Raw genomic sequence first — 72089 nt, 5'->3', positions numbered from 1 at the left:
GACAGCCTCTGGAGTAAGGCGGAAAGAGCGAGGCTAGTTGGTGGTTTTGGTGAGGGAGGTTAAAGGCGCTGCGAGGGAACTGAAGTTGCGTTTGAACCTCCGGTAAAAGTTCGAGAAACCCAGGAAGCTCTGCAACTGCTTCAGGGTCGTGGGTAGAGGCCACTGAGCTACTGCCTGAACCTTCTGAGGGTCCATCTTCAGGCCCTGGGAGGAGATGGTAAAACCCAGGAAGGATGTGGACTTCTGGTGAAACGCACACTTCTCCAGTTTGCAGTACAGGATGTTCTCTTCGGCCGTGCGGGAGTAGATGAGGATATCATCTAGATATACAAAGACCCAGCGGCCCAACATGTCTCTTAGCACATCTGTAATGAACCGCTGGAAGACGGCGGGGCTGTTGCAGAGGCCAAAAGGCATCACTAAATATTCATAGTGGCCGGTGGGCGTGATAAACGTGGTCTTCCACCCCTCACCCTCCTTGATATGGATCAGGTTGTAAGCACTGCACAGGTCCAGTTTGGTAAATACAGCAGCTTGGGTGATGGCGTCCAGGGCGGTGCCCATGAGAGGAAGAGGGTGATGGTCCCGGATCGTTATTTTATTTAACCCTCGATAGTCAATACAGGGCCGGAGATCCCCCTCCTTCTTCTTTACAAAGAAAAACCCTGCGGCACCGGTGGATGTTGAGGAACGGATGAACCCCTTCTGGAGGGCATCCGTTATGTAATTATCCATAGCCCGGGTCTCTGCCGGAGAGAGAGAGAGTACAGGTGACCCCGAGGGGGGGGGGGGGGTGCCGGGCTGGAGCCTGATCTCCAGATCATAGGGTCGAAGAGGAGGCAGCCTGATAGTGGGTTCTTTAGCAAAGACCTGAGCGAGGTCGTGGTATTGAGGAGGAACGAGCGTCAGGTCTATGTCCTTGGGTAGAGTTACTCCAGTCTGCGGTGTGGGGGAGCCATGGTGGTTCTGGCAACCCGAGCCCCAGGCCAGGACCTTACTGGTGGACCAGGAGATGTGAGGCTCATGACGGCAGAACCAGGAATGACCCAAGATGAGTGGCGTAGTCGGAGCCTGGATGGCCAGGAAGTGGAGGGTCTCCAGGTGTTGGTCAATAGTCATGTGGAGACCCTGGGTTCGTTGGGTGAGAGGGTACGGCATGATTGGCCGGCCGTCCACAGAGGTCACAGGAATGGGTCGGTCAAGAGCAGTGAGGGGTATCTTGAGCTGAGTAACCAGTCCTTGATGGATAAAACACTCTGCGGCCCCAGTGTCTAAAAGAGCCTCCAGTCTGGTCGGGCCTTGGTCCAGGTGAAGGGAGACCGGGAGAGTGGTGTGGTGCGGAGCCGGAAAAAATGGAGACTCCAGGCGGGACAGCCCCTACTCCGACCCGGAGGGACCGTTTCCCGGTCTTTTTGGGCACGTGCCATGGTGGTGACCCAAATCCCCACAGTACGTGCATCGTCCCTCCTGATAGCGCCGCGCCCGTTCCTCGGGGGGAGATGTCCGAGCTGCATCGGCTCCTCCGTCGGTTGGTGAGCCAGACGACGGGGTGACGTTCTGGTGTGGATGGGAGCTGACATGGTGCTCGGCCTGTTCAGGATGCAGCGGTCCATCTGGAGGGCCAGATACACTGCCAGGTCCAGGGAGGTTGGGGCCTTGTGTCCGATCATGCCCTCCCGGATTCTAGGTGAAAACCCCTCCAGATAAACGGCCTTCAGGGCGGCGTCATCCCACGTCAACCGAGCGGCTGTCGTCCGGATGCGAGAGGTGTACTGAGCCACCGTCTGGGAGCCCTGACGAAGCTGAAGCAGCCGAGTCTCGTCCGAGACCTTGCTGCTGGGATGAACAAATGTCTTTTTCATCTCCTTCACAAAAGTCTCATAATCATTGCAGGCAGGAGATTTTTGATTATAAAGAGCCGCTGCCCATTCACCGGCTCGACCCGTCAGCAGTGAGGTCAGCAGGGCGACTCGAGAGCATGAAGTGGGGTAGCGTGCCGGCTGGCACTCAAAAATCATTGCCAGGGTCGCCAGCATGCCCTCCGGGGACCCCCCGGTTCCGTCCGACTTATCTGGAAGGCTGAGGCGTGGTTCCATCGTCTCAGAGACGGGCGAGGTCCGTCGTCGCAGGGCAGTAGAGAGCTGGAGAACTAGCTCGGTGAGTGACTCGATCTTCGTGGCTTGGCGATCAGCTACAGCACGGAGCTGGTTCATTTCTGCCGTATGCTGATACATAGCTGCGCGCAGTTGAACCACTTCAACACGCAGATAAGCGAACTCCGCTGGGTCAACTTGTGACTCTGTCATCCTGTCAGGTTTGGTGGAAGAGCTGAAGCGTAGCTTAGATGGTCTGTTGCCCAGATGCGGAGTGGTGGAGGTGAACAGCGTGGTTAAATCCATTAGGTTAGGTTTGAGGGCTGGTAAGCCTGAGAACTCGATTCAAAGTCTGGTAGGAACGATGACAGAGTTATGAATGAATGCCGGCACTTCCGTTTATAGTGTCGGCGTGATGACGTCGGCGGCCACGTCGGTGGCGGGAATGTTGAGAAGTGGTGGCGAGAATGCCGGGAAATGGAGTCAGCTGGAGGAGTTTGTGACACAATGACTCTTTCCCCCTTATTTGTTATATTAATTAAATAAATCTCAATTTATATATTTCCTGTTTTTGTTCATGTCCATAAATACTTAAACATGCTTGAAATTAAAACGAGCTTTTAACAGTGAGGTGCTAGTTTAATTCATCACAATAGAGCTAGTTAAACATGCAACAATGTGATAATTCAATTAATGTAATTTATACATATCCATTAATATATCAAAACTGGAATCTAAATGAGATATTTGGCAGCACAAAAAACTGGTCAAACACAATATTTATTATAATAATTGTAGGCAGACAGGAGACAGAGCTGATGGAGGTTCTCAATCATCGAAGGATGGCTGAAGGCTTTCCAGGAGCAGGAGATGTGGTGTTGTCTCTTCTCTCTCTATTCTGCCAGATGAGCTGATAGGTTACAGGTGTGTGAGGACATCCTCATGCTGTCACAACCAGATGACAGGAGTTATCAGGTGATCAGCCAGGCTAATGATGAGATGCAGAAAGAAAACAAATCCAGGACAGTGTACAGTAATAACAATAATATGTGGTGTTGCTCACCTTATGTGCTCTTATAGAGTATTAACGTGTGCCTGCCTCATGGTGTAGAGTCCATATTTTGCTGAGTGTCCTGCAATAATGCAGGTTATTAGTTAATTTACTTTTGATAGCAAAAACAAAATATTTAATGTAAAAGTTATTTACCAGGTGAATCAGCTCACACGTCACCACCAAGTGTCACAGGGCCAGAATCAGTAGCCTCCTTCATGATGTCATGATGTAATCACATACTTATTTAATTGTTAATATCTTACAAATTCTGAAATGTTTTAATTTTTTTTACCTTGAACAGTTCACTGAGCTTGCACTGTCACTGAGGTGGAAGCTGGAATCAACAGCAGACACCTTACATCTTGGTCTTTTCAGGGTTGTGGACGCTGCTCTGGGACTTTCTGGAAGATGAATTTCCGTCATGGTCCCCGTGGGTCACCAGACACACTGCGGCTGTGAGCTCTGTTCTGGGTGCCTATGTAAAAAACAAAGAAGCAGCACATTTATAAATGTTTAAAAGAGCATAAAATCACGTGTAACAATAATCTGTAAAACAAATTAAAACTGGAAGGTAATAATAAAATGTTTACATAGAAGATTATTAAAAATAATTCACCTTTGCTACAGGGAAGGCTTCACGTCAGCCTGGACAAGTACATTCTTGCAGCTAAATCAGTCTGACAGCCAGTGTCTTGGGTAGATTTAGCCTGAAAAAAAAATAGAAGCACATTGTTGTTGTTGTTTATAAAGTCAGATAATATACAAAAGAAACTGTCAGATATAGACGCTTTATAACATTCCTAGTGTGTGATCGTTATTATAACGTAAAAGTCAGTCACATATGATGTGGAGAGCCTGAAATGCGACCTCCTGAACAGAATTCCTCACAGAACCGGGTCACAAGCTGGATTTCACGCTGTAATGCTGTCTGTCAACTAGTGCTGCGTCAGTTAGAGACACTGTTGCAGAATTACCGACTGACACAAAAGCAACCCGAATTTTCTCCGAGCCTGACAGTAATAGTCATGTGAACCATTTTGCCAGCCAGGGCTTCGAGATATGTTCTGATTCGCCGCTGATTCTAACCTTACATCCCGTTCCACATTTTGTGAACTTGACAAATCTGCCCGAAGGCAGTGCAGGCTGATATTAGCAAAATGGAGTGAACCACGTCTCTCAAACTTTGCATTCAGGTAGGGAATTGTCTTTAGAAGATGTTAAAACTTTTATTTAGCGTACTCACCTCAGACGGGAGCCCGCTGTGGTGGGGGAGCAGAGTCGGTGGGCTGCATCTAAATTGCGGAAGAGCCACGGTGGGTACAGCCTCCCTCTTCAAACGGAGACGTGCAGAATAACCCAGTTCAAACTCCATCATGTTGGTGAAGGAATCGCGGGTAAAATGCTGGTTGCAAACTACAGCACCAGGCGGGAGCTGATTGTTTTCCAGACACCGATTGCGCACAACCACTGGCGCCTAACTTCTAAGTCCAGCGGAAAGGAGTGCAACCCCACAGAGCCACCGAACCCACTACACTACACCTTCTCACCATACTAACACGATATGGAGCACTAAACTTGAACTACTTTCCTAATTACACTAACAGCCAAACACTAACTAAACTACAATATCCAAAAGCCAAACTAACACTAAATAAGTATGTATAACACAAAAAGCTATGCTAAAGACTAGGATATGCTAATGCCATATGCTAATGCTGAACTTCGGCTAACCTCCTACACTCGCTTGCAAATCCAACTCCCAACTCACCACAAGGCGTGGCCGAGACTCTCAATGCTTTTATTACTTTGACACAGAGCTGCTATGTAGTACTCTACTGGTTTACGTAGTATCTTACTCTTTAGCCATTGGCTAAAGTGTATTCAAAATGACTCAAATTCTATGTTTTAAGCTGAAGGTGGCATTATACTGTGGTATTTAGGCAGAATTTTTAATTTTTAAAGAAAATGCACCAAAATGCTAAAATAATGAATACACACATTTAAAACACTATTAGACACTCATTTATACAGTTCATCAGCAAAAAAAAAGTTAATTTAGACGTTACTTGCTCTTTAAGATCGATGTGTGAGCAGCCTGAGAGGTCGGGTGTTTCATCTGAACCCTTAAAACCTCCAGCAGACTACACTGCACTATTGATGTGTTAGCGTGCGGCGCTAACAACTTAGTAATGTGACATGTCTCGGAGAAAGCGTAAAAACACGTTGGACGCTTCTTCTGAAGCGGGAAAATAACACCTCTTCTTAAGCAGAGCACAACGTCGCCTCGACTCGTTCAAAGCCGAGCCGGACTGAGCTCGATAACATTGACCCAGCACAGCCACTGGGTCGTTGGAGCTTTTTGCTGGGGACCCCCTGTATTTTACCGCTCCATCCTGCAGTCTTCCCCTATTAACATTTAAAATGATTCTGTAAATTCGTGTATCAATAGAAACAATCTCTGCCTCTGCCAGCAGCAGTAAATGTAGACTCCAAATAATAAATAAGAGGTGCATTCATCTGTGGATCTCCTTTGATCCGCATTAGTGATATTCTCAGCACCAGAACAGTGAAGCAACAGATTCCTGAGTTTGTTAGTAAATTTATTTATTAGGTGCATCTGACCTGTTCTATTTTTCTCTCGCTCTTTTTTTTTTTTGGTGAGGCTTATATTGCGGTACGCTCGAGTCCGTAAATTATGGTAAGTATTTTAAACCCATATGCTTAATTAGTTCTTTGTATGACGTTTTCCTCTAGGTCAGGGGTATACAAATACTATTTAAAAAGGTCCAGTCAGAAAGAATTTTTTAGCCCAAGGTCAGAAAGATCATAATGTCCGACCTACAATAGTGTGACATGTATTTAAGCATCCTAGCAGTTTTATCAACATCTGCATTATTAATTTGCATATCGAATCTGAAATACTTCAGTGTAATTCAAATACTTATGACATTTATTGTCACTTAAAGTGTTGAACATGTAAATGATTTCTTATTTGGAATGTTCTCTCATTTACTAAATAAAAGTAGAAAAAAATGTCAACAAGAAAATAAGACATGGCAACTGAATCTTCACAAACTACTAACTTCAGAATACAATAAATGTAGAAAAAGCTTAATTTTTACATTTTTCCTCTTCATGTGCGAACTAAAAAGTCTTAAAACGATTTAAAGAAATGTGACTCTGCACACATGTAATAACTGAACATATATTTAGGTTCATGTTTTCCACATTTCTACTTAGTGAGAGAAGTGAGCTCTTGCTTGTCCTGCCAACATTTTGAACCTGGGCTTGAATGGAGACAGAGTCATCCTCATGCATGTGTGGAGATGCTCATTGGTGAGCCTGGAACGATATTTGTTTTTTATAATGTTCATTGTGGAGAACGCTGCCTCACAGTTGTGGGTGGAACCAAACATGGTCAGGACGTACAGGGCTACTTTCTTTAGACTTGAGAAAGCTGTCTCAGGAACCATTTGGAGCCAGAATGAGGACGGGTCAGTCCTGGCAGACAGTTCATTCATGGCCAAGTTTGCTTGGAGGTCAACTAACTCCATTTGAAGATCCCTGGCATTGACCCATTTAAAATGCTGTGTGGCTTCCTTTGAGAAGCTCCTGACATCTGTGATGAGGAATGGGTTCTGAATGAACATGGTGAGCTGCTGGCCAATGCTGAAGCTATCAAAACGATTGCTGAAGTTAGCAATAAGCTTATCAATGAAGTCAACAAACGACGAGACATCTCGCTGTCCCTGAACCTGTTCCTGCACTGATGGGAAGTGGACACAGTCTTCCTGCAAGTCCTCCTTGAACATTTCAAGTTTTCTCTGAAAGGCACGGACAGCTGTCATTAGTTCACAAATGGAATTGTCCTTGCCCTGTAGCCTCAAGTTCAGCTCGTTTAGATGTGAAGTTATATCAACCAAAAAGGCAACATTGTCCATCTGCTTCTCATTTTCTAGAAATGTAGAAAACTGTGTTGCCTTATGATGTTTTAGCTCTGCCAAAAAAGATGCTACTTCCCTCCTAATGGCCCAAAAGCGTGCTAAAACTCTGCCTTTGCTGAGCCATCTCACATTGTTGTGCAGCAGAAGATCATCAGCATTGGCATCAACTTCTTTGAGGAATTCTCTAAGCATGCGATGCTGGTAGGAAGAGGACGCTCTAAGAAAGTTGATCATTTTCATCACTGAAGTCATCACCTCAGCATGCTCATCTGACAGGGAGGCACAGAGGACAGATTGATGAATAATGCAATGGTAGGTTAAGAGGTCAGGGTTGTCTTTCTTCATTCTTGTTACAGCTCCCTTTTCTCTCCCTATCATAGCAGGGGCTCCATCTGTAGTTATTGAAATCACTTTTGTAGGCTCAGTTCCTCTCTTTGCCAACATCTCCATAATGGCCAGGTAGATGGTAGATGTCCTCTCCTGTGGTGCTGGTCTGAAGACCCAGCAGGTCTTCATAGAATGCTTTCTGCTCTGCGTAATAAAACCTCACATAAACCAACAGCTGAGCATTATCACACACGCCAGTGGACTCATCCACAGCCAAACCCACACATGGTGCCTTCTGTATGGCTCCATCTAGCTGGGCTAAAACATCCTGAGTCAGTATTTCACTTTTCTTTGTAGCAGATGATGCTGATATGGGGATTTGCTTTATTTTTTCACAAACTTCTTGTTTTTCTTTTCCTTCAAAAAGTGTTTCAGCAACTGCTGTCATACACTCTTTGACAACCTCTCCATCAGTAAATGGTTTTTTGTGCTGACCCAAAATCCAAGAAACTCTGAGGGAACTCTCATGGGCTCGCTGCTGAGCAGTGGATGTGTGGCTCAGGATCCTGGTGGACTGGTCATATTGGGCTTTGAGACTACGTATTTTCTCTGATCGTACTTCTGATCTGAGGGGAAATGTTTCTTCAAAACATTTGTGTTTTGTCTCATAATGGCGTTTCACATTGCCACTTTTAATAAGTGCCACTGTTTCTGAACATATGAGACAAACAGGTTTTGTGCCACCAGTGGGAAGAACAAAGAGAAATGACTCTGTCCATTCTGGATTAAATGCTCTATTTTCGCTGTCCGCTTTCCGTTTTTTAGAGGCTGCCATTTCTGCTTTTTCTACTTCTCTCCGTCTCACCCACCTGAATCTCTCCTTGTCGCCGCTCTCCTTTTCTCTGCCTGAATTCCTCCTCCTTTCCACCTGAATCTCTCCTTGTCGCTGCTTTCCTGTTCTTAGCCTGAATGTCTCCTTCTTTCCACCGCTCTCCGCCTGAATCTCTCGTTTTCTCTGTTCGAATTTCTGCTCTTGGCTGCTCTCCTCTCCGTCTGAAACGTTTATTTTTGCTACGTATCGGCTGTATTTTCTGGCAGGAATGCAACATGATATTGGCTTGTTGGTGTCACGTGGTCTGGCTAAACTCGCGCACAATTGGCCTGTGGGTGTTCATGGATGCTAGAATACTACCGCAAAGAATGCAATAGCTGCACCGGCCAGAAGCGGTTATAAAATTAGGCAAACTTTATTTTGGCATTAGACTCTGGTCCACACCAGACAGCATTTCGGTCCGGATCCGGACCCAGGTCCGCCTATTAGTGATCTCTGCTGTAGGTGATCCAGAGAGGCTTGACCTTTGGATGAGCAACCAAAGAAAAGAGTGCTGGACTCCCAATTCACACTCCCGCTTGTGCAGTGAACACTTTGAGAGTCATCACTTCACCACGGACTCCAAGGTACAAACACATTACTTCATATTTTGGTTGAGATTAAAAAAATTGAAGCATTAGCTGTTTATATCGTGTTTTTTGTACATAAGAGACTTTTTAACAGACAAATTTGTCTCTCATTCTCCTCCACCTCTTCATGGGCTCGCCACCTCTAAACCCACGATTCCTGTCATTTCCATCTACAAATAAAACGCTTGCTGTGCATCTTTTCACTCCTCCAGTCACGGGGAATAGAAACGTTCATGTTTTTAGAGTTTTTTTGCGAGGTGTTCTTCAAGTTTCTCCGTGTCTGCCGCTGGTTATCCTCGGCTCTTTGTTTTTGAGTGCGCAATGGCGGCGCTGTAGACGACAGCGGCGTCCTGACCAATCACAAGCTTGCGCTGTCCGTCTCGTTAAACGGATGTTTAAAAAAGTGGGCTTGAATCCGTGCGTACTTGCGTGCCTGCTGGGGCCCTACGCAAGGACGGATAATGGAGTTGCGTGTCTCCGCACTGACGCAGGAGAAGCATGAATCAGGCTTGAGATCAACCCTCCTATATTCATGAAACCAAAGAAGTCCAATTGCCTTCTTTAAAATCCATTTGATGTCATACTGAACAACTGTTGTATTTGATTCTAATTTTAATGATTCTGTTTCAGGTGGAAATGCTGTGTGATTCCTGTGTCCTGTGGCCCGTGACCTGTGTCAGCCCGGTTCTGGATGTGGCCTTGCTGAGTTCTCTGTAGCAAGGTTTCCTGGTGCTTGGGGCGGTTCCAGAGTGCACCTGATCCTTGGAGGTCTAACACTTCACATCCCAGCACACGCACGAACACATGCTTGTCGATGTTTGTGGTTCATGGTTTACATGTTTATAGTTGTTCATCCCACGTTTTCTTGATGACTCTTAGAAATGTTTCTTCACAGGTGCAGCTGCTGGTTGCTGTTTTTATGTTGGTTTCCTAGTTGTATTAATTTTTCTCTTATTTACTTGTTTATCCTCTATCAGCAGTCTTTATTCCAGATTGGTTCAGCATTTACGTGCTGATGTGGCGATACATAACCCAAACCAATATTACTCAAGGGGAACCTCGTACACATTAAGGCTCCTCTTGATGGAGCAAATCTGTTCAGCACATTCTGACAGACAGACCACCATTCTTCTGTCATGTTGCTGTACAGGACATTTTTAGAGTTTTTCTTTTTAAAGATGAATAGTATTACATTTAAAGAGTAATACTTTCACATGATCATTTTCCCACACTTTGTGTATACCTGTATTTTATTGTTTTTCAATAAAGAATTACAAATTATTTAAGTTTAAGGTTTTTTTTAGCACACAAATATCTATCTGTAAAAAATATGTACAAAGCTAATATTTACATAACAAGCATGATTGGGTTTTGCAATACAGCACTCTGTTTATTTTAGTAAGATTTTTAAACCAAGTAAAGTTAGTAAAGAACACATTTCTATTGGCTGCTAAGAAACTGTTGGACTTAAAACAGGCCTGTTGTAGAAACAACTTGTCATAAATGATTCTTCCTTTTTTGTCTTAACCAAAGAAATTCCAGTAATTGAGCAAAAACATTTATTTTTTTTACATCACATTTTATAAAATAACAGAACACAAAGTGTCGGGACATTTAAAAAATACTTAAAATAATAAAAGGGGCCCAGAGAGCTGCAGAGTGAGTTGAACATTGGGTTGTGAAGGAAGAACAGTTCTCAACAGTGTGATATGAGGGTGGAGAAGGTGAAGCCGGTGCAGGTCCTCCATCATATTCACCAGATTCACACTGCTGACCACCCCCATGTCATTGCCGCTGCAGTGGATGAGAAGAACATCAGGAGCTGCTCTTCCATGCATGGAGTTGAAAAAGAAGGGGAGAAGGTCTTTCCACCTCAGTCCGCCCCAACCGAACCAGGAGACGCGGACGTCAGGGAGGCCAAGGTTGTCTCAGAGGGTCTCTGCAGCTCTCTGGGCACCACGCCTCACTCAGCTGTCACCGATGATCCAAATGGCTATGGAGAAAAAATAACCGGTTTGGCCGAGCTGTTTAAAGTACAACACCATACATAAAGTGGTTGAGACAGGTACTTGGAACTTACACTTGCTGCGTTGTGTAGCTGATGTTGGAGACACACAGGCTGCCATGGTGACCTTTTAACAGATCTAAGAAAAAAATGTAATAAAAGAATGAAACTTAAAAACTCCCAGACATCATGTCATATTTACTAATCAGCTATGGCTGATTTATTGTCTGGATCACAGTGAGTTACACTAATTCTAATATATTTTTATTTCTATTACACATACATACTTTTTAACTGTTATTTTCACATGACTGTTATCAGGCTGTCTTGTTCTGGTTCTCATGATAATAATTCTGTTTCTTCCAGTAAGTTATCTTGTGCTTACTTCATCTGTATAATGTCTCTTTACTTTTGGTGAATTGTACTGAGTCCAGAATAAAGACTAGTTGGCTGTACAAGATACAAACAAGTATTACGTTTTGGAAATATATGAAATGTATTTAGGCTGCTAATTTATCTCAAATACTAGTAACTACCGTTTTTTCCGGACTATAAATCACACTTTTTTTCATAGTCTGGCTGGTCCTGCTTCTCCGGAGCGACTTATATGACAAAATATGTAGGCTACACCGCGCTGCTGCGGGCCGACTCCGACCCAAGAATGTGTTCCCCTGTCCCGCTGGGAGGGTTTCAAACACCGCCTTCCTCTGCTGGAGACCGTGGCGCGCTGCTGCGGTGCATTATTCGGTTATTGTTACCGGTACTTGTCTTGCAATGTGAAAAGCTTTGTCTCAGATTTTGTAAGAAAAATAAAATTTCCCCCCAAAATACGACTTATGTGTTTTTTTCTTCTTCATCATACATTTAATGGCTGGTGCGACTCAGGAGCGACTTAATAGTCCTGAAAATACGGTACGTGATAAATAGTGAAAACTTGCTCAAAGCAAAATATATTTTCATTAAGGAAATAACTTATAAACTTACCGATTTAATATTTTTTATTCACAGAAAGGTACTTCTTATGAAAAAGCGCCGCAAACCTCCACCTGAACTCCATGCGGTCGATGGGTGTTCCACAGAGTTAGCTCCGGTTGTAGCTAGGTGGCTACATCCGTTAGCTCGGCTCCCACCTCTGCGTTAGCTTTGGGTTAGCCAGGGTTAGCTTCAGGTTAGCTTGTAGCTAGTTCGACCGGGTGTCGTCAGTTGATCCCAGCTTTACAGCCCCACCCTCAGCTCCTCCTCTCTTCCCTTTTATGGAATTGTCTGGGCTGGACGGAACCTATGACATGGTCAAAATGGTGGTGGTAGCCACCTCCCGTTTTAGCATAAAAACTTGTTATTGGAGTCTATGGAAACCCATTGTCCATATATTAATGTTGATGATTACGACCCTCTCTCTCTCTCTCTCTCTCTCTATTTGTCGTGGGGTGTCTGTGAGCGCAGACACAGACTGATTACAACCTCTCTCACGTTCACCTATCCGCTTTAACGTGGCTGCACATCACTTCTCATTGCAGTGCCGCAGGCAGGTTGCCATTATCTATCTAAGCCATTGTACATTTCACATACGTGTTCATTAAACCCAAGCCGTGTTGGCGCTGCGTGGGGCAAACACTCTCTGTGAAAAACTCCCAATGCACTTCCATGCAGACAGAGTTAAACAGAATCTGTCCAATCCCACCTGTCGGCAGCTGCAAAAGAAGTGTATGCCTGTGCCAAACTGCGGTTGGCCTCTTTAACTCAGCGCTGGTTTAACTGAGGCAAACGGAGTCCAGGACAAGGTCCGGCGGCTATCAGTCCAGCCCTCAGCCAGGGCCCAAAACGTCTTTCGTGCGTGGATGGCAAAATCACCACCAGCGTAAAACCACACTGCCAAACAGTTATTAGAAAAAGGGTGCAATTAAATTTAGGTACTCACTCTCCCTCTGCGTGGCGTCCTGAGTCCGGTGAGCGAGAGCCATTGGCAAAAGTCCGCCTGTGGAGCTAAACAGCCAGCCGATGGAGCAATTCAGCTCCCCGCGCTTTGATGAGGAAGTGGCGCCATGCGGCTCTCCGAAGGTGAACTCCCACTGAAGGGCTCTGCTCTCCCGGGTTTCGGCACCAAAATGTTGGGTATTTTTATCGATCTCGTATTACCTCAAAGAAAGTTCAGGACACACAGAGGGATTAGATGATAATTTGGTAAATTGTAAACAACCCACAACAAACAGCACCAGAATACTTTGCAAAGGGTGAGAGAATAAAACACACCAGAGTCAAAAGCCAATTTCCTCACAACTCAAACAAGACTGGAGAGAGACTTTATTTGGGAACACACACACCAAGTTAGAGATAAGCGCACACACAAATTCTTCACAGACATTCAACTTTGGAGCAGGGCCTGCAGGCAGTCATAAACAACACATTGGTTTGGCTTTTAGCCTTTCCAGGACCTTCTAATCATAATAAGAAGTACTGAAGCGAGGTCAACCTTCCTGCACCAGTTTAAATGCAAATAAGAGTGATGAACTCTGTTTGAAATAATCCATATGTGAAAATCAATTTTACCTAACAGTGCTTACTGGGTGTGTCTTTTTTCTGAGAAGTACCCATGGAGGTGGAATTACCCCTTCCTGTACCAGGATGGGAATTTTTACTTTATTTTTAATAATAAAGAAATTTTTTTGCCTTATCCTCCTTTGCTATTCTTAAAGCACAACCCAACAGGGGCCTATAAATGCACTGATAGTAACATTCATAAGAAATGCGTCGTGGGAATTTTGAGATTGTTAAAGTACGGTGTAGAACTCCCCCCAACCCCCAGAGCCGGATTAACGCAAAGGCAAAGTAGGCACGTGCCTAGGGCCTGATTGGCTGGATGGGGCCCAGACAGAGGAACAAAATTATAAATAAATAAATTAAAAATTAAATGTACAAATGTCCTATGATAGAATTTGTAGCTAGGACTCCTATCTACAATTTGTTTCAATAATTTATCAATTAACTAAAAATAGTGACAATGTTTATCTTAACCATAGACCGTTTCATTGGCTACGTCACATTACGGACAAGTATACGCGTCTTTTGAACAGGTCTGATTTGGGACGCTGTAGCAGCAAGACTCCGCCTCCCTGAGTTTCGATTTCAATTCAGCTTTAAAAAGGAGATTATAAACTACACCCCAGTTTTTAAATTTTGTTAATAGGCAACGTAAAAGCGGAGTTATACTAAATTAAAAAATGACCTATTTTTAGACAATCTGATAACTTGTCAAAACAGCGTTTAGTAATCTGTGAGCGGGAATGTGCTTGTGAACATTAAAAACCCACAAAAACACGAGATCCTTTTGCTGTTGGTGGAAGTCTCACATATTCAGTTGATAAAAAGCATCATTATGTAGCTGAGAGAGAGAAAGGAAGGCTGCACGAGTAAAGAGATGTGCGCAAAAAGGAGCCGCTTCGCGGGGAACGGAGTGGCGCGAACGGAGTAACAACAAACAATTAGACAGATATTGACGGTAAACTTTGTATTTTGGAGCGATCCGGACAGATATCTTGTCTCTGCAGTTTAGTAGGCTTTTATTAGGCTTAAATAAAGGATGATGAGAAGGATAAATGTCCACCAGGCAGGTCAGATAGTACGGCTGTTTTTTGAACTGGAAGCAGAGGAAGTGGACGGAGACTCGCAGCCGGAGTCTGAGGCAAACAGCGAGGATGTTGATGATGATGTGGCAGATCCATCCTTCCTCATAGAAGAGTTGGGTCATGATGAGGTAGAGGATGAAGGCAGAGATCCAGCTCCTCGGAGATCCAACAAGAGGAGTGGGCGGCGCCGCGCAGCTGTCAGATCTCGGCGTGAGACGGAGCCACTCTTCTCTCTCCAAATTCCATGTATATTATTGCCAAATTAATAAAATAAGTATAAATTCAGATAGTCCAGGTTGTCCTGAAATTAATGATACCCCATAAGGCAATATTTATTGTTTTTATTAGAAAATACAAAAGAAAAACCAAAATGAGTCAAAAACGGTGATTTGCACTCTGGATCCCAGAGGGCTAATAATTTTTTTAAATTAGTTATTTGCTATATTTAGTCATAATTTTTATAAATGTACAGTCTAGATTACCATTCTAAATGATAAAAAACATTCGTCATAAATGTTTGTTGGTTTCACAGTAAAATAAACAACTTTTTTCCTATTCAGATTTTATGTTTTTGAGTGATTTAAGGTCTAATATGCAACCCCTTTATGTCCAAATATAAAAAATAAGTATAGATTCATAAAGTCCAGATTGTGCTGAAAAAATTGATACCACATAAGGTAGTGGTTATGGTTTTTATTTTGGAAATACAAAGGAAAACTCACGGCAAATTACACCCTGGACCCCAGAGGGTTAAGGCGCCACCCAATTAAGGACGTCAGAGAAGCGGTCAGAGTCAGAGCGGGACACAACAAAGCTAGCAGGTGTTTTTGAGTAGGCTAACTTTCACAATGCTTTCGGGTGTGGCAAAACGTAAAAAATAAATGAAGAGGAACTAAAGAAGAGACAGCGGGGGGCTTTACAGAAGTTTCTGTCGGGCTTCTCGGGCAGCCGTCTGACAGCTGTGAACATGCTCGAGTCAGCAGAGCCAGAGACCGGGCCCAAGTCAGACCCGGAGGAGACACAACCCGAAGACGCAGTGGAAGATGCGGCGGAAGACGATGTAGCGCCAACGCCGTCAACATCAGCGCCTTCACAGAAGGACAAACTGGAAGAACAGCAGCCAGCCAGAAGTGAGCCCAATATAGTCTTACAGGAGCCTCTAGACCCAGACAGGCAGAGCCGGATTAAATAAATGGACTACACTAGGCAGGCTGCATTTTATATATTATAAAATATATAAATATTGTACAAATCACTATCACGTACCAGACAATTAAAATAGTATTGGCCAGTTTATATATATATATATATATATATATATATATATATATATATATATATATATATATATATATACATACATACATACATACATACATATATATATATATATATATATATATATATATATATATATTCAGTTAATATATTAATACTATTGAGCGTCTGTCAGCTGTCTCATAACCGTTAGTATCCATTCACCTAACATAGTTTAGCACTTAGAGAGACGTCTGTCATCCAGTTCTGGAACTCATGCAGGCTTCTGTGAGCTGGATCCGACCCAGACACCAGCGAGCCAGTCCAGCTGGTATTTTTAAAAGCCACGCAGGATCCTCTCCTGGTGATCCAGGCAGTGGTCGTCGGTTCTGACGGCGATCTGAGCTCCAGAAATCCACATTAAATTTTTTAACCACTCCACAGGTCTCCTTAGCCCTACTCGGACCTCTCTGACCCGTGTAAGGGAACGGAATGACTGTTTATTTTCCTTCTTTTCTTAAGGTGGATTTCATATTTCCTATGGAATCGCACGCCTTACGGCTCCGTGGGTTATTTAAACCAGAAGATTTTATCTTTTTATTGCAGGGATTAGATAACCGCTTCGTATTCACTCAGACAACAGAAGAGAGAGAGTCAAGTTTAAAAGTTAAGAATTTTATTACTAACAAATTAAACTAGACTGACTTTAAAACTAAATGTACAGTGTAACTAAAATGGATGAGGTGGTGAATGGATGACGTGTGCTGTAGATCAGAACCAGCAAATCCGAAGAAGCGATTAGATCTGACGGGAACTGAAGGTGTTGTTTTCGCATCAAGCTTTGATTAGGAGGTCCATAAACACATGAGACACCATCATGTCGGTCTACCTACCCTTCGGGAAGTCCTCTGTAGATCCAGAATGTCGAGGTCTTAGCTTGACCCTCTCTGGAACTGAGCCGGTAGGAAAAGCAGAGGTTCCAACCAGACCAGTATTTGAGTTACTTCTGGGTACACGACAGTTTGTTGGCATCTGGTGAGACCCAAGCCTGGGTCTGGATGGTTCAACATTTGTTCTGAAAGGAACTGTTGCCACTGTTGAGATAGCGACGAATTTTCAGCTTGTCGTTGGTTCTTTTCGGTTAGAGTTGAGATCAGGATTGGCCACTCCGTCACTTTCTCTGGAGTGCTTCGAACTGGCGTTAGAGCTGACGTGGCATTGTTTTATACTTCGGATGTTATGGTTTATTATGTTTCGGAGCGTTCGTAATATGCACCGGGAAGTCCAGAGCGTACTTTGTGCTATTAAACTTGTCACGGCCAGGACGACTATACTGCTCCTCCTGAGTGAGGTTTGACGATCCAGTGGACCCTCCTCTCCAGAACCCCTGAATAGAACTTACCAGGAAGGCTCAGGAGTGTGATCCCTCTCTAGTTGGAACAATCTGAATACACACAAATAAATGATCATGCTTTGTAATAAATGATTTATTGAATCAGCAACAGATAAAATATACTCAGAAAAATAAAAGCTTTTCTTGGATGTTGGAGAGACAAGTAAAAAGAAACCGAAATCATCCATGTAAAAATGTCTGACCATAAACAGATGATGTACACCATCAAAGGCCAAATAAAAGGTTACCTCACACTAATAGTTTTAATCTTTTAAATAACTTCAGGTACATAATGAAGACATTCATCAGAAGGGGGAGTGTATAGTGATTAATGCTCAGAACGTGAACAACCCACCCCGCTAATACTTTGTTACTAAACTGTTAACGACACTGAGGAATGACCGATCAAACAAACCAACCAAGGAACATTTAAAGTAAACATATTGATAACTAGATCCTCACTAAAACCTCTACACATGCTAAGGTTACGGGGTAGAGACGGTTGATCCACACACAGCCGTTTAACGTGGCGTCACAGAGGCCATCTTAGGGGGTTCATACACAACTTAAAACTGGCAAAAAAAAGTACAGGGCTTAAAAAAGGCACCTAACACCAGGTTAGCTTCTCTCTAGAGTTTGGGCCCAACTTATTTCAAAAAGACAGGATTTGGAAATACATCTGAATGATACACCGGACTGGAGAAAGAAGAAAACTTGGTGTTGGTTTCAGACTCTTGATCCTCCTCATGTGTCGCAGCTCTCAATGTAGGAAGGAGGAGCCTCTGGAAAAGAAAGAAACCATCAGACATGTTCCATAACGACTTTTCATAATCACAACCACAGCAGCAGTCAGCTTCTACATGTCCATTTCTGGAGTCCGACGCAGAAAATCTTGGCCCGGGTCAGCTGTTAGAGCAGACAGCTACTAAGCCAGGTGTTAGTCTGGTCTAACGGGGTTTCATTTAAAACTGTTGTAAAGAAACGGTCGGCAGTTGCAGCTAACGAAAGGTCTGAACGTTCCTTAAGTTCTAGTTCACCAAGAGGGTTTTATCATAACCTGCTAAATAAACTCCATAAGTGGTCCTCCACAAAGCAGTGAAGAACATATTGGGATTGTATTTATACGGCTTGCTTAGTCACCGTTTTTGTAATGGCAACATCCCAAAACAATGGGCCCAGCCCTGTTGGACCAGAACACACCCCTTCTGAAGACACGCCCTTAACTAACAGGTACTAACCTCTGGGATAAGACGAGAGGCCATAGTCTGGAGGTGCAGTGTTGACTGGTGCCGCCGTCATGCTGGCACCATTCAGGGAGGGGTAAAGACAGGTCACCCCTATGGGCCCACTGGGTGCAGGTCTGTTGGGCTGTTGGTTCTGTGGGAAAAAGAGGCCTGGGGCATAGCTGAAGGCATTGGGTGACACCAGCTGAGACTGACGTTTGTTGGAGAAGTCTTCATTCATCAAACTTCCTCCTTCAGCTGCTGGGTGGTACTCAGCTGGAGGAGCGCTGGGGGAACCGTGGGAGGACATCCTGGAGCGCGGGGCAGGTCGAGGCGCAGGTTTAGGAGTGGGCCCAGAGGATGGTGTGGACATAGAGGAGGTAGGTGCATCTGGGGTAGAGACCGGGCCTGCTGCCTCTTCAGTTGTAGGAGGAGCCTCTTTTTTTTTTGAACATCGTTTTTTGTCCAGTGAGACATTGCCGATGTGGACTGGTAGTGTCAGCAAGACATCAGGAGACTTCAGATTCACCTGAGTTAGGATAAAATAAGAAAATACGACATCAGCAAAAGTCTAAGAATATTTAAAAGTTTAATAATAAAATGACAGGGTAAAGTATGTTTGAAACAAACATCAGGAGCTTCAGTCATTAAGCTCCATTACGCACAAAATGAAGCCTGAAAATAGCGTGAATAACTTTCTACACAGTCATTTGAAGGTGATGTGTACAAGGATAGAGTAAAAATCACATCCTGAAGTCACATTTGGTTAGAGCAATTTCTCGCTCACTCTTGTTCCGCGAGTTTCATGGCTGTTGCCCTTTACGGATCAGCAGAACATTCTAGAGAACAAGCTGAGATGAGTCCTACACAGTACGCTGATAAATACATTGTAATAACTGGTGCTAACACTCTTGGGTGTTTTACGGTCAGGACCGCTCACTACTCAGTAATATGCACTCGCATAGAGGAAGTGTTTTTACCGTGTCTGCTGCTGTTAGCTAGCTGTTCTTGCTTTTAAATAGGGGTCGACAGATTTATCAGTCGGCCTATTAATCGGGCCGTAATTTAACATTTTTTCCATAATCGACATCGGCCAATAAGCCTTTTTAGTAGAACCGATTTAAAGTCAGGCACCTCCGTGAGAAGCCCGCTGCTGCTGGAAGCTGGTGAAGGACCCCGATCCAAAGCACTCGGAGTATTTACCTCTGAGTAAAAGGTAAGGCTTGCCTTTGGTGTTTCAAACCCTACAGCTGTGTGTTTAGGGTGAATTAAAAGTAAAACATTAAATAAAAGTTAGCTGAGTGAAAGCAAAAACGAGCTGTAAGAACCGCCGCTAACCGGCAGCATGCTGCTAATGCTAGGCTAGCTTGTAGTTAGCTTTAGAGACCGTCTGAAACTCTCAGCTGCTTTTAGCTTAACATGCTAGCTCCAGTATGGGAGGTTGAGAATTTCACTCTGAGCCCGCAACTTGCGGGCCGCAAGAGAGGAGAGTCCTACAGTGTCTGCACCACCTCCTGGTGGGAGGAGCTTAAGAACGTCACACGCTCCTCCAGTTCTTACGTGGATGACACGGTGAACAGAAACACAGAAAAAGATCTGTATATAAACACAGCTCTTGTTTTTCTGTTTAGCGTGTAATCTGTGGTCAGAAACAGCACAGACGAGTAAAGACTAGTTTTAATTAGTATGTAAAATCTAACATCAGCAGTCAGTAGCACTAGTGAATAGTCAGGGTCATTAATAGATGAGTGTTTCTCTAATAGTTCTCATATAGACTGTAATGTGCTGAGTTCTCCTCTGCTCTTTCTGCTACAGACTCAACTGAAGATGGATGCTCTACACAAACACTAACAGCTGTTTCTCATGTTTAGTTTCTGTCTGATGGCTCAACTAAAGTCACATCCAGCATGGCAGCAAGTCATGGAGCCAAACCAAGGAAAGGAGGTGTGATATCAGCAGGAGGCTGGTGAGCTGTGAGCTGAAGAAGGTAATAACACAACCTGAAGGTTCCCCATCTCCAGGCTAACACACAAGCTACTGCTGAGCCAAGAGCACTAAAGGGTTAGTTAATACTGAAGCTGTTTTACATGAAGATGTTATGAAATAGTCCGTTAAAAAGACTGGATGTACTTTAGCTGTTGCTATTATGTATTTTTATATATTATAACATCAGTTATTTTTCTGTAGAATGTGTCTTTCTATTCTAAAGGTGCATTTACTTATACTTACATGTAAATGTGTACATCCCTATAAATGTACAGGGGTGTCTCTGCTATGCTACCATCTCTTCAGTATCAGCGGAGGGAGCCCCGTGGTTCGCTTCACTGCCGTGCGTCGTCTGTGTCAGCGGAGAAAGTAGGGCCAGGGAGGGGGTTGGGACCACACTTAGCCCTCCAGGCACACATGGTAAACGCCATTTGAATTAATGCGATTGGCTAAAGACAAAATATGGTAGCCAGTGCCAGCCGGGCACTACCTCGCGTGTCCTCCAATCAGCTCTAAATATTCTACCAGATAGCCCCCCTCTTTCAGATGGTTTCTGCCGCAGAGACTCCAGATGGAAATGTGTAGACTCGACAGGGGGCGGGGCTACACTTAGCAATCTGGCTGCTGCCAGATTATTTTAAGGTTATTTTAAGTTGGCCACACTTTTAGCTCTCCACAGATTGGTATTCTTTTTAGCGTACAGCTTGCTGGTAGTTTTTTGGTTAGTTTTTTTGCTTGTACGACCACTCCCGGGTGGTGGAGAAACTGCCTAAAAAGTTTCTTTTTCAGCTGGTTTGTTGCTTTCTCCCGCTGTGTCCGGATCATAGTTCTGTTCTCGGACCTGGTTTGGTCCAAGCTTCAGAACCTGGACAGAGAACTTCATGGTGGACTCAATCCTCAGCTCTGTTGCTGCAAAAGCTGCTTAAACCATCATCCCTCCACTATTGAGCCGACACATGAGCTGATGGTGCTTTAACCTTATCCACTCAGGTCCGTTTCTTAAAACCCATCTGCTCCAAATGAGAAGGTTTCTACTCCCGTTCATACAGACAGAGATGAGAGTTAGCTTACCTTGATATAATACTCAATCTTTATCAGCTCACAGCCAACCAGGGAGGACTGTGGGAGAGGGGGGATGATGATCTGCTCCTTCCACTCCACCTCCCGGCCTGCCTTCACGGCACCCCCCTCCACCTCCGCTATCATCTTCACATCGTGTATGGGCTTCTTCATCTCATAGGTCACTCTCTGAGAACACCACAGAACATGCAGATCAACAGACTGGGCTCAACAAGACCTGACTGGGCCAACTGTTTTTGAGCAGCAGCACATCCACTTCATCACTTCTCCTGCCAAACAGACGTATCTGCCCTCAGCCTGCGGGAAGCCGTCTCCACACAAACACCTGAGAGTGGGCCTGCATTCTTGTTGATGACCAGCAGGGGGAAGACTAGTCTAACTCTATTAGAATCAAATCAAAGATACTTTATTAATCCCAGAGGGAAATTAAGAGTTTCAGTACACACAATTCAGAGATCAGACATACATGGGCAAGACACATGACAAGAATTGGTGACTGTGGTCATTCGCAACCCTGAGTCGTGCTGCCTTAATAGAGATAAGAGGGTTACATGAGGATTGGTTCAGGTGGAGGGAAAAAAAGGCACTTCAGAGTTACCCTCCACCAGGAGGGCTGCTTTGCTCTGCAAAAAAACACCTCAAACATAAATGCAACAGACTTCAGACAACACAACATAAGTGTCCACTAGGTGGGGTGGTGGGTTGGGACTATCCCCACTTCAGTTCCTGCAGCCACGATAAGCAGCGCATGTCACCTCAGTGTGGATAGGGGGAGGAGCATTGAGGGTTGGAGGGTTGCAGTGACCCTGGAACGTTTCAGCGGCCTTCCCGCAGTCCCGCTCAGGCTGGGAAAGGAGACAGAGTTGAGTTGCCATAGCGACGGCACATTCCACATATCTTCTGAGGGGGGAGTTTTCGTTGGAGCCTTGCAGGCTCAAGGGCGCCAGATTCCGATTAGAAATTGTTTTGGGGCCAGAGAGAATTTCCTCTCTGTCTTACAGTTTGTTGGTCCTCAACCTCTCAAAATCCCAATAATGGACGTTAATCTATCCCAATCCGTGCTGATTCATCTACTCTCTCCATGATGGTATCCATCTTTGTGCCCAATGAATGAATCTCCACCAAAGTCCCAAGCTTATGATTCATCTTGACAATTATGTGAGTCTGTGAATTCACAGCGCGGTGCAAACCATCTCTGAGCTCTGGGATCAGGCCAATATTCCTCGACAGCTCGTTAATTTTCCGGTAAGCCAGGTAGCCTCCAAGGCCAATGAGCAGGAAACCTGACACCAACACCACGAATATCCACACGTCTTCAGAGTCCTCCACAGACAGCTGAGATAAACAAATCAAGTTCTTCTGTTTCCAGGAGTCCATGATGTGTCCAACTGGGTCTGTCCCGGCGGGGCATCCAGGAGCCCCTTCTCCCATTCTCATCGTTGAAAAAATGTTATCAATCGCGTTGAGAGACCAACTGACGAGATCCATTTGAGTGAATTTCAGTTTCCTGTAAAACACAATCTAAAGCAGGGGTGCTCAACTCCGGTCATGGAGGTCTGTTTCCAGCACGTTTTAGTGGTTTCCCTGATTCAACACACTTGATTCACCGGTGCAGCAGCTCATCATATAGCCCTAGTCTAAAGTCTGTAAAAGATCTCAGGAGGCTGCGGCCTAGTACCAGCTCAGTGGCCTAATGGTAGAGTCTCCACCCTGAGTCTGGGAGATCAGTGTTCGATTCCTGGTCGGGTCATACCAAAGACTTTGAAAAAATGAGACCCAACGCCTCCCTGCTTGACACTCAGCATTAAGGGGTTGGATTGGGGGGGTTAAACCACCAAATGGTTCCCGAGCGCGGGGAGCGGTGAGCTGCAGACACAGCTGCCACCCCAGGGAATGGGTCAAATGTGGAGAACAAATTTCGCGCACAAACGTGTGTGTGTGACAACTAATGGGACTTTAACTTTGAGGCTGCTGTTAAAGCAGTCAGGACAAACAGGACAGGTAAAGATCTTACCTCATTGGTTATGGGACTGGAATGTCCTCTGAGACAACAAGACAAACCATCTCGGTTTGATAAATGAAGAATCTTTCTACAGGTCGTGTCTGCAGTCAGCTGAGCATGAAAACAAACTTCTACATTCAAAGTTAAATATGAAAATAAATAAAAATCGTGCTTCACCTGCATTAGACTGGCTGCCATGTGACCTGTGGTCTTTGTTGATTGGTTGTGGATGCTGGCTGTCACCTGGATGACCTGGCCAGGTGTATAACCCTTCATGTCTGTTTGGGCCTTCAGGACAACTGTGCCCGTTTTCACGAGCATGTAGGTGAACTGCTGAGTTACTGCTGAGCAGGAGGGTCCCTGTAAACACAAACAACATTCTAAATACCAAAAACCTACAGTAAACAAACCATCGTGTAGCTGTTTACAAATCAAAAACCGAACACGGCCACAACAAGCAGCACCGAGTCAGGCCAGCCTGTCACTAAAAACAAAACGGTGAGTGGAGGATTGTTCAGAACATCTTCAGGGAGTTTTGAAGCTCGAGACTGGTCTCAAATAACACACCAGATATGTAGACATCTCCTAGGACAACGCCATAATGGTGTGGCTGATCGGTACATATACAGACATCTGTGGTCTCGCTAGGGTAGGGCAATCATCACATTTTTGGTTCAACTTTGACTCCAAAGAATCACAGAAAACTGTAAATGGACAAGCAACAATTACGGTTATTTAGGGAGCTGCGCATCATCCGACCCTCTGAAGGCTAAACTCACCTGTACTCAGAGGTCTGCTGCACGCCCCGGCACGCACACCAAAAGCACCAAACACAGAGATTTACTTTTTCACAGGACGATTTTTAACAAAACATCAGATGTTCTCTCAAACTCAAACACTTTTCCTAAAAAGTTGGATATACCTAGTTTTAAATGCTATTACTGTGATGCACAACAAGAGACTTTTAGGCTTTATCCAAGAGTTTCAAGCAGGGCTTTTCCAGAATGCATGAGAAGCCCTCGTCTTCCAAACCCAGTCTCAGACCACGGCACCACGCCAACACCTGATCAGTCTATAAAGAACACTACACACACACACACACACACAGCACCAGAACCAGTAGGTGAGCTGGCCCAGCACGACTCACCCATATATCTGGAACTTCGTTCAGGTTTAAGAGTCTCAGCAGGAAGAAAGACTTCTCTGTGTTGTAATCCTTGGAGAACCGTGGTGTGTCGATAAAGGCCCTGACTCTGTAGACAATCCTCCCATAGTTCCCTTCAAAAGATGTTGGTGCGGTGGCTGTGGGAACAGCAACAGCTTCATTTTAATTCACTGTTTAATCAGATTAAGCTGTCTGAAGCAGGGTGTCACAACAGGTTTATTCTTTCTTCTGATCAGTCACCGAACTAGATGGAAGAGGTAATAAGAAGCAGCTTAAAAACATGTCTCAGGTTGTAAGAAGACCAGTTGGACGGGTTCTGAGCTTCCACCATGTGAGACTAGAGAAGACGTTCCCTGAAAAGAAAGACCTCCAGCAGGTTTGAACACAAAGACCTGCTGTCTCAGAGCACGCCAACATCAACTCAAACCTGTAGCAGTGAGCAGAATACCGTCCTGGTGTTCCAGCAACACAAGACGAATGAAACAAGTACAGGTGTGCTGTCAAACACGTCAGAGCCTCTTCAAAGTGTTTTCATACGTTTGACGTCAGCCGAAGGCCTATCGGCCTATCACAGCGTCATGTGGGAGCGACCCAACAGATTCCACTCCTCTGATGGGCCAGTACCAGATGACATCATCGGAGAGAGTTGGAGAATATAAAGACTGTAATGTCCACCTAACTTTTAGAGCTTGTGTGCAATAAAACCTCCCCCAGCCCAGAGAAGCAGGACTGCAGTCTCCTCGGCTTGGCTCACGCTCATGATCACATGATCACACGATGGTGCCGGGTTGGATCTGATCCGATACTCAGGAAATGAAAACTGGCTGACTTCTGCTCTCCTTGATGCTGCTAGTTCAAACATTCATGTTTCTAAAAGTTAATTATTAGCTGATGTTTAATAACATGATTGTGCAATAGCGAGTGGGCGGTGCTCTCAGCCGGGTGAGTGGGCGGGGCTTACAGCCCCACATTGCTCTGGTCCCCAGCTGCACCTGTTAACCTGATTCTGTGGCTTCGTTTTTCAGCAACAGAGGCCGGAGTCAGCCGGTGTGCCTCGACATGTTTGTGGTTCCACCATCATGCAAACTGAAGATACCAGTGTTCTAATTACCAATGCTCTGATTTAAAACACTTGTTAAAACCAAACAAAGATCATTAAATCTCCATGTTCTGGATTTCCTCAGGCCAGAAGCACCTTCCTCCTTGTGTTTCTCAGTTATATCTGCAGCTGTAATGTAACACAGTTCATGAGCAGTAGTCTCTGCAGGCCTGCTAACCGGGGAGTTGACCGAAATCCTGTTAAACTATAATATTCTGTTACATTCTCAGCCCACAGCAACTTAAAGAAGTGTGTGACCCAAATCCAGCCCATGTGCGCGTCTGGTTTAGCTTTCTTGGTCTTGGTTTTTTCTTACTAATGCGGTCATCTGGTTCCTTCTTAATTTGTTGTTGTTGATCGGAGGACCCACTCAAAAACCAGAAATCTCATCTCAAGTGGTTTCTATCCTCCTGCAACATGTGTGCATAAATAAATAAATAAACATAACAAAAGACACACAAACAGAAACAAGCCAGAGGCAACAAATCCAGGGGTCTCATTTATCAAACATGGCGTAGAATCCGTACTAAAACCGTACTTAAGCTCAGCAAAAAAAAGTACTTACGCCAAGCAGGTGTGTGATCTATCAAACATGGAGGACGCACAGCTGCACGCAATCTCCGCTTCATAAATCGGAGACTAACGAGAATGTTTCTGAGCTGCTTTTTAGTCACACCCCGCCCCCTCACCACGCCCACTTACTGCCATAAATGGTCAATGCAAAGTGCCTTGTGGGTCTCATGCATATACATAAGCCGGCTGTTGCAGCGCTCCGCCAATGACATGGCGACCGTAGATCAAGGCAGATCAAGGAAGCGCAATTTCACAAGCAGAAGTTGAGGTACCTGTGGGTGAGGTGGAGAAATGAAAGGAAGTACTTTTGCAAAACTAATAAGAGAAAATCCACGGAGTGGCACAACGTTGCTGAAGCCGTCAATGTTGGGAGTTCTTCAGAGAGATCTGTGGTGGATATAAAAAAATGGTCCAATCGGGATTCGATCCCCAGACTCCCGGGTGAAAGTCACACGCGCTAACCAGTCACCCAAACGGAGATCTCCCTTGTTCAAGCAGCCAGGGCGGATGATCAATCGGGTCACAGTGACAGGACACACACCGTCACAGACGCATGATGTTCTGTCTCAATATGTCCCCCTGCTGACATTCTGCATTCTGTATTCTGCGCTTCAGGCTGTGTGCGCGTGTGTGTGTGCATGTGTGTGCGTGCATGTGTGTGTGTGTGTGTGTGTGTGGGGGGGGGGGGGGGGTCTTGTTCTGTGTGAAAATGAAGCAGTACAAGTGATAATGCTGCAGGAATTAATAATGTTATCCTTCTCAGCAGCAGCACTGCAGGTGCTCTCCGTGTCCAACATGTGTGTAAGCCAGGTCCTTAGTCAGCTTAAAGTTGCGCACATTTTTCCACTAAGTTTTCTTTCATAAATCCCAAAGTTTGCGTGGAAAGTTGCTTACGCAGTTTTCCGACCCCGTTTTGTGTGTAAGCAAGCTTTATGAATGAGGCCCCAGATGATTACAGCTGATGAAGTAAAGTGCTCCCTTCGTCTGTTTCTCTGTGACTGAGTTAAGTGAACACAGATTTGTCTGCAGCGACTGAAGCCAGAATGCCTCATTCTCCATCCTCTCACCAAATGTAGAGGTCCCGCCCCCTAGCAGACAGCACTTAGACGGCTAGCACCCGAGTTAGCGAGACAAGTTGTGTGAAAGTCTCCCAGTGCAGCTCCCAATAACTATTAAGGAGCATTTAGTACATTTCAATGAAATATGTCGGCCAAATTTCTCTGTGCTTACCACACCACGCCCGTCACGTCTTGCTGTGGTCTTAATTAATGATCCTACTAGTAACCCAGCAGTAGAGCATATACACAGAGTCTTAACTTAAAGCAGCACGTTTCAGGCCCCACACACACACTGGGCGTTACTTTAGATCTTGTTTTCTCTTTGGGACTAAAAATCAATCATTTACATGTTAAAGAGGTTCATGTGAGTGACCACAGCTGCATTTTCTTTAATGTCCTATCTAATGTTGAATCTGTCCCTCACAACCTAAAATCAAAGAGACGTAACATTAATCAATCAGCAGTGAATGGATTTTCTAGATTATTTGACAGCAGCTCAGTTCAGGGTGATGATTCAAGCTTGTTCATCCAGTCACTGGATAAACAACGCTGCAGTATCTTAGATAAAATAGCTCCTGTTAAGCAGATCACTTTTTCTAGCAAGAGAAAAAGTCCCTGGATTTATCGAAACATTTACATTTTCAGAAGGACATGCTGCAGAGCCCAGAGCCGTTGGAAGTCGACTAGATCAGAAAGTCACAGGCTGCACCTTAAAGAACTGATAACATCTCTGAATGAGGCGGTGAAAACTTCCAGGGCCACTTACTTTGCTCAGCTGATTGCTGTAAACAAAAACAACTAAAGTCCTGTTTGACACCATAAACCAGATTGTTTCACCTCACGCCCCTCATGCCAGTTTACTCAAGGTCTCTAGCAGTCTTTGGTAATTAATCCGGAAATATCAGGGCAAGTTTTTCACCCCCATCTACTTCCTACCCCCCATCCAACCCCCTCCCTCCCAACCATGGTCTGTCTTTACTCCTGTAGATTTCCAGGTCATTTGCCTCATTCAGAAACACATGAAACCAACCTCATGCCCTGCTGATTTCATTCCTGCTACCTTGTTAATCAGGATGTTTGACCAAACTGGCCCAAGCTTTGTAGATTTTATTAATCTATCCCTACAATCTGGCTCTGTACCATCTGTTTTCAAACATGCAGTTGTTGAACCCTCCCTTAAAAAAACAAGTTTGGACTCATCTCAGCCTAAAAACCACAGACCCGTTTCTAAATGACCCTTCATCTCTAAAATATGGTAAAAGGTTGTGGCGGATCAGCTGATTACTTTTCTGGAATTACACAACAGTTTTGACTAGGGATGTGAAGGTTCACGAGGGAGGGTTGAACCGTTTTGGTTCGGTCCACTTGCGTACCGTTTTGGTTAATTTCTTCACTTAAATAATGAATTTTTATTTGCGTGACTTAAGTGCAGCAGATAAAAGTTCCTAGGCAAGTTTCCGCACGGACGCTGTATTGAGTAACGCACAATGGCTGCACGCGCTCGATCTCCGTTTAAAAAACGTGATCTGCAAATTCTGTTCAAGGCCTTTCAGAGCGGATCAAACCAGCTGGCAGTTGCTGCTACCGTCCTGTAGAGACGCTGAATGGAGCGTTGTCGCGTCGCCCCTCCCTCCCTTGTCTCACAGTATGCAGACACGCAGCGGCTTAAGTGTAAACAAACACGTCTGCTGAACATCTCCGCTGGGACAATTGTAGTAAAGTTCATATCCTAAAACAAAAATACGGTGCGGAGGAAGCTCGTTATTTAATAGAGTATAATATAATAAGAAGGAACTCTGGGCGGAGTGAGGTGAGTTTTAAGGCTCGCTGCAGAAATACAAACAGGAGCAGTCAAATACAACACTTGTCTGTATGAGCGTGACACTCATAACTGCACAAATAACCTGTGAAATAATTAAAGACATCCCCCTAGATCAGTAGCCTGTGATGACACCTGGTTTTGCTCACTATAGGAGCCGCTTCAGATATTAAATAAAAATAATAATAACCCGAAAATTAATCGAACCAAACTCTTCAAAACACTGAACCGAACCAAACACGATTGTAGAGTACTGTTACACCTCGAGTTTTGATAAATTCCAGGCTGGTTTTGGTAAAAAGCGTTCAGCAGAAACAGCTCTGCTTAAAGTTTCCAGTGACGTCATGATGGCTGCAGACAACGGGGAGTTCACAGTGTTAGTATTGTTAGATCTTTCTGCAGCTTCTGACTCTGTTGATCATAACACCTTAATTAACAGACTTGGTGACCAGGTGGGGATCTCTGGAACTGGTCTAGACTGGTTTAGATCGTACCTTTCTAACAGAAGTTACAGTGTCTGTAGAAACCAAATCATGTCAGATTCTACTCATCTGTTCTCTGGGGTACCCCAAGGCTCTATTTTGGGTCCACTGTTGTTTCTACTGTACATACACCCTCTTGGACAGATACTTGATTATTTTCATAATGTCTCTTATCACCCCATTGCTCCTGAGAGCATGGTTCCCCTGATTAGTCTAAAACAGGGGTCCTCAATTATAATGGTGGTGGTGGTGGGGGTGGGTGTGTGTGTGTGTGGGGGGGGGGGGGTGCTGCTGCTGTTTGGATTGCTGGCTGTAATGCACATAACACATGAGCTTGCAATAAAAAGCAGGACAACACCTGTCCCCCTCCAGCTCGGCTGTGTGACTGCACTAACCTGTCCTGTGGGACCCTCACCATGTGACCCTCATGTCCATGCTGTCTCTGGAGGAGCAGATAGGAAACAAAACCTCCTGTAACTTAAAATGAACCAAAGCTTCCTCCCAGTTTCTCTTTAAGCTGAATTTAACATCAGTTTATAATCATATAACAAAATAATAAAGTGGAACAAGAACTTCTATCTTCCATTTCTCTCTCCTTTTAACTTCTCCGTGTCCCTAAATAAAAGAGACAGACGATCACGCTGCAGCCGCCGTCACTGACCCCGCCCCCTCCCCAAGACCAGATGACGTCCTCTTCTATGATGCAGAATAGTTTATGCCCGCATCTCACGTATTGATTATTTGATTATTTTCCTCAGCTCTATCCATCCTACACCTCCCGGTCGGCCATCGGGGTGGGGGGTGCGTGCAGGGTTTGGGGGCCACAAAGAGAGGGCCTGCGGGCAGAGGCGGTTTTACCATTAGGCATAGGTAGGCGGCCGCCTGGGGCCCCCTTGTTTTGGGGGGCCCTAGCCCTGACCGCCGGCACTCCTCTGTTAATGCCACAATATTCTTATTACCAACCTGTGGCCGCAGACGGGACTGGACATGCTTCTCATTACCATAATTCCTAAACCGTTCAAGATATCATTAAAATTCCAAAAGTGCTGAAAAGATTAAAAATGGGGCTTTTCGTGCATATACAATACATTACGGTAGCCACCGGGATTCCCTGTCTTGAGCACAACGAATCACAACACAGATTCAGAGACGTGCTGAGTTAGTCGTCCAAAATGCTCCGTTTTATAACTTTTGAATGTCTGATCAGATTCAACAAATTCCAACGGTTCCTAAAAGTACATAAAAGCAGCTTTCCAAGGATCTATAGCATGAAGCAATCAGAGTTAGGGAAAATATCGCTACGAGGGGAAATCCTGCTGTACAGCCTGATTGAAACGGAGCGCAGCGTCGCGGTGAAAGCGGATAACGGAACGGGGAAGCTAATCAGCATAAAAACCAGCATGAAATTATGGAAATGCCTCAAAGAAAATCAACACGATCTGTTAGGTGTCCCAGAAGGCTTATATCTGAAGACAGTGACCACGAAGAAGGACAGATCTCCGGTGAACCAGGGTATGAACGTTTGTTCAGTCTTTATTTTTTTATTTTTTTTATTTGAACAACCCTCAACTATTTGCTAATTGTAAGATTCAGCATCATTCCAGCATTATTTACCTTTTTACAATAAATAATTACTTTTGCTAAAACAAATGTTTTTGGTATAGCAGTGCACGGTGTGCAAGAGAAGCACCCCATGGCAGTGTGAGGTGTGCAGGACTCTGCCTGCAGCTGGAGAGAAACTGCTTCAGGGTCTACCACATCAAATAAAAACGTCTGAAAGTTTACAAAAATAAATGGTCTTAAAAACTGCTAAAAAAGATACCAAGGTTCACACTTTTTTAAGAATAGATGCATTACAGATGAAAGTTGCCCAGTAATTTTGAAGTTCCTGTTCAGTAATAAATGTAAAAAATTAAAATCCGTTTTTTGCTTTTTTTCACTTTTAAGCTGATTTTTTAAAGGCTGTAATAGAAATAAATTCTAAATACAAACAAACTGCGAAGGTTGGTGTCAAAACATGAACTTGAAATGGTTCTCCTTGCCTTTATCTCCTCCCATCTAGATTACTGTAACACACTCTTCACATGTTTTAACAAAAAAGCCCTTGACCGCCTTTAGTTGGTCCAGAACTCTGCAGCGAGGCTCCTAACTGGAGCAAACAGAAGAGCTCCCATCACTCCTATTCTGGTGTCTCTGCACTGGTTACCCGTTAACTTTAGAGTTCATTTTAGAATCCTGACTAGAACCAACCCGAGTCCTCAGGTCCACACACCAGAACCTTCTAGAAGTTCCAAAGACCAGATATAAAAGTTAAGGTGATCGCTCCTTCCAGACTGTTGCACCCCGACTCTGGAATGATCTCATTTATCCTTACGCAGCGCTAACAGTCTGGACACCTTTAAACAAACAGCTGGAGACTCTTATCTAAAGCTGCTTTTACATAAACCTTTTATTTTCTTATTTTTAACTAAAGTTTGTAATCTTTCATCTGTTTATGAAATAGTATTATTTTATGACTTTATTTTTTATGATGTTAATCTGATTCCGTTTTGAGATTATGATTTTATGACTGTTTTATTTTGTTTTGTTCTATGTGAAGCACGTTGTGATTCTATGTCTGTGATAAGTGCTATAGAAATAAAATTACTTAATTACTACATGATGTTGCAAAAAGTCTTTCTAAATTAACACCCAATAAGGTCACAGGGCCAGATGGCCTCAAAGCCTGTCTGCTAGAAGACTGTGCTCAACAACTAAAGGGAGTTTTCACACAGCCGTTTCAGTACCTTCTAAACTTGGGGGAGGTACCAAAAGCCTGGAAAGTCAATAAAATGAGCAGTTCCAAAAAAGCAGGGTGCTACTGCTCCTAATGATTTTAGGCCAGTGGCCCTCAGCTCTGTATTTTGTAAGACAATGGAACGGGTCCTTGTCAACCACCTAAGTAGCTCAGTGCTGATGCGCTGGACCCACTCCAGTTTGCATACACAAGAAAGAGAGGCACTGGGGATGCTGTGCTGGCTCTGCTGGATGCACAGATTTGTTTTTACAACTGAATTTGTGATTAATAATCCAATTTTTATGTAAATCAAGTATGCTGATGACATGGCTTTGGTGAGATTAATGGAAAAACAAGACTCTAGGGGAGAAGCATTGTTTTTATCACATACCCAGGCCTTGGAGTATTGGTGTGTTCAGAGTGAGTTGGAGATCAAGTAGCCAAGACCAAGGAGCTCATTATATCTCTGAAACAAGACTTTACAGTGGAACCAGTTTCACTTTCTAACCGGTCTGTTGAACACGTGGAACACTTTAAATACTTAGGCTCATTCTTAGACTGTCGGCTCAGTTTTGCCAAAAACACTGACTACATCTATAAGAAGTGCTCACAGAGACTATCTTTTGAGAAAGCTCAGAGTCTAGGTGTCAGTCAGCACACCCTAGAGCTCGTTTATAAAGCATCTGCGGAGAGCATTTTGACTCTACACCTCCCAGCCTGGTCTGGTCATGTGAACTGCAAATCCAGGCCAAACTCCTGCGATTTGTCCCATAGGCAGACAAAATAGTTGGCAGGCCCCAGAAAACTATCTCCCAGTTGGCTGCTGAAAGGGCGAGGAACACTGCAAGGAACATTGTAGCAGACAGCAGTCATCCTCTTGTCCGTCAATTTGAACCCTTGAGCTCGGGAAGGCGTTTTAGGGTGCCTCTTGCCACCAAATATATATAAGAAATAATTTGTACCAAGTGCTCCACTGATCCTTAACCAACGTAAACGATGAGACCCAACCAGAGCACATAGTGTCATGAATGTTTGTATACATGAATGTTTTTAGTTCTTGAGAGCCGAAGGAAAATGTCCACCACTGTGGACAATAAAGTTCATTCTATTCTATTCTGAGTACTTTGTGGCCACCACCAGGGGAAACAACGGATCTCAGTGGTCACCTCCAACACAACCATAAAGATCTACAAGGCTCCAGAAAGCCTAGCAAACCCAAAGTCTCTGACGTTAAGACATGCAAGAGCATGACAACCCACCAGATGTCCTCCATCATAGGTTTGTGGATGGAACTCATGAGAAACCATCAAGGTGGAATGAGGAAGCAACGGAGGCACTAGCAGGTGTAGCGTTATGAAGTTTATAATGGTCTGCCCTTAACAGCTGCCCCTTCACACAGTAACACCGCCAAGGTCGGACGCTTGGTTCAGCATGCTTACATTCCAGGAGAAGAGACAGAAGAACAGAAGAAGAACGCTTTTCATGGATTAATCAAAGTACTTTATTTGTGATAAGCTAATCAAAGCATTTGTTGATCATTAATAATCAGGTGAATGATCTGTGAAATAAAGATGTCATGAGTTCAGTGTTTAAATGAATAAACAGGACTGCACCAGACACACTGATATGCATTACCATGGAAACGCATGACACATTGTTTTCAACCAATCAGAACTTTCGTCTGTGGTAGGGCAGAATCTGGTTTGTTTATGAAAGTCGTCCAATCCGGTTTACTAAGATTCTTAAACAACTGGGAGATATAAAAAGAAGGCAACGCCATTTTAAGTCAGTTCCACGTTACGTTCCACTTTCAGCAGTTACATGTTGAACTCAGCTCCAGGACATCCGAGTTCCTAAGGATTTCCATCGTCATCATTAAGAAGTTCAGACTGGCCAGCTGGACTTCCTACTTTGAGCTGAAATCTGTCAAGCTGGAGATTTTCCGTCGTTTATACCAACGAGACAATGTTCCTTCAAAATAAGAGTGAACTTGCTGACGCCTGCCGACTACGACCGGAGTTATCCTCAGACGGGCGTTGTGTGCTGCGACCGCTGTTTCAACCAGCTCCAGTACCCATGAAGGTCCGAGGACCTGGCAACTCCTGATCTACACGGGAGACTCCCTACGGTACGTGGTCACGGCACAAAATGGCGGCTCATGTCATCAGCAATCGAAGCCTCGTGGTAGCCTAGTCATAACAACCAGATCCGCTACTCAGCCTAGAGATTCTGAACAAAACACACACACACACCAGCACGAAACATCCAAATCCATATGCATTCATCATTGAGATAGTCCTGGTAGATTGTCAGAATTTATAATTATAGAAATTAAAGATTCTTAAACGATCCCAACTCTCTCTTTCTTGTCTCTCAGTCAATACAGAGTGTTTAAGTAAACTCCCTGATGATAAAAACAACCACTTCTGATTGATTACTTAGATTGTATAAATATACAAAATCAGGTAATTAAATTATTTAATTGCAGTATATAAATATACAACTTCAAATCACAACACCGGTTATTTGGCTAAGGCTACACTGCTAAAGAATACATCAAGCCGAGAGCCACTGAACTAAAGAGCTGGGTCAGGGTGCAGTCACTAATGGCTATGGGAGTAAACACATCTGTTTAGCTCTGGAAATGTTCAGAAGTGCCGTCCTGCTTTAAATAGCTCCAACATATTTAAATGATTATTATTAAAATATCGAAACAGCTCATGCTGATTTTGAAATTTCAAATGAAATGGTTGTGGTGTGTAAGAAGTATTTATACACAGAGGTGAAAGACAAAGTCATATCATCATTGCAACATTCATCACCGTTATCACGTTATCATATTGTGCTGCCCTAGTTCAAATAGGAACCCTTTACAGGAGTTTTTACGCTAGTGATTAAGACATTTGCACATTAAATGCTTCATAAACCTTCCACTAACTACTTTGGGAAAATCAGAGCAGGACATGCCAGAAAACGTTTGGATTAAAGTCCTGAAACTGATGCCAGGAGGACAGACGACATGCAGAAACATGAGAAAATCCCACCAACACAGGAGGGAATCCAGATGCCTGTGCTCTTACCTGGGATGAGAAACTTGAAGGGAAATGTGTGCTCCCCCTGTTTCAGTGTTCCTATTCAGACACAAAGAGCACAGATAAAATCTGTCAGTGGAGTCGGAAACAATCGGCCTTCTGTTTTGGTTCCGCACAGCCGCCTCAGGGCTGCAGGGGAAATCCAGCCTCTGCTTTAGAGACGTTACATTCCCACCGCACCGTACATATTACATGCTAACGTGTTTACATTGTAGTGAGCCATCTCATGTGTAGGTCCGTGTTTGGTTGAACTTCAGACGGTTGTGTCATCTGTTGAGTGGCGTACCTTTGTCTGCAACAGAGACAGTGTTGTTGAAGTACTGCTCCTCCATCGCCCACGCCGTGTCGTTCATCTTACTGGTGATGCCACAGAAACCATTGCAGCTCACTTTGATGGCTGTAAACAAGAGTTTGACTCAGATGAAGCATCAATGCTCAACGGTCAAGTCTCACCAGACCCGTCTGACAACTTGACCTGATAAAGAAAAGAGCCTGAGAAACTCCCCAGTGTGTCAGAAATAAACAGCTACTGCTAATGTCAGCGATTTTACTTATGTCACAAACCTTCAACAGCTTTGAGTTCTTACAGTTGTTACAAACGGCTGAAAATGCTGCTATGATCCAGCTGAACAGCTGTTTAGAGACAAACAACCTGCTAGATGGTTTCCAGTCAGGCTTTAGACAACACCACAGCATTGACTGCACTGACTATGTATTAAACGACATTCCCTTAAATACCCATTCAGGCTAGGGTCGGGCGATTTGTAGAATTTTTCCCACCGCCAATCGTCAGCCCCAAAAACAGACGACGGGCGATTTATTTGTGCGTGATTCGTCATGATGCACGGACTGAGCTGCGAACACAGAAGTCCAAAACACAGATTGTTTATAGAAGAGCAACACATACATATGTTTGCTGGAAGATAAATTTAGATTTTTCCTTTTGTTTAATTTTGGGTTTGTAGGGCTAGGGGCGACGTATAAACAGCTGGTTTTAAACATGGTTACAGGGCTAAAAGGAAGCCGCTTTGTTTCCCACTGTTGTGCTAAAATGTTTTTTTTCTGAACAAATGCTTCTGGGTTTCTTTCTTTTACGGGTTTGAGTAGAAAATGAAATGAATGGTTGCTGAGTTTGAAAGCACTCTGAGGAGGGAGCATTTGCTCGCAGCCAGAGGTAACATGATCCATTTATCCCATCACTTTCATTTTTAAAATAAAAAACCACTGAATACCGTTAAAATTTCCATTCAATTTAATTAATATTTAGTCAAAACAAGCTAACAGAGTGCCCCAGTAACAAAAACATTACCTATCATAGTTATGCAGATGACATCCAGATCTACATCACCTAAACCCTTTTCAGATTGACATTCCGGAATATGTGCGGACAATTCAGTCCGGTTTTAACCAGAACTGTGTTTGCATACACACCACTTTTGTACCTGAACTTGTCCTTTCGGCTGCCTTCACACAGCAGGGACAAGTTCCAGATGTCTGCGGGGGGGGGGGGGGGGCTGTACCCAGATATTGCGTAAACATGGTGCGGCGGGCGTGCATGCGTCATTTACCCAAACAAAGCCATTCAGTCAAACATGGCAGACGAAGAGATAGAATTCTCACAGATCAGACTTGTGTCAAGCATAACTCTGCGCACACGGAGACGCGTAAGAGACCTGGATGATGAAGCTCAATGGTTAAAGGAATCACGGAAGCGGTGTGAAGCGCTCCGTCGCGCGTCTAGATGGTACCGTAGGAGGCGAGCTGCCGTGGGTCGCTGCATGCTACAGGAGCGAGCCATCTACAGTAGGTGCACACATTCATGCGTTCATCTCCAGCAGGCTGGATTATTGCAATGGTCTTCAAACTGATCTTCCCAAAACAACTGCAGCTTATTCAGAACGCTGCTGCTAGAGTCTAAACAAGAACCAAGAGAACCGAGCACATCACTCCTGTTCCTACATATCTACACTGGTTAAACTACAGCACTGAGGTCAAAGTGCTTCTACTAGTTTATAAATCACTCAGCAGGGCTCTGAGATCCCGAGGGAGCGGTCAGCCTTTGAATGAATGTTATTATGCAGCACACACTGCATTTGCTCACCCTTTAACTTTGTTTCTTTTTCATTTTAAACTGTATTTTCTGTCATGTTGGTTTTAATGTACTTACTAATGGAAAGCACACTGAATTGGCCATGTGTATGACACGTGCCATACAAATAAAGCTACCTTGCCTTGCCTTGCAGCTTTTCCTAGTACGATTAATAGAACACAGAGAAGAAACCTGCAGCAGGAAGGACTCTGAACATGGTGATGCTCCTTTATCTAGTTTATTTTTTAACCCTGGTACATATGACACTGTATTGTGTTTAGAGGTAGAACAGATAAATTAGGCCAATTTACCTCCTTAGCAGCGATGGGAATAACGCCATTTAAAATAACAGCGTTACTAAAAAAAAATAAGTTTTTCAGTAACAAGTAATCTAATTAATTACCATCTTCTTTTATCATAATAACGCCGTTCCTGTTACTGATAAGGAAATGCGTGCGTTACCAATTCAGCAGCGCTGTATGTTGAAGCTGTCATCAGCTGATCGGGAGCTAAAGAGGTGGATGTTTTCATCCAAGAGCATCACCGCCGTGAAGAACGAGGAAGACGTGATGAATATCTACATCTGCAGCCGTGCCCTTCTTAGCGTGACAGCGGGACGTCCTGAAGGTCCGCTCACCTGTCCACCGCTCAGACGTCCTGATCTTCTACCTTCCTAGATGATCCAGCTGTAACCTGTTTCTGATCATGTCTTTAGTCCCGCTGTAACACTGATGCATCAGTCTCAGACGTCATGGAGCTCAGGTGTTATTAGAACTACCTGTGTGTGTTCACCACCCAGCTTCAGCTCTTCTGTGGTTGGGTCTGACCCAAGTTAGTAAATGTAAGTCCTCCATCAGGCTTGTGCCTCTTCTAGTGTCATTTTAAAGGATTTTATTTATTTATTTAACCGTTACTAGATTAGCAGCAACAGAAATGCTGCTAAAAACACACAGTTATGTGAAGCTGGGAAAATTAGAATACTGTACAAAATGACATTTATTTCAGTAATTAAACTAGACTGAGAGACCATCTAAAGGCTCAGGAACCTTTACAGGTGTTTCTATTAGCTGACTGGGGTCTTGTTAGATATCACACCGTCACATTTTAATAGTCTAGATTAGTGTGATGTTCCTGTTTGTAATTCCTCCTGTTAAGTGTCCATTTATTTAATTATTCAGTTTTATAAAAACATTTTATTATGTTCCAGTCATTAGTCATTCATATTTCACTAGTGTAGTAACTCATAGTGAATTAATTAAGTTTAATTAAGGCGGGAACCCATTTTTCTTGCATTCTTTAATTAAAAAAAATATATATATATTTGTTTTTTTTTGGGTAACTATAGTTACTTTTAGAATCTTGTAACTTGGTAAGTAATGGAGTAAATTTTTTGACAAAGTAATCAGTAACTAAAACGAATTACTTTTTAAAAGTAACGCTCCCAACACTGCTCCTTAGTAAAGCTGATATAAGGTCAGGCACATCCCAGGCAGCCAGCTAAGCTGAATTTGAATGTATTTTATGTTCCTGAATAACATCTCCACAACAAGTGTTTTAAGAATTGTTTAGAACTAGGGCTGGGCAATAAATGAAATGAAAAGATGCGTGTAGGTTCAATATCATCAAGCCACCCTCTAAAATGGGTATTTTTGTTTGTAAACGGGAACGCCCACTCCATATCGGGGGTGCCCCCTTCTTATTTGCTCCTGAAATGTTACTACACGTCCAATATTTCAAAATAAGATATTTTCTCCGCTCATCTATCTGTTCTCCATCGTTTTTAATACAGTTATTGAACGTCTGTGCTCACCCTGCCCTAGAGCTGAAACAACTAATCGATTTAATCGATTATAATCGATTATTAAAATAGTTAACAACTTTTTTAGTCATCGATTAGTTGTTTAATAATCATATTTTACCGCATAAAGTCTATTTTTACCACAATCTGACATCGGTTACAAGCTGTTAAATTTGCCGCCAGTGTGTGGCAGTAATGAGCCACTGATCTACCAGTGGAGCCGTAGAAGAAGAAATGAGCCAATGAGTGCCCTCGGTTTTCATGACGTATCACGTTACTGACGCTCATCTTGCTGTGAGAGATGGCGGAACAAGAGGAAATACGGAAGAAAAATAGAAGCGACAAAACTGAAGAGAAACCCCGGACAAAAACCTCACGAGTATGGGAGCACTTCACTCTAGATGCCTTGAAAAGACGGGTGACCTGCAAAATATGCAAAAACCATCTAGCATGGCACGGAAGCACGACGTCCCTAAGTGAACATTTGAGACGAAAACATGTGGGGGCTGATGCAGCAGAGGAAGAGCACCGCGGTCAAGTGAGCCATCATTTGGAAGAGCCAGCCCGGTAAGTAACAGAAAATACACAAGCTGGACTTAGTGTTTTAGCTGAGTTCGTTATAGTGGATGTTAAACATGTTTATTTGCCGCGTCAGTCTACGGTGTTCTACTTCTGATTGACTAAATGCAATCGTGAATCTCCTCCGTGTTGTGAATCATGCGCTTGCCAAATTCAGCACGTCTGTTTATAAGAATGTTCTCGTTAAGAGAAAAACGGCACAAACCCATAACTATGTTCCTCATTCAAAGAAGGACAACTCCGCGGTGAAAAATATACAGACGAGCTGTGTCCAGGTGAATATAACGCGGCATAGTTGTACGCTTTCAATTTTTAAATACAGGAGAAATTCAGAAAAAGTCACTTTTTTACTATTAAAAGGCTGTTTTACTATCTAACGCTGTAAAACGCCTCACAACACATTTTTGTCATGTTTCTTAAACAGTATTACACAAAATAAACATTTTTCACATTTCTCTAGCTAATTTAAACACTCCCGACTCAAAGTAAAAACCTCATGAGCTTCTTACTCAGAGCTTTTTAATAGTAAAAAAATTAGACTTTTCTGAATATCTCCTGTTGCGGGCTATTTTGTAGAACGTAACCCTCAAAATAAATGATCACTGTATATTGTTAATTAATTCAAATAATATAATATTGATTTAGTGTTGTAGTGTGTGTGCTGCTTTATTTTATATGTGTACTTATTTCAGTCTATTTGTGTTTCTTATGCAGAAAAAAAGCAAGCAACGATGAACAACTACATGGGGAACAAGACACTCACCCCACAGCAATTCATACCACTTACAAACTCTATTCTAAACATGCTGGTAAAAGACATGAGGCACCTATCCATGGTGGAAGGAGCAGGCTTCCAGCTAATGCTAAAAAATTATTCTGGACTGATATTTTGCACTGTTTAGCTCATTTTATACTGCTGACTGTGTTCATGTGCAATAAAATAGATTGCAGTCAACTGCACAATTCTCTTATGTTTTTTTCCTTAACTGAAATGCATCCATCACTTGTATAGGTTAAATAGCTAAACAATAACAAACCGATTAATCGAAAAAATAATCGACAGATTAATCGATTATTAAAATAATCGTTAGTTGCAGCCCTACCCTGCCCTTCCATTTTCTGTTACTGGTTTGACGTGAACATACTCTATGCTCTCCGAACCCGAACCTGCGTTTAAGCCCCGCCTCCTGTTTTATCCAGTTTATACAAATATTAAACTCAAAATGGGAGACTGTCAGTAAGGTGGAACACAGACTTTTCTCCTCTACTTCAGACTGTCTCTCATGAGAAGCTCACCGGAAACAACGCAGCTAGACAGGAAGAAGCCAGCGGCTTTTCAAAATAAATTTAAAACGTTTCATGATATTTAAATTCATTTCAAACTACGATTATGGTTAGTATAAGTGCGCAAATATAGGCAATATATTTCATACTCTGCATTGTTTAACAATAGTGTAACAGGTGACGATTTGTTATGGTTGGACTTTTATGCTGAAGGGGGTAATCTTGGCCGGTTGTGTGGAGAGTTCCGGTTCGGTTGTTTAGAAAGAGAAAACGAGCTAGTTTCATGTCCCTTTAGAAGCTGTACCACCTTGAGTCACGTAAAAATGTGACAGCCCCATCTAGTGGACAACTTTAGTTTCTGTGCATGCCTAGTTATCGTCCATTTATCATTATCAAGGTGAAATCCTCACTATATGGTGATATTGATTTTAGGCCATATCGCCCAGCCCCATTTTGAACTAAAATTTCTTTTAAAATATTTAATACTTGGTCAGGAAATTAACTTTAGTTAGATCTCTGATTTTAACACTGAGCGCAACTTTGAGATTTAACAGTTGGTTATCGTCTGAGTTCAAAACCCGATTCAGCTTCAGAAAGTTTGTGCATCAACTGGTGATATTAGTTGCATTTTAGCATGAAAATAAGGTGGAAAACATCTAGACTCCGGCCCTGAAAATCAGCAGCACATATCGGCCATTAGCTGGCCATGACCTACATATCAGCATCAGTATCAGCAATACAAAAACCCATAAAAGTCAACCTCTAATTGTGTTTATGTGGGTAATGAAAAGACAGCTTTGCCTCACTTTTGATGTATTAACCTAACTGATGAAATTATCTGTGTACAGCAAATTCAGACCAAATGTCTCAGAAGCTGAAACATGATGTTTTAAAGTCCCTAAAGCTGAATTTATACTTCTCCATCTGCGTCGGGACGGATGCACGCAACACCATTATTCGTTATTTCAAGGGCTCTCTAGCAGGCTTTTACTGTAACCCTCAACAAGACGGAGAACGTGTTTCTCAATGCCAAGGTGCCTGGCCTCGCAAGGCGACGTCTTACAAGGCCAGGCACCTTGCTTACGAGGACACCGTCCTTCCTTGGTGGACACCATGGTGGACATGGCGGTGGTCACGTAACGTCACGTGACACGGGAGATAATGTTATATTTTATACGTATAAGTTTCAATATAAATATATAACAAGCTTTTTATTTTTTTAATTGTGTATTTGTTAAATTAAATATGTACGCGAGTTACTACCTGCAACTAATAAGCAACTAACCAACCATAGCTAACTGCTTTGGATATTAAAAACATTTCAGATATCAGCCCGATAGCTACAGTTAGTTGACTAACATTTAAACTTGAAATTTGAACAGAACAGCGCTACGCCCTCTGTTATCCTGGCGGGGATTTGCCTTGCAACACTCCCCAGGAGACGGAGAAGTCTGAGAGCAAAACGTCTCTGTCCGTGTGTGCGTCTCTCCCTCGTGGAGCTGAAGAAGTATAAGTTAGGCTTAAGTCATCACACACCGGTGAAATCACATCTCTAAATTTGACCCATCCCCATGGGGAGCAGTGAGCTGGTCTCAGGAACTATTAGGTGGTTTAACCCCCCAATCCACTTCTTAAAGCTGAGTGTCAAGCAGGGAGGCATTGGGTCCCATTTTTAAAGTCTTTGGTATGAACCAACTAGGATGTGATCTCCCAGTCCCAGGGTGGACACTCTACCACTAGGCCACTAAGAAGGTTGCAGTGTCATCAATGTGGTTTGGTTTCACGTCACCTTTCAGGGCAGAGTTTGATTGCTCTGTCTGCTTACGTGCACCGGCAGGATGAATCCTAAAGGATCTGCAGGACTTAGTGAAGATACATCACACAGATGAGGTGGACTGTCTGGATGTCTGTCCCAGTTCTGAACTTGCTACACATTTATTTTCCTCCTTGCTACATTTGCAGAACCAGTCCAGTTGCTTGATTCTAAAAAACACTTTAGCTTTAGCTCATGACTGCTAGCAATGCTGTCCCCTTTGAACACACCTTGAAGCCTGAAGCAACCACTAATGGTTATAACAACAAATCATCCCCTTTAAGTAATATCAAAGTCCATTGTTTCACCAGACTGCAACTGTTGGGAGCTAGAAGAAAACACACACATGCAGAAAATTAGTGAAAGCTCAGTTGGAGTCACTCTGAATTGAAATGTACGACTTTGGCTACAAAGTTTTATATCTTATTGGCTCACACGGGGCCATTCATTTTAGAGCAGGACAAATTTCCTTCCCACAATTTAGTCAGTGTCTAAATTACATCTCATTGTTTCAGACTGATTCTCATTCCCTTCACAAGCTGGTCACCTCATACATTTGGAGAGCTAGGGAAGGTAGTGATAAAGTCTAGGCTTAAAGGAACTTACACTTTCTAGTTTTATGCTCCGCCCACTTCATGTCAAATGTGCCAGTTACCATTTTACCATTGTGTCAATTAAAAAACACAAAAATAGTTTCTCCAGGTGTGGCTGACTCCGGCGGTCCACTTACTTTACTGCTGTTTAAATATGAAAGTTTCTAATACATTTAGGTGTAACTCATTTATTGATTCTGTTCAGGTAAGAGGGAGGGGCTTTCCATCCCACATCCGGGTTAGGGCTGTAGCGAAGACTCGATGACGTCGACGGCTTGATTCTAAAAATTCGTCAACGTCAGATCCGGTGGTAGACGCACCGCGTCCACTTGTTGCATCCCCAGGAGTTTGTAAATGGAGGTGGAATCTGCATGTTTTTCCTCTAGTTTGCCCTCTTCTCCGCCTTCACTAACATCTCCGCCAAATACCGAAGACCCTGAACAATGTCCGTCCGCTACTAGATTCCTTTCCTGTTTTGCCCGCCTTCGTCTCCCGGCAACGGACGACAACTTCCGGGGTCAGATGCGCTGCTCCGTCTCTACCGCAGATGTAGAAAATCACTGGGAGCGTTTCTCCCTTCATAAGGGAGCTTCTTTCAGACATTAGGAGAGCTGTTTTGGTGGTAGCAGTCTCTCCTCCGTGCTGGTCTGTTTGCTGGGTGGTTTATTTAAACTTGGTAACTTGAACTTAACATTGGTAAAGCTACTGTTAGCATCTTCGCTAACAGCTTCTTGCGTTGGGATAAGCTGTTACGTTTTGGTTTACAGTTCATCTTTTTTGTGGTGCAGATCTCCCTTTTATTCCATTTAGAGTGTTGTGGGTTTTCGGTTTAGTTTAAAATATCACCTTGAGTTTGGTTTAACCGCCCAGTTTAGAGTTTGGACCTTTGGAGATCCTAATGGGGCGACGGTGGCACAGGAGTTAAGTGCTCGCCTCGCAATCGGAAGGTCGCAGGTTCGAGACCCGCTCAGTCTGTCGCTGTCGTTGTGTCCTTGGGCAAGACACTTAACCCACGTTGCCTGCTGGTGGTGGTCGGAGGGACCGGTGGCGCCAGTGCTCGGCAGCCTCGCCTCTGTCAGTGCGCCCCAGGGCAGCTGTGGCTACATCGTAGCTCATCCCCACCAGTGTGTGAATGTGTGTGTGAATGGGTGAATGACTGATTGTGTTGTAAAGCGCCTTGGGGGGTTCCAGGACTCTAGAAGGCGCTATATCAAATACAGGCCATTTACCATTTACCATTTAATTTTGGTCCAGAACCCTGTAATCTTTGCCCAGAGGGACATCCCTACTTATTAGTACTTTTGTTTTAATTCCCCACAGGCAGAATTAGTTTTATTATTCCCAACCTGTGGATGGAAAGATTTATGGTTTTTTGTTTTTGTAAATAAACCTGTTTATCATTTTAACTTTTAAATCCCGTTTTTGTCCCTTCCTTTTTGCACACGAGCCAAACTCCCCAGGAAGAGTCATAACACCACTCGCCTCAGGCACATAAGTGACCAAAACAAAGCAGCATGGAGACACTCCGTCTCCAACCACCTCTCAGGCAGCAGCCTGCACTCCCAAGTTCTACGCGTCACCAGAACATAACCAACCAACACAATAAAAGCAGTGTTATACAAAATGGAAGGCCTGTAGTGTTTATTCTCTTACAGTAACAATTCATCAATTTTTTTGAGGAATTATTTGAGATTTTCTGGTTTTTGTTAATTGTGCAATAGAAAAATAATCATTAGATTAATTTTCTAAATAGTCATTAGAATAGTCGAATATTCGATAAAATAATCGTCAGAATAATCGTTTTAAAAATAATCGTTTACCCCAGCCCTCCGGGTATCAGACTCTGGAGTATGGTAATGTGTTTGCTGTGTTTAGACCAATGGTTGAAACTAGGGATGAGCCGGATACTCGTTTCAGACGGGATCCGGTACGGATAAAGCATTTTTGATGAGTACGAGCATGAAACGAGTAAAACTCGTAAATATCTGTAATCGGGCTGAAGGAAAATCCTCATTGGGTAACTGAATGTCTTCACGCTCTGTGATTGGCCAGTCAAATAGAGCGCCCGCCCCTCCCTACACACAAAACTGCAGCCGGGAGCTCACAGCTCAGTCCGCGTCCGGTCCATCCACGCACACACACAGACAGTAACGGATCTCTCTGTGCTTGCTTCACTGATCACGTTTCTTCAGTACTCCCTATGTTTTCTTCAGTTTGCTTCTTTTTAAAGTTATTTAAAGTTACTTTTTTCGTAACGTACGTGGTGCTTTTGACAAGACAGAGCTGAAAACGGCTCGTGCTGCGTCAGTCACTGCCTCCGCTCTGGTCGGGTTTTTTTCCCCTCTCTCGCTCCTCTTCCTCAGGATCCACTCCCTCTTTCCTAATCACTCTCTCTCTTTCTTTACATTTTTTAATCACAATTGTCTACTTTTTGCACATTTTAAATATATTTTAATCATTTTCTAAATTCTTTTTTCTATTTTACATGTTTTGTTTTTGTGAAGCGCCCTGTGATTTTTTATCTTGAGAGGCGCTGTAGAAAAGATCTTTTCTTCTCTCTCTTAATTCATGCACTTAAATATTAATGTTCTGATTTTATTGAAAACTTGTTCTGTAACAGTTCCTTTACTATTGTGGTCAAAAACATTTAATCTCAACTCGAAGGCTGCTCTGAAAATAGTTTTCAAATAAACAATACACATAGCAACTTCTGATCAGACTTAAAATAACGTATCAATGTAAACCACACCCACTTCCGGTTAAACTACACCCACTTCCGGGTTAGGCCACGCCCACTCCAAGTACAGATACAGATCATTTAGATCACATATGTCAGAGTCAAGGCCAAATCCGGCCCCGAACGAATTATCAGTGGCCCCCGGGATGATATTTGATTAGTATTAGAACCGGCCCGCAGGCCGTAGCCGCCCGCTGGTTTTTTGCATGCACCAATACTACATTTCCCACAATGCAACGGTAACCCGCGAACTCACTGCAGCGCAGCCGCAGCAAGCGGACTTTGGCTTCATCATTCATTAGCAGTCAGAGCAGACGTCGACTTTCATCTATCTCCTCCCTAAAAAATGGCTAAACGGAAGGTGGATGCTGAGAACAGGGGGTTTCAAGCTAGGTGGGAGGCAGAGTACATGTTCACTGAGGTAAATGGCAAACCTGTGTGCATAGGCGTCATTTTAACCGGGACGCCGGGGACATGTCCCCGGCAAAATTTGTGATTGGCAGCTGTGTCCCCCCCACTTTAAAAAAAGCCTGCTGATGAGGATTTTTGTTTTACCAGCTCAGATCTTGCGCACACACACACACACACACACACACACACACACACACACACACACACACACACACACACACACACACACACACACATATCCAGGGGTCGGCAACCTGTTCCCATCAAAGAGCCATTATTACCCGTTTCCCACAGTAAAGAAAACACTGGGAGCCACAGCAGCTGCAGCGTTGTGGGCGGGGCCTACCCTCAGACAGCAGAGAGCTGCTCACAACCACGTGACAGCAGCCGGTACCGGTCGCTCGCATGGGCATCGCACCCGTGGGGGATTCAACACCCACACTTTTCCTTCTGTTCTGCTCACCTCCACACCAGTCTGGTTTCTCTATGTCGCACTCACTCTGTTTGCCTCATCTCCTTCTCCTGACAGCCGATGTCGGGTTTCCAGGAGAGCAGGAGAGCGAGGGACGGAAGAGCTCGACTGAATTCATAATTTTACATCTTGACATTAGCTGTACAAAGTCTGAGTTTGATAAGTGAAGAACAACAATTTGCAGAGGTTTATAACAGGCGCGGCGCCAGGTTTTCATTTTTGGGTGGGCCACGGTAATTCTGGACGGACCTTAATAAGCAGTGACTTAGTGAAGCAGGCAGGTCGCGCTAGAAAATTTTGTTTAAAAAGACGTCATAAATGTTTTCCCCCGTCATTTTTATTTCTAAAATATGAAGTAAAAACTCCCAATTAAATTTTCATTCATTTGTCATTAACATGTAGTCTACACCCGTGCGTTAAGTGGACCATCTTCCAGTAAAAGCAAAGCTTCCAGCCCACCTCTCCAAATGCGTAAAATGTGCATCAGCCGCTAGTTAGGCGCGCCGCGTGCACCGTCAGCTACGTCAGCCCAGGCAAGAGCAGAGCAACTAGAGAGAGAATAGAGGATAATTGTGTCTGGATGTGGATGGAGATTACGTTTTACAGCAGCCTGATCATCATTTAAATACGTAAACCATCACCTGTCTTCTAGTCCACGCTATCAGCATTATTTTAATTGGTGTGTGTGTGTGTGTGTGTGTGTGTGTGTGTGTGCGTGTGTGTGTGTGTGTGTGTGTGTGTGTTCCACTTCAAACACTGGTCTAACCAACCAGACCAGCGTGTCCAGTAACATATTAATGTTACACTTCATGTAGGCTAGGAACGTTCCACCTGCCGTGGCCCGACCGCTTCTGCTCCACATAAACTTTGTGCGTAATCAAATGTCTCTACAGGTGCTTTATGAGCTGAAGAGCTATTCTGCCTCAGACTGGATGCGTCATGCGTCTCCATATTAGAGACAGGAACAAGCGCTGTTCAGCCAAAGTTTCATAATTTCATAAAAAGAACATTTTTCCAGGTGACACATCCCTCAGAGAGACCGGGTTTCCAGAACGCTTCAGTGGGAAGAAATCATCGCATGCACCGTGGTTCTGCGCTGCGAACCCCTCTACAGATCTTCAGCCCACTGTCCACCGTGGGCGCTCCGAGCCACGCTGAACACAGTGTCCAGTATAAAGTTCTGGTGTTCTGATGGGAATCAAGTTACCTCTGCGATGTGCGCAACGATTAAAATGTCAGCTCATCCATGCGCATCAGTGTGCGTCGGGGTAATTCTTTCAAAACAACCGACATCCTCGAGTTTATCCGTCAATATGTGGCAAGGTGAATAAACGAGGGCCCGGGCGGGATTCGATCCCCAGACTCCCGGGTGAGAGTCATACGCTCTAACCAGTCAGCCAAAGGGACATCCCCTTGGCCAAGTAGCCAGGGTGCATTATCTATCGGGACACTGTGACAGGACACTCACACTGCCACACCTGATTATGAAACTTTGGCTGAATAGTGCTTGTTCCTGTCTCCAATGTGGCGACACATCCAGGAACCGTCTGAGGAGAAGCCCAGAATCTCACATCCTCTTCAGCTCAGAATGCGCCTATGATTACGCACAAGCGTGACGCGTCAACCCGGTCTCACAGTAAGACCGGGTTGGACCTGTTCAGGTTTACGCAGACAATCTTTACATTTAGAATTAGCATACAGATGTAAAATTAATGCAGTAAAATGTAAACCTTTTTATTTAAATATCCATTCATTATTTTACAAACACAGAGAGCCGCATCAGATGGACGGAAGAGCCGCATGCGGCTCCAGAGCCGCCGACCCCTGTGCTAGCCTACTTTATTGTAGGAATTGACAAAATTCTCAGCTCTACTGACTCTCAGAAACTATTTTCAACATTCAAAACTCTTCTCAACCCTCCTTCTCCACCTCCTACCAACAATCTATCAGCTGACACCTTTGCCTCATTCTTCACTGACAAAGTGGCAGCGATAAGAAAACAGTTTACTCTTTGTCCCCCTAGATCTTTGTCCCCCCTCCCCCTGCCACACCTGGTGTGGGGGCTTGTGCCTTGGTCTGCCTGAGTGTTCGTGGCAACCGGGTCTGGGGGTTTAAGATTCAGGCATCTGCCTGATAGATCCCGGTGGCTGCCTGGTGGGGTCTGGGTCCCTGGGCTCTGCTGGGTGTCCGGCGGGGGTGGTCGCCCCTGGGTCCCGGGTCGCTGGGTCCCGGGCTCGGCCGGCTAGGGGGTGGGAGGCTGCGGGCGGGCCTGTGGGCTTGCCGCTGATATCTCCGGGGACTCTGCCGGCTGCTGGTTGTGGCCCCCCGGGGCGATCCTCTGTGCCTCTCGAGGGGGGCGGGGGCCTTCCTGGTTGCAGTCTCCTTGGGGTTCCTGTGTTCTGGGGCAGCGCCTGGATCTCTGGGACTTGGAGCTCCCCCCGTCTCCTGCGCATCTTCGGGGGGGCGGATCTGTGGTCCCTCACACTCTCTGTTGGGCGCTCCTATAGAGAAACCTTACATAAACAAGCGCGTGTACACACACAGGTGCTCACATGGTGCTCTCAAAAGTATGGGCTTGGGCACGTTAAACACAGGTCTTAAGACTATGGTGGGCACTTAATGCACTGTGATTTATTATCGTGATTCTTCAGTTAAGCAATATTGATTATATATATATTTTTTTCTTTTCATCAAGTTGACGCAGTGATAGGTAGATCTTATTGTATTGTTGTCGTGTCCCTTTTTTTGTGTCCCTTTGTTTTTTTTTTTTGTCTTTTTTTTCTGCAGGTCTAGAAGCAGACTCTTGTTCATTTTTGTTTATTTTTGTGGAACACCCCCCCCCCCCCCCCTCTCTCTCCCCACCTTTTCTTTTCCTTTCTCTTTCACCTCTGACTCCGTGTCTGGTCGGAATTACAAAGCATTCAACAACAATAACAATAAAGTTTTAATTATCAGGCGTGACATTAAAAGCAAACGCTTTGATGCTCCACCTGAGAATAAATCTGTAAGGCTTGTCACCAGCATTCAGACATCAATTCTGCTTGCTTCACAGCCAGACAGGACACGTTAAAAAAAAAAAATAAATAAATAAAAAAAAAAAAGAAAACAGTTTACTCAACTGGCCACTCCTGAACATTCACTACCACAAACTCCTTCTAGCCCAACCATCTCAGGCCCTACTGCTTCATTTTCCTCTTTTTCCCCTCTCACTGAGAACTGTGTGTCCAAGCTTCTCGCATGCAGCCGCTCTACTACATGCCCACTTGACCCCATTCCGACTAAGCTGCTCCAAGCTATTTGCTCCCACAGTAGCCACAGCAGTCACACATGTGATCAATGCATCACTGACATCCGGTACATTTCCCACCTCTCTCAAGCATGCTCAGGTTAAACCGCTGCTAAAAAACCATCTCTTCATCCAAATCATGCGGAGAACTACCGACCTATCTCTCTCCTCCCTTTTCTGTCCAAAATAATGGAAAGGGTGGCTTTCAAGCAGATTACAGAATACCTCTCACAAAACTGTCTACTTGACCCTTACCAATCTGGGTTCAAAAAGGGCCACTCCACTGAAACTGCTTTGTTAGCAGTGACTGAATCCTTAAAAGAAGCTAGAGCGACTGGCAAATCCTCAGTGCTTATCCTGCTCGACTTATCGGCTGCATTTGTCAACCATGGCTTCCTTTTGTCCGCACTCGCTACCATGGGCATCACAGAGAAAGCACACGCCTGGTTTGAATCTTACCTCACAGGACGATCATTCAGCGTATCTTGGCTTGGACAATCCTCTACCGTGCACCATCTTGCCACAGGAGTCCCCCAGGGCTCTGTATTAGGACCTCTTCTCTTTGCCATATACGCCACCTCACTGGGTGAGATCATTCGATCACATGGCTTCTCCTACCACTGCTATGCAGATGACACGCAGCTCTATCTGTCATTTCCACCGGACGACCACACTATCTCAGCACGAATATCAAACTCTCTCTCTGACAGATCAAAATGGATGAAATCCCACCATCTCCAACTCAACCTCTCTAAAACTGAACTACTTCTCATCCCAGCAAAACCATCCATTCAGCACAATATCTCAATCCAGAATGACTTCCTATCTCTGGCTCCTTCAAAGGCAGTTCGAAATCTGGGTGTTGTGATTGATGAACACCTGACCTTTAAAGATCATGTTGCCTCTGTTGCTCGTTCATGCCGCTTTGCGCTGTACAACATACGTAAGATCAGACCATACCTAACACAACATGCCACCCAGCTCCTGGTGCAATCTACTGTCATCTCCCGCCTCGATTACTGCAATGCTCTTCTAACTGGTCTTCCAGGCTGTACTGTGAGACCTCTTCAAATGGTCCAGAACGCAGCGGCGCGTCTGGTCTTCAATCAGCCTAAAAGAGCACACGTCACCCCTCTGTTCATTGAGCTCCACTGGCTACCGCTAGCAGCATGCATCAAATTCAAACTGCTAACACTAGCATACAAAGTCCGAGATGGTACGGCTCCCATCTACCTGAATCCTCTTGCAAAGGCTTACGTCTCGGCCCGGCCGCTCCGGTCATCACAGGATCATCGGCTAGCGGTGCCTACACCACGCTCAGGACAATCCAGACTCTTCTCATGCATCGTTCCACAAATGTGGAATGACCTTCCTAACACTACCAGAACTGCGGCTTCCTTTTCTATTTTCAAGAAACTCCTGAAGACCCTGCTCTTCAGAGAGCATCTTCTTAACTAGCACCTTGTCTGCACCCGTCCCCCCTCTCTACTGTCCACTCCTTGTTCCCTCCTCTCCATGACTGATGTCAATTTGTTGTTGTTACTATTGTTGTTAGCCTCAAGGGCAAAATGCCGATTATCACTTTTAAGTCGCTTTGGACAAAAGCGTCTGCTAAATACATAAACATAAACATAAACATTTATTGTCCCCAGCAATTTTTAAACCCCACTCAAGCGTATGGTTATTGTCCCCAGCAATTCTGACAACAAACTGACGCCCTTGCCTGTGTGTCTTCTGTGTGGAGAAAGTTTGGCTGTAATGAAAGAATATAATCTAAGAAGGCACCATGAAACGTCTAAGAAATACACAGACAAAGACAAAAATATGGACACGGAACAAAGGCTACAGAAGGTGGAAGAATTAAAACGAGGCCTTAAGTCCCAGCAGGCTCTGTTCACAAAAGCAAAATCACAAAGTGAAGCTGCCGTCAGGGCGAGTTTTTTTGTGGCAGAAGAGGTCGCAAAATCCGCTCGGCCATTTACCGAGGGAGAGTTTATCAAAAACTGTATGCTTAAAGTTTGTAACGCAGTGTGCCCAGACAACATGCAACTACTTTCAAACGTGAGCCTGAGCAGAAACACTGTGGCTGAACGTGTAGACCAGCTTTCCACCGATCTAAAGGAACAGCTTGTTAGTAGGGCTGGGGGTAAACGATTATTTTTAAAACGATTATTCTGACGATTATTTTATCGAATAGTCGACTATTCTAATGACTATTTAGAAAATTAATCTAATGATTATTTTTCTATTGCACAATTAACAAAAACCAGAAAATCTCAAATAAATTCCTCAAAAAAATTGATAAATTCTTACTGTAAGAGAATAAACATTACAGGCCTTCCATTTTGTATAACACTGCTTTTATTGTGTTGGTTGGTTATGTTCTGGTGACGTGTAGATCTTGGGAGTGCAGGCTGCTGCCTGAGAGGTGGTAGAAGTTGGAGTGTCTCCATGCTGCTTTGTTTTGGTCACTTATGTGCGTGAGGCGAGTGGTGTTACGGGTTAAACCAAACTCAGGTGATATTTTACACTAAACCAAAAACCCACAACACTCTAAATGTAATAAAAGGGAGATCTACACCACAAAAAAGATGAACTCTAAACCAAAATGTAACAGCTTATCCCAACGCAAGAAGCTGTTAGCGAAGATGCTAACAGTAGCTTTACCAACATTAAGTTCAAGTTACCAAGTTTAAATAAACCAAAAACACCCAACAGCAAACAGACCAGCACGGAGGAGAGACTGCTACCACCAAAACAGCTCTCCTCATGTCTGAAAGAAGCTCCTTTATGAAGGGAGAAGCGCTCCCGGTGATTTTCTACATCTGCGATAGACACGAAGCAGCGCATCTGACCCCGGAAGTTGTTGTCCGTTGCCGGGAGACGAAGGGGCAAAACAGGAAAATAATCTAGTAGAGGACGGACGTTGTTCCGGGTCTTCGGTATTTGGCGGAGATGTTAGTGAAGGCGGAGAAGAGGGCGAACTAGAGGAAAAACAGGCAGATTCCTCCTCTATTTACAAACTCCTGGGGATGCAACAAGTGGACGCGGTGCGTCGACTTCCGGATCTGACGTCGACAAATTTTTAGAATCGAGCCGTCGACTTCGTCGAGGCTTCGCTACAGCCCTACTTGTTAGAAAGGGAAAATGTTTCATTGCATATTCCCTTGCTGTGGATGAGAGCTCCACCGACATATCTGACGTTGCCCAACTGTCAATTTTTATTCGTGGAGTGGACTCCAGCCTGAGCATAACAGAAGAGCTTTTGGCATTACGTCCTATGCATGGCACAACTACAGGACAAGATCTGTATGAAGAGGTATCCAGATGTGTAAATGAGATGGGCCTGCCTTGGGAAAAACTCGTGGGATTGACGACAGATGGAGCACCCGCGATGTGTGGGCACAAGAGTGGATTGGTGGCAAGGATGCGTGAGAGGATGCAGGAGCAAAACGTCACAGGTGAGCTGGCAGCTTATCACTGCATAATACACCAGGAGTCGTTGTGGGGCAAAGCCTTGAAAATGGAACATGTAATGAGCACCATAACGCGGGCGGTTAACTTCATCAGAGCAAGAGGTTTAAATCACCGCCAGTTCAAGGCATTTCTGGGCGAGTTAGATACAGAGTATGGTGACTTGCCCTATCACACAGAGGGGCGATGGCTAAGCCAGGGAAAGGTGCTGCAAAGATTTTTCGAGCTGCGTGAGGAGATCTGTCTGTTCATGGAAAGCAAAGGGAAAGACACAACAGAGCTCCGACATGAAAATTTTCTGTGTGAAATGGCTTTTCTGTACGACATCACGAGCTGTGGGAGACGCAGATGCGGAAAGAAAACTTGAGCCACTTTCCCAGCTGCCAGACCATGAAAGAGAAGCTCTCTACCGCTGTGTTCCCGAGTTCACAGTTTGCTGACAAACTCAACATACTTGCTGCCGACTTCCGACGCCGATTTGCTGACTTTGAAGCCCAAAAATGCAGGTTTCAACTGCCCAGCAATCCTTTTGCAGTTGACGTGGAAAGCGCACCACCAAACCTACAAATGGAGTTGATTGAGCTTCAGTGCAATGACACATTGCAGGAAAAGTATGAGAGAGTGGGTGCTGCTGAGTTTGCACGTTTCATTCCCGACACAATGGCCGAGCTGCGCTTCCAAGCTGCTCAGACGCTCTCTATGTTTGGCAGCACATACCTGTGCGAACGACTGTTCTCTTTGATGAAGCTAAACAAAACACCACACAGGAGCCGGCTCAATGATCAGCATCTTCACTCAATCTTGAGGATTTCCTCAGCTCAGAGCCTTACTCCGAACATTGATGAGCTTGTACAAAAGATGAGACACCATCAAGTATCAGGCTCATCCTCAGACAAGTGAGCATCACAGAGCATTAACGTATTTTTAGTTTTTAATTCTGTTGAAATTTTACATTTGTTTCTACAAGACGTGATTTTTCTTTAAAGGAAGTATTGTTTTGTCAGTGTGCCATATATGTTTGCATTTTATTTTATTTTATTGTATTGTATTTTATTTATTTATATTTATTTTAGTTAATGGACTCAGGGGAAATTGCAGATAAGAGCCTTGAGAAAGAATTTGATTTATTCTACATTTTTTGATTTTACTATTTGAAGCAGTAATTGGTAGGATAATAGAGCAGCACAATATTGCATTTTCAGTGTATAATGCATGCAGTTTCATTTATGCATTTATCTTGATATAAGGAACATGTTTTGTTTGAAAATGATTTCTTTTTAATTTACTGACAGAGTCATAAGAAAATATTACTTTATTCATTTAATGTACAGGACATGTGATTTTTCTTTGAAGGCAGTTTGTTCTCGTCTGTGTGCCTGCTGAAAAATGTTTTCCTGATTATTGATTTAATCATTAAATAATACACTGTGTTAGGTCTTGGTTCAATAGGCTACGTGCAATCATTTCAATATGTTTTAGTAAACACTGAACCAGTCCGGCCCTCGGCTTATAGCCAATTTGTTTTTTTGGCCCTCTGTGTATTTGACTTTGACATCCCTGATTTAGACGGTTGAACAGATACAGATACAGATACAGATACAGATACAGATACAGATACAGATAGTGGTGTACTCGCGCATCCCTAGTTGATACCATTTCCTTTAGAGTCCAGGTGACATGTAGTGAGGTCTGTTGTCCTGGATCCACTCAAAAGCCTTAGGCATGTTAAAAATGGCTCACTGGAGATGCAGTCCAACAACTTTTTAGATTATTTAAATTTTTTTTTTTTGTGCAACAAATCAGCCATTTTAAAATCTAAAGTCAAAGTTATTTCAACAGCAGCGAGAATCTTTATGCCAACTATTGGAGAAACAAAGTGGTAAAAAAATCCTCCTCATCTGATTTATGTTACAAGGTAAATATTTATCTCCTCTTCGGACCAGCCTGCATCATCATTCAGATACTCAAAGTGTTGTAGAACATAAGAGCTGAGAGTGGAAGCGGTTCTACCTGAACAGGAATGTAAACAAACGAGAGAGCCAACAAACACGAGGACACTCCAAGACTCCGGAAACTTGGGACAGCCACAGATGAGAGAGCACAATGAGACGACAGAGAGGACAGCAACAGAGACGACAACACAGAGAGGACGATGACGGAGACGACAACACAGACACGACAGAGATGACGACACAGAGAGGAAACGACTGAGAGACGGCGACACAGTAACGATGACACAGAAAGACAACGACACAAAGACAACAGATAAATGACACAGAGGACGACACATAGCAACGACACAGAGAAAACACATAGCAACGACGACACAGAGAAAACACAAAGCAACGACGACACAGAGAAAACACATAGCAACGACGACACAGAGAAAACACAAAGCAACGACGACACAGAGAAAACACAAAGCAACGACGACACAGAGAAAACACATAGCAACGACGACACAGAGAAAACACATAGCAACGACGACACAGAGAAAACACATAGCAACGACGACACAGAGAGACGACGACACAGAGAGGCAACGACAGAGACGACACAAAGACGACAGAGAAATGACACAGAGAGGACGACATAAAGAAACGACGACACAGAGAGAAAACGATGACAAAGAGACGACAGAAAGACGAGAACACATAGCAACGATGGCAAAGAGATGACGACAGAGAGACGACGACACATAGCAACGATGGCAAAGAGATGACGACAGAGAGACGACGACACAAAGCAAAGTCGACAGAGATACAACAGAGAGACAATGATGCAAAGCAATGACAAAACAGAGACTACGACACAGAGACAGTGACACAGAGAGACGACAACATAGAGAGACGACGACGCAAAGATGACAGAAAAACGACAGAGGAGACGACACAAAGCAACGACGACACAGTCGACGACACAGAGAGAAAACGACAGAGAAACGACAACACAGAGGCAATGACAGAGACGACAACACATAGCAATGACGACACAGAGGCAGAAATGACACAGAGACGACGACACAAAGAGACGACGACACATAGCAACGACGACACAGAGAGAAAACGACAGAGGACGACACAGAGACATCGACACAGAGAGAAAACGACAGAGGACGACACAGAGGCAGAAATGACACAGAGACGACGACACAAAGAGACGACGACACAGAGAGACGACGACACAGAGAGAAAACGACAGAGGACGACACAGAGACATCGACACAGAGAGACGACGACAGAGAGAAAACAGAGACGACGACACAGAGAAAACGGCACAGAAATTACAAAAAAGGAGACAATGACACAGAGACAACAACACATAGCAATGACAACAGAGACACGACGACACAGATGACGACGATAAAAAGACGACAACGACACAGAGACGACGACACAGAGATACGACGACAGAGAGACGACGCAAAGAGACGACGACGACACAGAGACGACGACACAGAGATACGACGACACAGAGATACGACGACAGAGAGACGACACAAAGAGACGACGACGACACAGAGATACGACGACAGAGAGACGACGCAAAGAGACGACGACGACACAGAGATACGACGACAGAGAGACGACGCAAAGAGACGACGACGACACAGAGGACACACAGAGCAACAACGAGAAAGAGACGACAACACAAAGAGCTGACAGAGAGATGACAACCCAAAGCAACGACAACACAGAGTGCGTTTACATGCAGCCAGTAACCCTTTTAAAACCTGAATATTCACAATAACCCGGTTCCGCAGCCAAAAACCCGGATATGCTCATAACCGGGTTATTAAAAACCTGGGGTAACCCTTTTCTAACCCGAATGTTTGGTCGTGTAAACGCATACCGGGATATCCCCATCAAAGCGTGTGTTCTGCGCATGCTCTGTTCGCAAGGAATCTTGGTCTTTTGAGTAGAGAGACGTCTTGTATGCGCCAGAACACCGGAAGTAAACAACAAGTTGGGAGCAACATGGCGAGTCGCGGCACAGCACCACACTTTTGGAGTGACGAGGAAACTAAAGCGCAAACAAACGCGGTCGCTATCTCTTCTGAACTGGGAAACATGTTGTTTTCACGGATACCGGAACAAGAAGAACCGGAAATGACGCATATTGCGTCTGGACGTAGTCCATACGTCCTGACGCTACCCCAACGTCCGCATTTAGATCGGGTTATGCAAGTTAGGGGTAACTCTTTCTATTTATGCTTGTAAACGGGTTATTCTGATCAACTCAGAAACCCGAATACCGACCTTAACCCGATCATAACCCGGATATTGGCTGCATGTAAACGTAGTCATTGAGATACAACCACACAAAGCAGAGACAACGACAAAGACCCGAAGACAACGACAAAGACCCGACAGAGGCGACGGAGACAACGACAGAAGTGCACGATGCAGAGGAACAACGACAAAAAGAAACGATAGAGAAACTACACAAAGACACAACACAGACAGACGATGACACAACGAAATGACACAAACAAAATAATATACATAAAATATGATAAAACACTGAACTTCTCACAATAATTAAAACTTCAGATTTTTACTCAAAAGAACGAATATTATAGACTTTTATTCAGATTGTTCTACATCAAATGCTCTTTATTTGCTTTTGTTTGGCTTGTTTTGAAATAGCCACTACTTTCTACTCTCTTTATTTTTTACACTTACTGCTGATCGAAACGGTCTTTCTTGTCTTATTCAACTAAATGAGTTTTATTCCTATCACTAGTTCTACCTAGTGTCTGTTTGACATGATTCTTCTTGTTGATCTTCTGTGTCTTGAGTTACAGTATGAGAACACCATTGTATTGTGTGACACCATCTCTTGTGACAAAAAAATACTTGAACTTAACATTTAAAGAAGCTGCTGCTCGGAAAAGGAAGTCGGACGAGTTACACTCACTTTTCCTGTTCTAGTTTCCAGGTTTCTAGTTTGGCCTTCTTTGGTTTTTATTTAAATTCTTCACTGAATTCAGCCTGAATCCCTTCTTGCCTTTTTGAGTAAAACAAGTCACATATTTAAGGAAATATTGTTTAACATGAATTCAACAATAAACAATAATAATAAAATGGTTAAAATAGGCAAAGTGGTACATTCTGAACATGTCGAGGCATAAACAGAAAGAGTAACATTGAACAAAGAATCCTGAAATATTTCTTCCTGTTAAAAGGGAGTTTTCCTCTCCACTGTCGCTGCATGCTTGCTTAGTAGGAGGACTGCTGATGTTTCAGATGTTTGATGCAATCTGCTGGGTTCCTTATATAGGAAACTTTTTTTCTGACTGGCTTAATGAACTGACCTGCATTGGAACGTTTACTATGTGAAGTGCCTTGAGACGACTCCTGTCGTGATTTGGTGCTTTATAAATAAACTTGAATTTAAATGAACGTCCTGGAGACTAAACCTCCCCATGAAGAGCTGAGATGGGTTATTTTACACTTTTAAACAGGTTTCTGGACCACATTAGAGATAATTACTAGAGATAATTAAATCTCAGGTCTGATGTGTTCATGTTAACTAGACACACCTTTGAGTTTCACCTCGTGAGTATCTGTTTGTGTCAGATAATCACATCTCCACAGGTCAGAACAAACAAACAGGCATGAGTGAAACTAAATAACAGTCTAATAGGGTTGTCACGGTGTTAAAATCTAACCTCACGGTTGTTGTGACCAAAATTATCACGGTTTACAGTATTATCGTGGTATTTTTTTAAACGTGTTACATTTTCAAAATAAACCCTGTATATCAGGAAATATTGTCCTCAGTTTGTGTCTAAATTTTGCCTAAAATGTGTTATTTTGTAATTATGTTGTTTATTTGTTTACATTTTTCCCCTTTAGTCTTTAAAATACCAATATTTGCCCATAACTTTTTTTTTCTGCTTGATGTCATCATTTAAAAGTATTAGATCAGATGATACTCAGTACTCAAGTAGCCTTCTAATCAGATACTTTTTACCCTTACTTGAGTAATAAACCCTATATCAGGAAAATATTGTCCTCGGTTTGTGTCCTTCCAGTGAGCTTTGCAGATGTGGGAAAATGTCATCAGGCAGTAATCGTTGTTAAATTCATAATTATTCTCGGAGAGAGACCAACTCTTATCTGCCCCTGGGAGCCCCGTAATGCATAGCGTCATTTCAACATGGCGGTGTCCGCGACACGGTTTATATGCAGGTAGCGGCGCTGCGGCTGCTTTATATAGCGACTCGTTGCGTTCTCCCTCAACCCAAATCCTCGGATCACGCATTTTAGCTAAAACGCTAACGTTAGCTTGCCTTGCGTTGACTGTAGAGTTGTGGGTGATGGTCACGCAGATGTGTCATGAGATTTGAAGCGTTGCTGCCTTTCACAGACACTTTTTCTGCACGTGCTGCAAACAGGATAGCCGTCTTCTATCAGCTGTCCCTCGGCATTCTTCAAATATCCAAAAGATGCCCGTACTTCCCACTTTGTCTTCTTTGAGGGATAATAAATGTCCTCCTGAGTGCTGCCGTCTCCTTCTTTGGCCATTATTTCAGCTTTAGCTTCAAGAAAGTTTTGGTCGTAAACAACAAAGCGCGCATGTGCCGCCGGCAACTTCAGCAGATGATACGGTGGCTGGTAAGGGTCACCGCGCCTACACCGCAGCCACGGCAATCCACCAAGATAATTTTTTTTTAAACAAGACGGTTATTATTATTGTCTACTTTTTTACCGGGGTGCCACGTGTGACCACATCAGCCCAGGACCTTCACATCATATGCATGCTCGTTGTCATAATCAGGGTCTGGACCTGACTGCAGTCCATCTTCGTAACAGACCTGAGTGGGCAAACACTCACATTCGATGGCGTTTGGCACGTTGGAGAAGGTGTTCTGTTCACAGATGAGTCCCGGTTTTCACTGCTTAGGGCAGATGGCAGACTGTATGTGTGGCGTTGTGTGGGTGAGCGGTTTGCTGATGTCCACATTGTGGAACAAGTGGCCCATGTTTGAGGTGGGTACTGGTATGGGCAGGCGTACGTTATGGACAACAAACATAGCTATTGAAGAGGAGTGGACCAGCATTCCACAGGCCACAATCAACAACCTGATTAACTCTATGTGACAGAGATGTGTTGCCCTGCATGAGGCAAATGGTGGTCACACGAGATTCTGACTGGTTTTATGCCCCACCACCCCCCATACAGCAAAACTGTGTGCATGTCAGGGTGTCCTTTTATTGTGGGCAGTCTAAGGCACACCTGTACATTATTCATGCTGTCTAATCAGCCTTGATATGCCACACCTGTTAGGTGGGATGGATAATCTTGGTAAAGGAAAAGTGCTCACTGACACACATAGACAGATTTCAGAACACTATTAGAGTCATGGGTGTTTAGTGCATGTAGACAGTTTCAGATGTTTGAGTTCAGCTCATAAAAAATGCGAACAAAAACAAAAGTGTTGCGTTTATGTTTTTGTTCAGTGTACCTATACATTTATATAAAGTCTTCTTTTGTTAGCTAAATAGTTGAATAAACAGATTTTTCCATGAGTGGTCATAATGTTTTCAGCCAGCCTCCAGAATTTATGATCCGATTCAGAGTGAGGTGACCCGGATCGGTTCGGTACCAGCTAGCCTACAGACCAACAGCGCGGGTCTGGGATCATCCTCCTACTTCCTTGTTTTCTGTCCAGGTGTGTGCGGGACTATCCTACCTTTACACTGGATCGCCTGGTTTGCGTGGACCCGCACGGTTCCAGTCAGAGACTCTCCCGGAGTGTAAACCAGCTTGTTTTGGTCAAACGCGATCTCGAACTCCTGCAACTTCCCCATGTTGCTCTCACCGAAACTCACGGTCACCTGTTAACACAACCAGCGAGGTGCGACTGCACCTTCCTCTGACGCCGCTCCTTCGGTGACGTCACGGCGTCTCCATGAAATAGATTCAACACATCAACTCAAGAAAATAAATGTAATTACCTACAGCCGTTTGTCGGCTATAAATCCACTCTGCTGCGTCGTTGGGTATTAATAACAACAACAATAATAACAATATTACAAAAACAACAATAAAATATTGTTGATAATTATAACAACAACAACAACAATGATAATAATAGCAATCTGGCATTCATTGTAACATAAATGCATGAATTTTCATTTTTTTTAAATATTCAAAGTTAAATTTGGACCCCACCCACCCATGTGGTGTTTTGTATTAAGCTCAAGGCATGTTACTCCAGCTATGACCACCAGGTTAACTGTTGGACTGTGTGCCGTGTCACGCTCTTCAGTAAGGGCTTTATACTCCACTCACTCAGTCTGTTATTAAAGTCGCCGTTAAAGCAGGACGGCCTATTGAATCAGTAAGATCACATGTAGATTCAGAACCACCACATGCTGTCAGACGTTTGGCTGGTGTGAGTATACATTTCTTACGGCAACTAAGGAAGTACGGCCTACCACAAGAGCTGCTGATCATCTTCTACACTGCTGCAGTCGAATCCATACTTTGCTCATCCATCACTGTCTGGTTTGGGTCAGCCACAAAAATGGACCAATGCAGACTACAGCGTATTATTAAAACAGCAGGAAAAATCATTGGTGCCCAACTGCCCTCTGTCCAGGAACTGTACATCAGCAGGACCAGGAGAAAGGCAGTGAATATTGTCCAAGATGCCACACATCCTGCATCTACTCTCTTCCATCTCCTCCCATCTGGCAGACGCGATAGATCGCTGTACACAAAAACCACCAGACACAAGAACAGTTTCTTTCCTTCAGCCACTTCTCTCCTGAATCTGTAGATTCTGTTACCATCCTTTTACTATAGTTTTTAATACTTAATCATTATGCTTACGGATATGTGTGTGTGTGTGTGTGTGTGTGTGTGTGTGTGTGTGTGTGTGTGTGTGTGTGTGTGTGTGTGTGTGTGTGTATACATGTTCTTATGTGTTTTCTATGTATTTTTATTCTCTTTTAGAGAGCAAACATCTACCGACGCTAAATTCCTTGTAAATGTAATTTTACTTGGCCAATAAATCTGAAATCTGAAATACTCGTGAGAGTGTGAAGGGAGCAGACATTAGCCTGGAGCTAACTGCTGTGGAGGGACACAAGGATAGAGCAGTTCAAGCCCCCACACTGCTCATACTCACTGGCAATTTATCAGAGGCGTGGCGAAGATTGAAGCAAAGCTTTTGGCTTTACATTACAGCCACATGCGTTGGATAAGGAGGAGGAAGTGAAAATAGACATCCTTCTTTACACCATCAGCAAGGAGGCACTAGAAAGTATGTGAGCATTTAAACACTAATGCTCTGAGGAATTTCAGTCTGGTTTTAGAGAGTATCACAGCACTGAAACTGCATTAGTGAGAGTTACAAATGATATTCTCATGGCCTCAGATAAGAATCTTGTGTCTGTTCTAGTCTTGTTAGATCTCAGTGCTGCCTTTGACACAGTTGATCACAATGTTCTTTTAGAAAGACTTGAACATGTTGTAGGCAGTGGCGGCTGGCCAGTAGAGGGCGATAGGGCGCCACCCTCCCAGTTTCCCCTGTGTTTTTAATTTTTATTTAAAAAAATAAATTAATAAAATTAACAATAATCACATATTCTAAGTTAATTGTGTGTTTTGTAACAAAAATAAATCATATATATATATATATATATATATCGACATTGGTCTCTGCCGGTCTCTGCCGATCTCTGCCGATCTCTGCCGAGCGGTGGAGGCTGTGTGCTGTTTTTCAATCGCCCAAACGGGACGGGACCAGCTGTCCAATTGCTGACAAGAAAATCAAAGGGTAGGAATGGGAATGTATCCAATCAGAGTCGACGTTGTTTCAGAACGTTTCAGAAGCATGATGGGCGATAGAGCTACGGCCAAGGCTTTCGTTGGTGTTCGGTAGAACTCGGAGAGTCTTGACTCCAGCACGTTTTGACGGTCGTGACGCAGACGTAGACATGGACGCCAGTGCGCCTACAACATGGATACCAGATCTCAGCAGCCACTGAATTCAGTTCGGTCTCTTCTCCAGTATCCGTTCGAGAGGAGAACTATGGTGGAAAAACTTAATGTCAAAGAGCTTGGACCAGATCAGCCCGACGTAAAGATAAGCCAGCAGGAGGAGGAGAGAGGTAAACTGTACACACGACGCTTCTCCCAAAATTGGTACACCAGGAAGCAGTGGCTAGCTGGATGCAATCACGCTAATGCGTTATTTTGCTTTCTGTGTTTGTTATTCAAAACGGCTGGGATCCACAGAAGGTGGATGTGGAACTTGTGTCTCATTGGGGACTCCATTCATTCTCTGACTGAGGAATGCAGCGCATCAATGCAGCAGCCAACAAAGAAACGGAGGACGTTTGGACAGGGAGAACAGCAGCTGGGTGCAGAGGTAAGCTGTACATTACATTTCTGTAAACAAGACAATCAGAATCAGAAATCCTTGGTTGTCCCACAAACCGGGACATTTGTTTAATAACATGTTTAATGTGCAATAACTGTAAAAACTAATTTCAACACACATACCTATTATACATATTTAATCATGTAAATGTGTATTTCATGTAAATTTGTACATACATCAATCTGATTCCATTTTACTTGTTACACTTCTGCTGCAGCAAACAAATTTCCCAGCTTTTGGGACAATAAAACATTTCTGATTCTCAATGAGATGTTTTTACATTTGAAGTAAAACATCTCATTGAGAACCAGAAATGTTTTATTGTCCCAAAAAGTGGGAAATATGACATTTGTAAGAGGATACTGATGACATTATTTCCTATGAAAGTGTTTCCACTTTCCATAAGTCCTAACATTGTAAATTTCTGGCATTTTGTCTAAGTAGTGTTTACTACCATTACTGTAACAGTGACCTGCTCATAATTTTTCGTGTTCACTCAAATGTTGAAATTAAACAAAATGTTTTTTACTTGCCTCTTGCATTGCCTATTTACCATTTATGGTCGTGTTATTTTGTGTGCAATTTAATGCAGTATTTTTCAACCTCGGTCCGCAAGGCAGCGTGCCAATAGTCAGACACACCTGGATTAATCAGTTTATCCAATGATGTAAGACAGGAAATAAAAGAGCTGTGCTTAATTCAGGAAATAGTGAAGTTGTGCACAAAGCTCAGAAAGCACAATTTTGTTTTAAAAAAAAAATAGCACAGCCCCACCAAAAATATTTTTCACCAGCCGCCACTGGTTGTAGAGATCAAAGGAACAGCGTTATGGGCTCGACACACGGGAGGCGGCAAACGACCGCGATCAGCGAAATTTGTCGCTGTTGCTTTTATTACCTGACACACGGGAGGCGACCCGTGGCAGCGGCCAGCGGCAAAGCCGTCTACGCATTCTGTTCCATGGCAAAATCGTATTTTCCGTTGTTTTGTTTGGCTGTGTCAGGTTGGAGGGAATTAAGGTTATTTAAGCGGTTCAGAGTTAATAAAGTGGTAGATATGATGTTTCACAAGGTGCTGCTAGAGTTATGTGAAATCTTACTTCTGATTTTACTATAAAACATAATAATAATCAACTTCTCCTCCATGTCTGCTCGGAGATGTGCGGAGCATCCTGTCCGCTCATTGGTCAGTGAATGAAACCTCCGTTGATTGGTCCTCGCCCGAGCGACAGCGATGAAAAGTTGAAAATGTTTCAACTTTCTGGGATTGCGTCGCTGGGTCGTCCGTGCACGACACGTGCACAAGCGCAAAATTTCACATGCACGTTTTTTGCGTTTCGCTTAGTAGGAGGGAGACCTGCGATTATCACTTTGTCGCGCATGTCTCATTGAAAATGAATGGAGGAGAGGCGATGTCGCCTCCCGTGTGTCGAGCCCATTAGGCTGGTTTAAATCCTACCTGTCTGACAGATTTCATTTTGTAAATGCACATGACAAATCTTCTTCATACTCCAGGGTTACTTGTGGAGTACCACAGGGTTCAGTGCTTGGGCCAATTATTTTTACTATATATATGCTCCCAATTGGTAAAATCATTAGACAGCATGGGATAAACTTCCACTGTTATGCTGACGATACTCAGTTATACTTATCCATTAACCTTGATGAACCTAATCGGTTGGGTAGATTACAGGCTTGTCTTGAGGACATAAAAAATTGGATGACTCTAAACTTTTTGCTTTTAAATCAAGACAAGACGGAAGTTCTCATCTTTGGACCAGAAATCCAGAAAAGGAAATTGCTTAGCCAATCGCCTGACCTGAATGGCATTACATTAATCTCCGAGAACAAAGTAAGGAGCCTTGGTGTTATCTTTGACCAGGAAATGTCATTCAAACCCCAGGTTAAACGGGTTTGTAGGATTTCCTTTTTCCACCTTCGGAATATTGCTAAGATTAGAAGCATCCTTTCCAGGAGTGATGCTGAAAAACTAGTTCATGCATTTATTACATCAAGACTGGATGACTGTAATTCATTACTCTCAGGAAGTCCACAGAATGTAGTTAAAAGTCTTCAGCTTGTCCAAAATGCTGCAGCTAGAGTTCTGATGAGAATTAAAAAGAGAGATCATATCTCTCCTGTCTTAGCTTCCCTACATTGGCTACCTGTTAAATTCAGAATAGATTTTAAGATCCTTCTTCTCACATATAAAGCTCTTAATAATCAAGCTCCATCATACATCAGTGATCTGATTGTTCCATACGTTCCTAACCGAGCACTTCGCTCTCAGACTGCAGGTCTATTGGTGGTTCCCAGAATATCTAAAATTAGAATGGGAGGCAGATCTTTTAGCTATCAGGCTCCTCTCCTGTGGAACCAGCTCCCAGCTTTAGTCCGTGAGGCAGACACCTTGTCTACTTTTAAGAATAGGCTTAAAACATTTTTATTTGATGGGGCCTATGGCTAAAATCTGATGTAAGCCTAGATCTGGACAAGTGGGGGAGTAGAGGGAGGTGGAGTGTACAGTCGGTAAAGATGGCTCTCCCTTGCCCTGATTCCAACATGCCTACATCTAAATAGGATAGATTATCCAGAGTTATCTCTGTAGTTATGCTGCTATAGGCTTAGACTGCTGGAGGATACACTGACCACTTTTCACACTCGACTACTTTCTTCTACAGTCTGCTCTTTAACTGTATTATTTCCTGCTATTTGAGCTGTTAACTTTATTTTCTCTCTAAGTGTTTTTCTCCCCAGAAGAAGCTACAACGATGTTCTGCTGAGCTGTGGTGGCCTCATGGAGGGGGCCATCGTCTAGCACACTGCTGCTAACCACTAAAACATTCTCCCTCTCCTGATAATAACTTTTTACCTTCTTAGACATCGAATGTGCTACTACTAGTTTACCCGTTTAATTATAGATCCACTAGGAAATAGAATATTTACTAAGCAGTCATGGTGTATCCATGGACACATTGCTTGGTGTGTGTGTGTGTGTGTGTGTGTCCATGTCCGTGTGTGTCCGTGTCCGAGTCCGTGTCCGTGTCCGTGTCCGTGTGTGTCCGTGTCCGTGTGTGTTTGTGTGTGTGTGTGTGTGTGTCCGTGTGTGTGTGTGTGTGTGTGTGTGTGTGTGTGTGTGTGTGTGTGTGTGTGTGTGTGTGTGTGTGCTCTGTCTTCTCCATCCCCAGTGAGTCGTGGAGGATGGCTGCTTATACTGAGCCAGGATTCTCTGGAGGTTTCTTCCTGTTAAAAGGGAGTTTTCCTCTCCACTGTCGCTGCATTCTTGCTTAGTATGAGGATTGCTGTAATGTCACTGACACTAGTCAGTGACTCGATGCAATCTGCTGGGTTCCTTATGTAGGAAACTTTTTACTGATTGGCTTAATGAACTGACCTGAATTGGAATGTTTACTGTGTGAAGGTCCTTGAGACGACTCTTGTTGTGATTTGGCGCTTTATAAATAAACTTGAATTGAAATGAATTGAATAGAAGTGTATAACGCACTCACCGTTACCCCAGCCGGAGATGCATTCTCGATGGAAGACTTCCTACAAGCATTCAAGTCATATTGTGGTCCTCAGAAGAATGTTGTTTTTGAGCATCACCAGTGTTGCATCACCTGGAGTAACTGTAGACAGATACGTCACTGAGCTTTGCCAAAATAACAAAGATTGTGAGTTTGGTCAAAACGTGTATGACATGATTAGAGGTAAGCTGGTGTTCAGCATAAACGCCAGCTGTCTGAAAGAGACTCTACTTAGGGACAACGAACTGACTCTGAACAAGGCTGTGGAAACCTGTCGATCTGCAGTAGTACTAGTAGTCACAGATACAAGCAATGCAGACAACTCCAACAGGTCCAGAAGCTGCTGTGGATGAGCTGAAAAAAGTACCGGGTCATACAGGGTCAGGGTTCAATAAGAGTAAGGCCAACATGAAGCAATGGTCTGCACAAAATGTGGACGTGAACACGAGCCTGAGCACAGTTCGGCATGTGGAGCCACATGTCACAAATGTGGAAAAAATAACCGTTTCTCAAAGGTGTGCAGGTCAGGTGCAGGAAAAATGGATTGTACAAAAACAAAGGGTGAGAACAATACGGAGACGGATATGGACACATAGCAATGGTGCACTGTGACGAAGGTGAGACAGAACAGAGAAGGAAACGGCTAAAATAAGAGATGTCCCCATCACTTAGCTGGACACAGGAGCTGATGTGAATGTGCTGCCTGTGTCGCTCTGCAGCAAGCTGCCAGGTCCCATCCAACTAAAGCCAGCAAAGACTGTTGGCAGCTTTTGGTGGCACCCGAGTACACGTAGATGGTACAGTGTCTCTTTAGTGTAAAACTGCCCAAAACAGTGTGATGCTTCTTTTTTTCATCTTCAGACACACAGATAAGACAGTTCTGGGTGGACAAGCCTGAAAGGAGCTGCAACTGGTTAGGAAATTAAAAGTACTTTATGCTAACATGCTGCAACAGACCACCAGCCACCAGAGAATTTTCTATGGACATATCCAGAAGTGTTCACAGGCTTGGGTGAGTTTCCTGGAGATACTCACATTCACATTGATGCAACTGTGACACCAGTCATACATGTTCCTGTTGCCATAAGGGACAAGCTCAAAGACACTCTTAAAGGGCTACAACCCAGGGACACGACAACACCTGGTTACTGAGCCAACTGACTGGGTCAACAGCCTGGTTGTCACTCAGGCTTGCCGCTGATATCTCCCGTGACTCTGCCGGCTGCTGGTTGTGGCCCCCCGGGGCGATCCTCTGTGCCTCTCGAGGGGGGCGGGGGGCCTTTCTGGTTGCAGTCTCCTTGGGGTTCCTGCATTCTGGGGCAACGCCTGGATCTCTGGGACTTGGAGCTCCCCCCGTCTCCTGCGCATCTTTGGGGGGCGGATCTGTGGTCCCTCACACTCTCTGTAGGACGCTCCTATAGAGAAACCTTACATAAACAAGCGCGTGTACACACACAGGTGCTCACATGGTGCTCTCAAAAGTATGGGCTTGGGCACGTTCAACACAGGTCTTAAGACTATGGTGGGCACTAAATGCACTGTGATTAATTATCGTGATTCTTCAGTTAAGCAATGTTGATTATATATTTCTTCATCAAGTTGACGCAGTGATAGCTAGATCTTGTTGTATTGTTGTGTGTCCCTTTTTTTGTCCTTTTGCTTTTTTTGTCTTTTTCTGCAGGTCTAGAAGCAGACTCTTGTTCATTGTTGTTTATTTTTGTGGACCCCCCCCCCCCCCCTCTCTCTCCCCACCTTTTCTTTTCCTTTCTCTTTCACCTCTGTCTCCGTGTCTGGTCGGAATTACAAAGCATTCAACAACAATAACAATAAAGTTTTAAGTCTCAGGCGTGACATTAAAAGCAGACGCTTTGATTCTCCACCTGAGAGTAAATCTGTAAGGCTTGTCACCAGCATTCAGACATCAATTCTGCTTGCTTCACAGCCAGACAGGACACGGTAAAAAATAAAAAAAAGAATACTTAGAGTGTGTTTGGACCCTTGTGACCTGAACCGGGCAATCAGACACCAGCACTGCTCCATTCCAACACATGAAGATGTCCGTGGTAGACTGGCAGGAAAAATAGTGTTCACAGTATTAGATGAAAAAGATGAATATTGGCAAATCAAATTGGATGAGTCATCATCCAAGTTATGTACGTTCAACACACCATGGGGTCGATATCGCTTCTTTTGACTTCCCTTTGGGATTAAATCAGCAAACAAAGCATTCCAACAACAGAACTGCGAAACCTTTGGTGATATTCCAGGTGTCTTTGTCACAACAGATGGTATGATTATAGCAGCTGAGTCAGAACATGAACATGACCAGATCCTGCAGGTAGGTGTGTCAAGTGTATGGGACACTTCATCACGGCAGAAGGTCAAAAGGCCGATGACTCAAAGATCCAAGCCATTGGTGACATGCCTGCACCAGAGGGCAAACAAAGCCTCCAACGTTTGCCCGGGATGACAAAGTTCCTTGCACAGTTCATATCCAACAATATATACTGTGATTAAAATATAAGGATCAGTGGATCCCGGGAAAGGCAGAAAAGGTAGAAAGAGCAGAATAAGGAGAGGGTGATGATGAAGGTCTCAACAAAGCCTGAACAGGTGAGTTTAAAGGAGACCACTGAGTCCACTGATCTCAGGCTCAGGGGGAGAGGGGTCCAGAGTCTGGGGGCCACAGCAGCAGATGATCTGTCATCTTTGGTCTTTAGCCTGGTGCTGCACAACCAGTAGACTTTGGTCACTGGACCTCAGGGACCTGCTGGAGGTAAAAGGACTGAGAAGATCACCAATGTATGATGGTTCTTTTCCATGTAAGGCCCTGTAGACCAGAACCAGGATCTTGGGGGTTAAACCACCAAATGGTTCCCGAGCACGGCTGTGTCCGGCAGCTCACCGCTCCCCCAGGGGATGAGTGAAATGCGGAGAACAAATGTTGCACACGCATCAGTGTGTGTGACAACTAATTAACTTTAACTTGACTTTGACTTGAAACAGATCTGTCAGGATTTTCTAATCCTAGAGTTTCACCATCTGTTTTCTATCAGAAGCTACTGCAGGAGATAGGTGTAGGAGACTATTTCATGTTCGCCTGCATGGAACACTCAGAGGGACTGATTAGAATCAGAAATAACCATTCAAAATGTTTTTAATGGCTTTTGAGTGAAGGACTTCTTGTACTTGCTTCAGAGAAGAAAGCTTTGTTTTATGAACGCTGTTTTCAGAGGGATTACTCAGCCGTTTATTCTTCATGTTTGTTCTTCCTTACTCCTGCTGGGAGTCTAATGGCTGCTGTAAGACCAGAATCTCCAGTGAGGGACAATATTCTATTCTATTCTATTCTATTCTATTCTATTCTATTCTATTCTATTCTATTCTATTCTATTCTATTCTCCAGCCTTCAGAGAGTACAGATGCTTTTTTCTCAGCTCCCTTATCGGCTTCCCCAAGGCTCTTGTCCTGTCTGCCTACAGAGCACTTCTCTGCATTTCTCCTGAAACCACTACTCTTTTTTTGGAAATATGGACTTAATTAATTGGTCATTCAACGTGATTGACAAAATTTTCTCTACGATGAGAACGGAGAAGGGGGCTCCCACCTGTCCTGAGGGGACATTCGCGTCGGGATATGCACTCGATTCTTGGGAGGTCTGGCGAATCGTGTGCCTCTCTCAGCTGTCCATCGAGGACGTGGAAGATTTGTGGATATTCGGCCTGATGATCACTGGATTTCTTCTGATTGGAGTGGGAGGATATCTGGTTTTCTGGAAATTTGGGAAGACGGGAGCGATTGGAGTGCGACCCGTACCCACGGAATGTGCCGCTCGTGCGGTGACCTCACAGACTGGGACGTTACTCGAGGTGAACCGTAAGCTGGACAATGTCCTTGCGGCGTTGCCTGTGTTAGTGCGCAAGATGGATTTGATCTCGGAGAGGGTCGCCGGACGATGCGGGGATGTGGAATGTAAAATTGGCTTCACTGGTGGACATGAATGACCACTTAGAGACTACAAGACGGAGGGGAAGATTATCTCTGTCTACCCTAAGCAAAGTTATGTTTATCCTTATCCGACGCCATAGCAGCCTCTCAAGGCTGCCTCAACAC

At 44.0% G+C, this 72089-nt stretch overlaps 2 protein-coding genes across 4 annotated transcripts; one reads left to right on the top strand and one right to left on the bottom strand.

The window, feature by feature from the left end:
• Positions 1–17236: 17236 nt before the first annotated feature.
• On the bottom strand, positions 17237–61958 carry LOC107373571 (arrestin domain-containing protein 1). 3 transcript variants are annotated; one of them, XM_015941698.3, is made up of 8 exons: positions 61751–61958; positions 35799–35909; positions 35501–35551; positions 24596–24750; positions 23626–23808; positions 21438–21614; positions 18396–18909; positions 17237–17939 (listed from the first exon to the last, which is right to left on the bottom strand). In XM_015941698.3, the coding sequence occupies exons 1-8, from the start codon at positions 61866–61868 to the stop codon at positions 17902–17904; spliced, it is 1347 nt and encodes a 448-aa protein (XP_015797184.3). In that variant the 5' UTR covers positions 61869–61958; the 3' UTR covers positions 17237–17901. The 3 variants fall into 3 exon arrangements, with proteins under 3 accessions (XP_015797184.3, XP_054590576.2, XP_054590577.2); XM_054734601.2 differs by lacking the exon at positions 35501–35551; XM_054734602.2 differs by lacking the exons at positions 35501–35551; positions 35799–35909.
• On the top strand, positions 46752–52032 carry LOC139063786 (uncharacterized). The gene is made up of 4 exons (XM_070546601.1): positions 46752–46826; positions 49312–49374; positions 50518–50596; positions 51206–52032. The coding sequence occupies exons 1-4, from the start codon at positions 46752–46754 to the stop codon at positions 52030–52032; spliced, it is 1044 nt and encodes a 347-aa protein (XP_070402702.1).
• Positions 61959–72089: the final 10131 nt, after the last annotated feature.

The sequence above is a fragment of the Nothobranchius furzeri genome, chromosome 17 (genome assembly GCF_043380555.1).
Source record: "Nothobranchius furzeri strain GRZ-AD chromosome 17, NfurGRZ-RIMD1, whole genome shotgun sequence".
Taxonomy (NCBI): Eukaryota; Metazoa; Chordata; class Actinopteri; order Cyprinodontiformes; family Nothobranchiidae; genus Nothobranchius; species Nothobranchius furzeri.
Note: the sequence above shows the minus strand (reverse complement) of the source record. Positions and strands in the feature narration are given on the sequence as shown.

Coding starts and splice junctions, on each gene's coding strand:
- LOC139063786 (XM_070546601.1), top strand. CDS start 46,752: ATGGCTAAACGGAAGGTGGATGCTGAGAACAGGGGGTTTCAAGCTAGG. Junction 46,827..49,311: donor CAGAGTACATGTTCACTGAG/GTAAATGGCAAA, acceptor TTGTCCCCCTAG/ATCTTTGTCCCCCCTCCCCC. Junction 49,375..50,517: donor GTGCCTTGGTCTGCCTGAGT/GTTCGTGGCAAC, acceptor TGTGTGTCCAAG/CTTCTCGCATGCAGCCGCTC.
- LOC107373571 (XM_015941698.3), bottom strand. CDS start 61,868: ATGGGGAAGTTGCAGGAGTTCGAGATCGCGTTTGACCAAAACAAGCTG. Junction 24,751..35,500: donor CTTCAAGTTTCTCATCCCAG/GTAAGAGCACAG, acceptor CTGTTCCCACAG/CCACCGCACCAACATCTTTT. Junction 21,615..23,625: donor TGGCAGCCAGTCTAATGCAG/GTGAAGCACGAT, acceptor TGGTGTTCTCAG/AGAGTGACCTATGAGATGAA.